Source organism: Pelodiscus sinensis, chromosome 12 (assembly GCF_052426305.1).
Source record: "Pelodiscus sinensis isolate ZL-2025 chromosome 12, ASM5242630v1, whole genome shotgun sequence".
Classification (NCBI taxonomy): Eukaryota; Metazoa; Chordata; order Testudines; family Trionychidae; genus Pelodiscus; species Pelodiscus sinensis.
In genome coordinates this window covers 25274594-25346682 of record NC_143063.1, presented here as the reverse complement: position 1 = coordinate 25346682, position 72089 = coordinate 25274594, and the positions used below count along the sequence as shown (strand labels likewise).

At 43.5% G+C, this 72089-nt stretch overlaps 1 long non-coding RNA gene across 1 annotated transcript; it reads right to left on the bottom strand.

Moving 5' to 3' along the window:
• Positions 1-42521: 42521 nt before the first annotated feature.
• On the bottom strand, positions 42522-70956 carry LOC142831155 (uncharacterized). The gene is made up of 4 exons (XR_012906822.2): positions 70589-70956; positions 64320-64415; positions 62505-62622; positions 42522-43072 (listed from the first exon to the last, which is right to left on the bottom strand). It is a non-coding gene; the product is annotated as an uncharacterized LOC142831155 (long non-coding RNA).
• Between the last annotated feature and the right edge of the window lie 1133 nt (positions 70957-72089).

Below are 72089 nucleotides of genomic sequence, written 5' to 3'. Positions count from 1 at the left end.
TATGGTGTGACATAGTGTGTGTGTGTGTGTGTGGGGGGGGGGTATCCACTCTTGTGGCCCTGGATCCTGTCTGGTTTTGCATTCACTGGTTTCTGTGTTGGGCTGTGTGTGACCCCAACTGCCCTATGCTGGTCTGCAGAGACTATGCGTGTCTGTGTGCACTGCCCAGCGGGGGATGGTCCCTGAGGGGAGGCGCGTAGGCCATGGCCTACCAACTTCACACCTTGACAGAAGAAGGAGTTTGAACAAAGGAAGGGGTGTGGTTACCTGAGGGGATGAGTGTTCTGTGGCAGTCTTGGCTGAGGGAAGCATGAAGGAAGCAGACTAAGTCCAGACGGGGGGCTTCAGGGGCCTGTGAACCCCTTCCCCCCAAGAGAACTAAGGCTGTCTGCCCTGGTTCTAGTGGCAACGTCGAGCCTATGCTACACTGTATCTCTGAGAAGCAAATAAACCTTCTATTCTATGGCCTGACTGAGAGTCACATCTGGCTGCGGATGGGGGTGGAGGGTCATGCGCTCCCCGATGAGTGGTCACATATGGAATTGCAAAACTAAACAAATATATAGAGATTATTTCAGATAACAGCAAAGAGCTCTTGAAATACATTTGCAATAGACAAAAGGTAACTGAAAAATAGTGGAGTGGAACAGAGATAGGAGATAACAAATGGCATAGTTATAAGGCAATTATTTTCCTGCTAATGGATCCCCTTCTCAACATACTTTGGTGATTAGCATGAGCTGTGTTCAACATGGACCGATTTCAACAGTCTGGCAGAAAGTGTCTGGAAATACATTTGCCACTTAGATAGCAAACAAATTTTGGGACATGTATTAGCCTTCTTTTGTAAGAGACTTGTCCGTTTCTATTGACAGTAATAATGCATACAACAATAATAAGATATTAACAATTAGTACTGTATAGAAGAGCTAATTGGTCTTTCAAAATTGTCAAACTTGCATTACCTTCCTCTTCCAGCTTGGACTAAACATCAAGTTCTATCCACTTTTCTCTACAGTTGGGAAGCAGATTTTTTTGGACTATTTGATCTGCACATGTGGTACATGCACTGCAAGGTTTTAGTTCCAATTAGTTACACAATCGCAGTTTGTCTTGGTCTTCTAACAACTTGTGAGGAAGCAAGAAAAGAGACCACAAAATCTGAGCCCCCATTATCTTTCAGAAGTACGAGCAGCTCTCTCATAACACCACATATTGCCAGGATTGGCAGGAAGGGAATGATCTTGAACAGTGAGTACCATGGTCAGATTCCAACCAGAGCATGTGGTTATAGTCTGCTCTTTGGTCGAAGAATCAATAGGTCCTTCAGAACTTTTACCTATAGTTAATGGAATAGGAAAGATTTAGCTTTAAGCCTAACTAATGATAAGGAATAAAAATATCCATGTCCAGTAAATTTCTGAAGCTAAATCAAACCAATAATTCATACCAGTGCAATTAGATAAAATGCCTTTTAAAATGCAAGCTAGATTTAACACTAAGTGACCGTCGCATGACTTGAGTAACTACCCCATAAAGCCTCTGCCTTTGGTACAAATGTTTCAAACAAGTTGATGTCTGATCTACTGGAAAAACATTATTAACAGTCAAGGAAAGAAGAGAGAATACTGATGGAGAGAATGCAGGGAAAGCCAGTAACAATGGAAGCTTCATGTGATTAATAGAGGACATGTCAAAAGAAAACAAGCAATCTGAAACAAAAACACATACAACTATTTGACCCTGGATTGACATTTATTAACACACAAACAAATCAGCAATGCACGCTAACACAAACAATGAGATCCGTCTACGCTGATTTTAATGTACTTGATTCTGTTCTGCATTGCTCATAGTTCCATTGAACTTCATTGAATTATTTTTTACTTATAGTGGAAGATTTGAATATAAAATCAGATCCTATGTGTATGAAATTCAGACTTGACATATGCCATCTACTGAACCACTATATAAGTATACAAAACCAAATAGCCTTTCTCCTAATCTTCCTCCCCATACAAGGACACAGAGTCCAGAGCAAAAAGCAGGTTTGTCCTACGTGTGATATATATGGCTTTCATGCTACAGTGCCTCATGTTGTTTTACCATGTCTATAGTGAAAGTACTATATCAAACTGGAAAAGAGCACTCTGTACAAATGGAGAGCCATCTACAGCTAAATCATATCCGTGTCACATTGTAAAGGAGACATAGCAATTGCTGGTCCAATGAGAAAAGGCTCTTCTGTTCCCTTTGTTTAAGCACACTTTTTTCAATACCTCCTTCTTTCGCATCATTCTTTGCTCCCCATTTCCCTCACAATAGCATGTTCGAGCTGTCGATCAAATAGCTCTGGGGTTTTTTTTAGAGTAACTTTAAATCCCTGTTTGCATTAATTGCCCCACCCTTCCAAAAATAGTGACAATAATAGATACCAAAGTAAAAGAGAAGAGTCAAACTATTTGTTTTAAATAGTTTTATTTTCTGCAGAAATATTCTTTGCAGATACTGGATCCTTAATAAGTATCAATAGGAAATTAGAGCATGAATACATGGAAGACTATTTTTTTTTTTGCATTCTTGAAAGCTGGAAGTTAAGAATGGTAGATAAGATATTCTAGCTATCTCTGATCAAAGAGTAGCTCTATCTGAGCCTGGATATATCCTCTTTGACTCTATGGGTACGTCTAGACTACAGGCTTTTGTCGACAGAAGTTTTGTCGACAGATACTGTCGACAAAACTTCTGTCAACAAAGAGCGTCTACACTACATTCAGTTCTGTCGACAAAGCAAGCTGCTTTGTCGACATGGTAGTGTAGACGCAAAGGACAGTTTACATGCAATAACACCTTCTGTCGACAGAAACTCTGTCGACAGAAGGCGTTATGCCTCGTAAAATGAGGTTTACCAGCGTCGACAAAACTGTTGAGTTCTGTCGACGTTATGTCGACAGAACTCAGTGGTAGTATAGACGCAGGTATAGTTTTGTCGACAAAAGGCCACTTTTGTCAACAAAACTCTGTAGTCTAGACACACCCTATGTTGTGTGCATACAACTCAAGACATGAGGAATTTGTCTTAGAATATTCTTATATTTCCCAATAATGAAAAAGAAAGGCAGCCATGTGAGCTTTGCAATATTTAGGCAGCTGAGTGTGAGGCAGCTGAGGGCAGGAGGAGAATCTGACTTTTCATTGGTTGCCCATAGCTGTGTCAGGCAGCCCAAACCAAACTAGAGAACAGCCTCATTAGCTCAGAGGCTCAACAAAGTCTGTGTTAGCATGAGAAGAAAGTTAAGACACTTGGAGATTTAGGATCCAACAGCACCAAATATATTGTGTGTGTTTAAATAATAAATCTAACACTTGCAACCAGGCATTTTGCTGCGCTGCTTTCACTCCTCAATAGGAAGCAGCCTATTGAACATACAATAATGGGAGACATCAGAATGTAGACAGAGTTAGTGGGAGAAATGTGAACTCGTGTACTGAGGGACAATATCACTAAAAGTATAGCTCAATACAGCAGTCATGTGAAGAGATTACCACAGTAGCCTTTCCTAGACACAACAGACTGCCTGTGAAACAACAAAGTTGTATCATTTACTGCAATCTTAATGACTAGATCCAGATGACTTATTACAGTTCCAGCTGTAATTGCCGTATGATAGAGTTTTTATAAAAATGTATTTGCTTTTGACACCCTCCCGAACAAAAGGAGATTTTACATGGACAGTGGTGTGAAAGATACTGCTATAAAGACTAGCAGGAAATGGAGGGATATGCTGAGTATACAAATGATCTTACATTCTGGTGTACCCACCTACACTGTTATTGCAGTTTTGTAACTTTGCAAGAATCTAAAATGCACATGCAGTAAGGCTGAACATCTTTTTGCTCCTTCCCAAGATCATTTGAACCCATTTCAACTACATTTTTTTAAATGGATCTGGAAGCACAAGGAGATCATACCTTAGTATTTAGCATTGTCAGGTGTTGGTGGAAATGTGTCACACATTTAGTTTGTCTAAAGTGGAAACTGCTTCTCCAAGTGCTACTTTTTAAACCAACAAATTTCTGGCCTACTGAGAACAACAGCGTGTTTTAGGCATCACTGATTTAAAAAAAAAAAAAAAAAGCTTCAGGGGGTAGCCAAGTTAGTCTGTAACAGAAAAAACTTTAAAAACCACAAATAGATTAGTAGCACCTTAAAGACTAACAAAACATGTAGATGGTATCATGAGCTTTCGTGGGCACAGCCCACTTCTTCAGATGACAGGTGTATTAGAAGTCCAGATCCAAGAATAAAGAAGGGAAGTGGGGGAAGGGGAGGAGAGAGAAAAAGGGGAGGGGAGGAAGAAGAAAGAGAGACAGTGAGTAGATAAGCTTCAGAGGGGTAGCCAAGTGAGTCTATAACAGGAAAAACTTAAGAAACAACAAATCATCTAGTAGCACCTTAAAGACTAAATAATTACAAGAGGCTAATAAGAACCATTATTGTTTGGTTGGTAGGTTAAGCCATAGGATGTGCAAGCTGATGTCCTTGTTCATACCATTTGCATAAGACTTAAACTTGTAAATGAAGTTAAGTTCCAATCCTTCTATGTGTATTTGGCTTATGGAACTTGCCTGAAACAAAACGGCAACTTGGAGATCCATCAATGAGTGTCCAGGAAGATTAACGTGTTCTCCAACAGGTTTTTTGTGTATTTCCTTTTCGGATATCTGATTTTTGTCCATTGAGAGTACATCTAGATTATAGCCCTCTTTCGACAGAGGGATGTAAAATAGGCACTTAGAATTTGCAAATGAAGACAGGATTTGAATTTTCCATGCTTCATTTGCATAATCACGTAATGACACTTTCAAAAAAGTGCTATTTTGAAAGTAAAACTGCAGTCTAGACACGGTTCTTTCAAAAAGGGAAGGCTTTTTCAAAAGATCCTGTAAACCTCATTTTTTTTAAATGAACCTCTTATATGGTGGCTGATGTGGTTGGGTCCAGTGATGAAATCGCTTGTATAGATGTGTGGGCAGAGTTGGCACTGGGGCTTATTGCAGGGGTGGGTTCCTGGATGATTATGATGGGGGTATATTGCGTGGTTATTGAAAAGAATTTGTTTGAGGTTAGGGAGTTGTCTGCAAGCAAGGATTGGCCTTTTACCCCAAGGCCTCTGAGAGTGAGGGGTCATTTTCCAGAATAGGCTGTAGATTTTTGATAATGTGTTGGAAAGGTTTAAGTTATGGACTGTAGGTGATGACAAGTGGAAGTCTGTTGTTTTCTCTTTTTGGCCTGGCTTGAAGTAGTTCATGTCTGGATACTTTTTTGGCTCTATCAATCTGTTTTTTCACTTCTTCGGGTGGGTATTTCAGTTTTATGAATGTTCTGTATAGATCCTGTAGGTGTTTGTCTCTGTCTGTGAAATAGGGTCATCATACAAGTGATGAGACACCTTTGGCTGCTGCTTCATATATAAGGGCAGGCCTATCTTTGGGGCAGCTGTTTGCCAGTCTAACAGATTTCTCACACTTCATTGGTGACACCTTCTGATTTTAATTGGAAGGATTCTAACCACTCACATATCAACCATCTCTCGTAAATCATTTACAGAGAGATGCTAGCTCCAGGTAACTGCCTACTTATGCTTAGTCACATAAAGAATGCTGCTGGGGGGCCAAAGTTCATACTTTAGAGGTTGGATCAGACAGTGATATGCACACAAAATACCATTGATGTGAATAGGAATTGACAGTGCAGAAGTAAGAAGTAACCTAGTCTAAAAATCTGAATGGGAAACTATTTCTGGAGGGAATATGAAGAATTCTATAAAAATGTTTAATTGTACAGAAGTAGATGATTAACCGTATTTGCAATCCCTACGTAACCTAGGTATAGTAGGAGACAAACTGTGTATTTGGCAAATTATAGTGCCACAAAAATTGTTTTTAAATTTTTAAAAAGTTAAGCTATGAAATGGCTGCCCATTGCCTCAAATACTATTTGTGTGTGAGTGCAATGAAAGGTGTAATGGCTGGATGGATTGTATGAAACATTTTGTAATCTCACATGTTACCAAAAGCTGAAAAGTCTGTTGCAACAGGTTCTATAATGCATAGCTCATTAGCATATGCAAAAGGAAGCAAAATAACACCTCAGATATTTAAGATAAAGCTCTTTTAATATTGCCACAGAAGTGAAGCAGGTGTTAAATTACTTCAGGGTTTTTGGTGCCCCAGCATGGATGCTGAATCCATAGCTCATGCAGATTCATAATTTATTAGAGAAAATGGTAACTAATGATGCAATTTTTCACTGTTATTTACTCTTTTACCTTGTTCATTCTGTATTTGTGTGATATTGGGGCAGCTCAATCATGCCCCCTTGATCCCTTGTTTCTTTAAATGTTACAATTAGCACCTGTCCTCATGAACAGTTATTGTAAATAAAGGCATTTTACATTTCAATTAAGAAAGTTCACAATTTCATTCCACTGGCATAGACCTGGTATTGGATCGGCCTGGAAAGGAAGAGCCCATCAGGAGAGGAATTAGGCTAATTCAAGATGTCTGTGTTATTCCTTGGCTGGGGAGCCTGCAGCCAGCCAGCACCACCTGAAAAGAGGGACAAGGTAGGGCTGGTGTTAGAGCAGCTAGCAATTTGATATAGAATCTGCCAATAACTGTCCTATTGTGGCCTTTTGAGGTGAAAGGGAGGCCACCTCTCTTGCTGGACACTCAAATGGAAATGCGGGAGCAGTCCTAACAGCCCCATCTCAGGTCAGTAAATCTGGATGCACTTGGACAGGCTAGCAAAGGGAGGTCCAGGTTATGCCTTCTTGTGATTGTTAGAGTGATACAGCACAATACCTTTGAAACTAGACTCTACTTTGAAAACTTGAACTGTGGTAGCTCTTACAAGGGAGAAAACATCAAATAGGTCTACACTGCACACACTGCTATTTACGCTCCCAGAAGGGGTGTAAATAGCAGTGGAGAGGGAGAGGCACTGCTCTTTTCCTTCCGAAGCAGAGACTCCCATGTCTGCACTGCTGTTTTGGCGTCATTCTGTCCTCCTGCCTCCCTGCTACCACAACTTTTCCCTGCCACAGAGAAAGTCTCCTGCAGCAGTGACAAGGCTCTGGCAAAAGGAAGCAGCAGAAAAAGGCTGCTGATAAAGGGTTGTCTCTGTGGAATGATCTGGGGAAAGGGCCCAGCAGATCCCCCTGCTGGAGTTCTCCCGGCCATCGTGAAAGATTCCTGCAGTGGGGACAGGCTCTGGGGAAGGGGGGCACCTTTTCTCGCTGCCATCCACTTGCCAGAGCCTATCATTCTGTGTAGTTACATGCTGTAGTATGGATGCAGTCTGGAATGTAGCTACACATACCCTACATGCTAAGTGGAGACAACACCTTATTATACTGAATGTAGATTGTACTTCTCTGTGGCTATGTCTAGACTACAAGCCTCTTTCGAAAGTACTGAGATTCTAACACTCATATTGTAATAACGATACTAATAATTAATAATAATGTCAATATTTTATCCTTAACTCCTTCCATCTGAGAAGCCCAAAGCGCTTTCACAAAAATTAAAGATTTAAGTCTTCCAACCAGAGGTGCTGCCATTCTGTGGGAAGTTCTTCCATTTCAAAAATTTGTTTTTGTTTCTCAACAAAAACGAAAAAAATGTGAAAATGTTTTGTTGGAAATTTTCAAAAATGCTTGTGTTGGGTTAATTGTAACATTCAGTTTTGATACAATAACATGTTTCTTTCTGATTCTGACTATTTCCTTAATTCATATTACACGAGAAGATTTACCTGGTGTTTCTTGGGTCCTTCACTCAAATAAGTTCTAGAGGTTCAGTATGCCAGTTTCTCCAAGGAGAGAGGGCAGCCCCTGCCCTCTCTGACCATCACAGATTAGAACCAGGTGAGAAGCCCCTGTCCATGGTTGCTGCAGTTGCAGTGAACACAGCTGGGCGAAGGGGGCATGTCCCGTGGCTGGGGGACAGACAGACATGTAGACAGACAAACTCTGAAATATATAGTAGATAGCTGTTCCTTTCTCCACCCCAGCTGGCCCAATGGGGTTATAGATGTCCCTGTGCCATCTCTGGCCACTTGTTGCCCCCTGTGTTCATTGTACAGTAGAACTCCCTCCTGACAGACTCCTCCCTTTCCATTTTAAGATAAACAATCAAATTCCAGGCACATCCCGTTGTCCTGGCACAACCAAACCTGCTTTAAGTTACAGCAAGAGGAAGCTGCATAGCAAATTTGATGTTCCTAGCTCTTACCATTTAAGAGGCGTCCTGGAACAAACAAACTCGCAGACAGACAGATGCCCATTTCTAAAATATATAGTAAGATTATAATTTGTAATGTAATAAAAATAACCAAGCAACAAATTGTTTCTTAAGTAAACAAAGAAAAACAAAAACAAAACAAAAAACAAATCCCAAAAGCTTTGTTCCGATAAAATTGAAATAGCATGTTTCAACTTATCAAAATGATTCCTTCCCCAATTTTTTCTTAATGAAATGCCAAAATAGACTCAGTCTTCTGGGAAAATACCTCCCAAAGCCTGCCCCCAACATCACTGAACAGAAGGTTAAGTTGAAACACAAATAAGCAGAACTAATCATAAGACACAGATCTCCGAGTCCAAGACCTTTATCATAAAACCATACTCACCTGTGCGCTTTAGCAGTAATATGAATGTTAGAATTTTAGATCTGATTATTGCACAGCCTATAATTAAACCAAGCAACAATGATGGCTGAAACTAAGAAATCATTTTGTACCAAGTTTTGAAACACTACTGAATGACTTAACATGGAAGTAATTATCACATATTGACTATATGGTACAGCTTGCACACATTAAAGTAGTTGATTACTTGTGGAATAGTTATCCTAAATTTTATTTATATGGTGCTCATCTGGCAGGGCTGCCTAGGCAGCATTTTCAAGTATAGTTTACTGAATTTAATTAAAATTATTAAACTATAACAGAGTTGGTTTTACAGTTTTTCCATGGATATGCAAGAATCAGTTGAAGGGATGCAAATAAGAAGCTTTGTTGTAATGAAAAGCAGGCCTGTGACCGTGCAGGGCATGTCTCCACTTATAAGAGGATTGGTGCTCTGGTGATTGATCTTCTGAGGTTTGATTTGGTGGGTCTAATAAAGACTCGCTAAATTGAGTGCTGAGGGAGCCCCCATCGGCGCCAGTAGAATTTGCTGTTGCGAAGGGTAAGGGAAGTCTATGAGAGCATTTCTCCCATTGACCTCCTGCGATGGGGCAGCCCCAGAAAATTGATGAAAGATACATCGACTCCAGCGACGTAATTTACATTGCTGGAGTTGCATGTCTGGCATTGATTTTCTTCTCCAGCGTAGATCTGGCCTCAGGTACTGTCTGTCAAGTCCCCCTCTAGTGGTTGGTTCACATACAGAGGAAGAAGAGTCTAATATTGACGCCAGCTAACTGAGGTGCTTCTTCAACTTAAATGGTACAGGCCAGTGCTTTTGGACTTGAAGTCTCCCTGCTGACCCACGTTGAACAGTTGTTACATAAGTTGTGTGATACACGAGGGCTCAGTTCTTCTGTCAGTTACAATAATGCTCTTCTCACTCAAATACTGTTCCACAAATAGAACATCAAAGCTGCTGCAGATTCAGTGCCATCTTGGAATGCTGCACCAACTCCCATGCTGCCATCATGCCTTCGAACTGCTGATGTTATTGCTCTTTCACCCTGTGTATTTTTTGGCATCACTTGGATGTAATAAAGTAAGTCAAAATGAAAATAATACTTCTGTTAAACTGAAATGTTTCCAGAAAGCTTTCACTCTGCTCTGACTTACCCAGTTATAATAATTTCAGGATTTTTCATTAATATTTTATTAGTATTTTTAATACTTTCAGAATTTCTTTTAAAACCTGTACATACCATTAAAATGTGTTACAACATTATCCTAAACTACAAGGGATAATGGTTGGCATTGCTGTCTACATCCTGAATCCCCTGAAAGACCCTAAACAACATTATGTAATAGACAGGTCTTAAACTCCCAAGTGCCTGGTCATTAATGAACTCAAAAAAGGAAAAGATGAGCAAAGCAGCTCAAAAATAAATCTAGAACCATAGATCTTCATTAAATAACAGGACTTAAGATATGCACCAGGCCCCCAGCTGCTGGCCCTTCTGCCCTGGTTGTCTCTCATCATGGTCATGCTGGACTACAGATGTTGACTGACGAGAGCCTCCCAGATTTGAGAGATGCCACCTGTACTTGAAAATTGCTAGCACGTCCCCTCTCAGTCTTCTCTCTTCTAAACTAAACAAGCCCAATTCTTTCAGTCTCCCCTCATAGCTCATGTTTTCTAGGCCTTTAATCATTTTTGTTGCTCTTCTCTGGACCTTCTCCAATTTCTCCACATCTTTCTTGAAATACGGCACCCAGAACTGGACACTGCTCCAACTGAGGCCTAATCAGGGCATAGCAGAGCAGAGCGGAAGAATGACTTCTTGTGTCTTGCTCACAACACTCCTGTTAATGCAACCCGAAGCATGTTTGCTTTTTTGCAACAACGTCACACTGTTGACTCATATTTAGCTTGTGGGCCACAATGACCCCTAGCTTCCTTTCAGCAGTACTCCTTCCTAGACAGTCGCTTCCCATTCTATATGTGTGAAATTGATTGTTCCTTCCTAAGCAAATTACTTTGCATTTGTCCTTATTGAACTTCATCCTATTTACCTCAGACCATTTCTCCAGTTTCTCCAAATCATTTTGAATTATGACCCGACCCTCTAAAGCAGTTGCAACCCTTCCCGCTTGGTATCATCTGCAAACTTAATAAGTGTACTCTCTATGCCATCCTCTAAATCGTTGATGAAGATATTGAGCAGAACCAGTCCCAAAATAGACCTCTGTGGAACCCCACTTGTTATGCCTTTCCAGCATAGTGCATATGTGGAGGACTACATTTAGATGTGAGCAACTGTAGCATAAAATGGAGGGACATACAGCATCTGAGAAGGGTCTCAAGATATTATTTTGTATTCCACCAGAGTAACAGAGAAGTACAATGCAGAGGGTGTCCCTACAGATATAATAAAAAATAAAAACAAACAAATAAAAAATGAAATAAAATGCAAAGACACTGGGTTTTGGATGGAATGTGTTTGGAAAATATTTAGGGGGAGAATTTCATTGGCTCGCAAAACTATTCCTCACTTCTGAATTATTTTCAGATGCTCTGGCCCTGATTCTGATTGTCACTACAGAGTGAACCGTGGCAAAAATTCAGTTACTTTAGATTAATGATGGCGTGACAGAGCAGAGTTTGGCTCTCTGTATGCAGAATAATATATTTAGGAATGTTTACTATCTACTGAACACTTAATTCATTTAAAATAATATTTTTTGTCTTTACTCTCTCACCAACTATTTCATTTTTATCTAAAACTGGTGTGCTGGCTGGCTGGAGGAATGCCTACACATGTCACGTACCAGATTACAGTTTGTTACATGCCCAGCCATTTGATATCTGGAAAGGAAAGGGCTGAGAGCCCTGTACAAACATCCCATTGAAACTTTGTGGGTGGGATAGACTTCGATTAATCTTGCTGGTTGATTCACAGAGGCTGTAGAAGGAATCATATATCATCCTTCTCAGCAAATGGTAAGGTTGCTATTATGGGACTGTGGAGGAGGACTCAAAGGAAAATTCCTTTGTAGAATCAACTCTTTAAATCACAAGTAAAGATCATGATTTGTACATAGCCGTTTAAACACTGAGCTCCCCAACAATAAAATAGAGAAGTAGGCTGTTTACAACTCAGACAATAAAGCTTAACAATAAAGGAAAGAGTATACAAATGGGGATGAAGGAAAAAGATACTAAATATATTTTCATATTCTATTGTATGGCGTTTAAATCTTTACGGCCTTTTTGACTAATAAATATAGTATTTGAAATGAGCTCTGTCTATGCTGGTTTCTTTGGGGCCAAAGATGATAAATATGATGACTTGGAACAGACAGGACTTTAAGAGGAGTATCTGACCATGTATTAGTATTCTAAAATAATAACTCAGAAAAATAGGAAGATTTATGTAGAAGCGCTATCAGTGAATTTATGCAAGACCTCAAATGCAAACAAAATTAAAATGCACAGATTCTTCAGAGTCCAAAACGTGTTAAAAGTGGTGCCAGAAGAATAAGACAGCACAGTAGACTATTGGCAATCTAGCCATATTAGCAACCTGGAAGCAAATCCAAGTTGCCAGCATAACTGCCTGAGGAACCTGCAAATGAGCCAGATGCCTTTGTTAGGAAGGTGTCTCTCACAGGTTGGCATTTGAAACTTGTGACTGTCATCCAGAGGTGTACCTTTTGAAAGATTAAAAGGCACTTGACCTTACAGCTGTGTTCTGTCTGAAAAACGTATGTGTAAATATTTTATACAACTAGATCTTTGCTTTGAAGAGCAAAAATATATTTCACACTAACCGCAGGTGGGGCTGGCAATACCATCTATAGTTAAGGTTGCCCAAAACTTTCCATCGTCTGATCCTGTTTTCAGTTGCTTATAATTTTGCAAAACTAACTATTCGGGCTCAAAGTGTTCATGCTAGTGTGTTATAATTGTTTTAAAGCTTCGGTAAAAAGGTCACAAGCTACAGGGTAAAGAAGTAGGATTGCCAACTTTCTAATTGCAGCACCCTTGTCCTGCCCCTGGGCCTTTCCCAAGACTTATCTCTGTTTCACTCCTTCTCTGAGGCCCTGCCCCACTCGCTCCATCACCCCTCCATCACATGCTTGTCCAATGGGAGCTACAGAGCCAATGTTTCAGGTAGTGTCTGTCAGTGGAGGCAGCACATGGAGCCCTCCTAGCTACCCCTCTGCCTAGGAGCCAGAGGGACATGTCAGACACTTGCCAGGAGCCACACAGAAGTAGGCACAGAGTCTGTTTGCCCCTCTGCAGCCAACCAGACTTCTAGCAGCCTGGTCATCCATTCTGACCAGAGCTGCCAGGGTCCCTTTTCAACTGGGCATTATGGTCAAAAGCCAGACACCTGTCAACTCGGGGGGGGGGGGGGGAGGAGAAGGGGGGACACAACCCCTTTGTTTTGCGCCTGTTAAAAAGTCATAAACCATTTTGTTGTTAACCTCTAATTTCTCCAAGCACTTGAGCAGAGACTTGAAACTTAGCAGGGGTGCTACCCTGGTGTCAGGGAAGTCCCTTTTGCCATCAAGTTCAGAGCGGCCAAAAACCCCTCAGTTTATACATACCCAGTAGAGTTTGGCAGCTAAATTCCCCAAAGATTCTGTCCAGCCTGGAGTTAAGGTGTTGAGTAGGACCTTCCCTGTTTTGCTCCCAGGGCCTATGTCACAGTTCCCCTGCTCCTACTGGACTTGAGCAACATGTCAGCAGAGGAAGAAGGAACAGCCTGACTAGAAAGCAGAGGGATGGCATGGTGTGGAGCGGCACTGCACAGCAACAGAATAGACAGTAGCTACTGGTGGGTGGGTATTGGAGCAGAAGGAGCTGCAGACAGTACACAGATGCAGAGAGAGAGGAGGGACAGGAGCAAAATATAAAAACAACAGTGTATGAACTAGGACTGGATAAATAGTGTGTGATCCTGTAATGAAACATAATGCATACGTACAATTTGAACCTCTCTAATCCGGGACTCTCTGGTCTGGCAACATCTGTGGTCCTGCTGGACAATGGCTGTTGTCAGACCAGAGAGCCTCAGCGACTGGGTGCGGAGGGCTGACTGCAAGTTCGGTGGGAAGGGGGCTGATAGGCAGGAGCCCAGCCAGGCCAGGAGTACAGCTGGGCCAGCGGCTGGGAACCCAGTCAACAGGAATGTATCCAGGCCAGCAGCAAGAGGACCACTAGCTGGGAGCCCGGCCAGGGCTGGAAGTGCAAGGGGGCCGGTGCCAGGGGCACAGATGGCTAGGAACCCTGAACAAGTCCAGGAGCACAACTGGACTGTGATAGGGGAGCTGTGGCTGGGAGCCCTGCTGGGGCTGGCAGCCAGGAACAGGGCCCAAGGACAGTAGGGGAGCCCGGGAGTGAGAGCCGGTGGCCAGCAGGGAAGAACTGGCCTCCCCTGGTCCAGCAAACACCCTGGTTCAGGACCTCTAAGGTCCTGAGGGTGCTGGACCAGGGAAGTTACTGATCAATGTCATAGAGCTTTGAGGTTTAAATAATTAGTTTTGGGCTACTCCGGGCTTTATTTATGGCCAATGTTAGTTGCTGGTGATTTTTCTGTCATCACAATAGAAGACCAGAAAAAGTGAAGAAAGCGTATTTGTTTTATTTCCATCCTTCATTATTTAAAGGGTGGGGAACCTTGGGAAATGTGTCTGGTATACATCATGGCTGTGTCTACACTAAGCCACTTATTCTGGAAAATCAGCCGCTTTTCCGGAATAAGCTGCGAGCTGTCTACACTGGCCCTTGAATTTCCGGAAATGCAATGATGCTCTACTGTACAAAATCAGCCGCTATTCCGGAAAAACTATTCTGCTCCCACTCGGGCATAAATCCTTATTCCGGAACACTGTTCCGGAAAAGGGCCAGTGTAGACAGCCCAGTAGTCTTTTCCAGAAAAAAGCCCCGATCGCGAAAATGGCGATCGGGGCTCTTTTCCGGAAAAGCGTGTCTACATTGGCCACAGACACTTTTCCGGAAAAAGGGCTTTTCCAGAAAAGCAGCCTGCCAATGTAGACACTCCTTTTCTGGAAAAACTGAAAACGGAATAGGATCAGATTCTTCCCCACTTTTATATCTGTGAAACCCCATGACCTTCAATATGACTCAACATACGTTATACTATGTAGGTACAACTGGCTAAATACTATTTATGGATCAGATGTGTGAATAGTTGCGAAAAGCTTAGGTTTCATATACAAACGCTTAGACTGAAAACAATGATGGCATGAGTGAAACTATGAAAAGTCAGAATTTTATTCTATCATCTGCTTTACATGAGACATAAGGAGTTAAAAAAGGAATCAGAAAATGAACACCAGGAAATTATATTGGGGAGGGGGAAAGCAAGGGAAGAAAGAGAGGAGCAAAGAGTGAAATCCTTGACAATGGTGGAGGGGGGCGGAGGGATGAATTAGGGAAAAGTTTTCATAGTATTTGTCCAGTTCTAATCAGAAATCATAAAACTGAGCCTTAAAGGTAAATTACACAAGGGGCTCAGCATTGATGCATGGACTAACTGAATTTTGAGTCCAAGAAGTTTATGGGTTTAACTGCAACATTGGTGGAAAAGGATTTTAAATCATTTTCAGCAAGTCTTTTATAATGACTAATATTTACATAGTTATATTCCTTTATTTCTAAACAGCTCAGGGTACTTGATACAGTGATTTATTTACTTAGACAACAGAAGGGAATGCTTTACTTGAGATTAAATATTTATATCTATGTGTGTTTCTGCCCAGATATAATATGTTAATAATTTAGGTCGTTGTCAAAGTAGGGTAATGATAGGCAAGGGATACTACAGAGACATCTCATCACATTTCCTGGGTGACATGTTTTGTCACGTTGGATAATTGGGCTCCAGACAACACATGGCATTTGAGTGCACAGCAGGAATTTGACACAATATTTGCACAGTACATCTAATCCACTCAAACTGAATGCAAGTGACACCAAAAAAGATGCTACTTAATGATCCTATGGGAGGGCCTCTGTGAGGCCCTATCTGGCTGCAATCTAACTCCAAGACACTTTGTGAGAGCCCGCTCACTACTAAGAGTATTTGATCTCCCTGAGCATCCCTCTTCATTACAGTCTGATGCTGCTCCTTCCAGGGAAATCACCAGCTCTTTGGTAAACAGGGTTTGGGGCCCTGAAGCTCCAGTCCTTACGAAGCAAGCTGCTCTCTTACAGCCTCCCAAAAGGTGCCCTCCTGCGCATCTCCGTGGCCCACAAAAAATCAAGCCAGACTTTGCTACCCAATCTCTTCTTGGACATAATCAAGGTTAAAATGGAAAACACTTGAGATGAAAAATATCATGAGTATCTCTGAAGAGGAAAAGCACAAAGCTTTCTGTAGTGAGGACCCGAATGCCGGGATCTGGGATTCGGTGTTCTTTCCTTGAAAGGTGATATGACTGTACAACCATTTAATGCAGTTCCAAAGGAACTAATATGGAAGGGTAGGGAAGGACTGTGATTCTAGCACTACAACTGATATTGCAGACAAGACTTGGCTCTAGCACTGAATGATCGTGCTACAGTGTAAATAGACAGCATTAGGAAACAGACAATGCTTTAATGAAGTACGTTCAATAACCATTATATAACATATAGTGAGGTACCTGTGAACAATTAGTTAAATGTTTTCATTAGCATCGTGTTCAATTAATGTATCTGACCACATTTAAATGCTATAGAGTATATTTTCCTGTCACTCTGCAGAGAATAACATGTGTAATTCCCATTACATCTGAATATATTAAAATGTAATGATTAATTTGTTTTCTAATTAAGTCTTACATATTTGTAGTTATTTTTTATTCATTGGTTACATCTCCAACACTGCATCTAGGATAACATAGGAAAAAATTCTGTTTTGACACTTGTTTGCAAGTCCCTCTGCAATGAATCTCAATTTGTTCACTAAAATAAAATGCTGGTTTAATATAGCATATTTTGTCAGTGCAGAGTCTGAGAATAGGCTCTCTCTGAGGGAGTGCCCATCATTTAGAGGTGTCTTCTTCTCAGGAATGTGTGTGTGATAGCTCAATACGGTCTAGAGACATATTTTTAAAGGGGAGAGCAATGAATGAGCCCTCTAAAAGTTGTGTGCGTGCATGAGATTGTGAAAAACAGTTTTTGTGCAGTAGAAAGATATGTATTCTCACAGAAATCTGAATACACACATTTTTGTAATATGTACAGATGTGTATTTTCAAAAGTCCTGTGAATGCATTTTTGGAGGCTCTTGCACATCCCTTCATGTTTCATGACTTCTTCTGCTTGGCTTCACTGCCATAGCAATTGTTTCTTCAGTCTGAAGGTTGTACAAAATCCAGTACAGTATATGTCATCAAGAACTAGTTGTAAGGCTGATAGAGAGCAGCAGAACCTCTTCTTGATTCTCCTGCCAAGCAGGATGAAGTAGAATGCTATTCAATGTCACTTCTTTGAGTCTTGGCACTTTTCCACAAGAAACGTCATTTATTCCTACCCTATATTTTGAAGTTTTGCATTTAATGCATTTTCCAAATCTATACAACAACTTTAGGTCTAATTTATGAAAACAAAATACAACCCTAAAACTTTAGTTTTCACCACAGATTATAAGCAGGAAATCAGGAATTTACAATGAGCTGCGGGATCTAATTGAACACCTATCCAAACACTCTCCAAGCATTCTTCAACCACATGGATGAAACTGCCCCCCAGGATAGTGAATCAGGGCAGAAATAGTGGAGACTCTTGTAAAGCTTTGTCTTGGCTCCAGCTGGAAGCAGAATTGATTGCTCTTTTACCCCTTCTTAATGCTGCACTCAGACTACTACCAGTCCCCTAAAGAGCCATTACCAATTATTGTGACAGCCAGACATAATTGGTGTATTATGTCTAATAACAAAGAGTGGCGATCTATCCCACTTAAACATGATATCTCCCATTAGTGTGGCCCCTATGCAGGCACTACCCCAGACCCATCTGAACTGCTTCCATTTCTTCAAATGTCATCCAGATTACTACAGGAACAGCATTAAGTATGGATGTCTAGCAAATTTGACTTAAACATAGTTTCCCTAAAAGAGAAATGGAAAGAGGAACGAGGCTAATTATTCTCTGCTACAAATGGAAAAAAAATGTTAGCCAGTGATCTGAACTGCTCCTTGAACCTACAGATATGGGTAATCCAGGAGAAAATTGTATGCAAAATGCATTGGCTCCCTCACCAATGGTTTCAAAACAAGTGCCACTCCATCTGACAAATGATGACTTTGTGATTCCTATATATATTTGTTAAACTCTAAGGGTATGTCTACACTAGCCCCCTAGTTCGAACTAGGGTGGCTAATGTAGGCATTCGAACTTGCAAATGAAGCCCGGAATTTAAATATCATAGAATCATAGAATCATAGGACTGGAAGGGACCTTGAGAGGTCATCGAGTCCAGCCCCCCTCCCTCAAAGCAGGACCAATCTCTGTCTACACCATCCCTGACAGATGTCTATCTAACCTGTTCTTAAATATCTCCAGAGAGGGAGATTCCACCACCTCTCTTGGCAATTTATTCCAATATTTGACCACCCTGACAGGAATTTTTTCCTAATGTCCAATCTAAACCTCCCTTGCTGCACATTACTCCTTGCCCTGTCCTCAGAAACCAAGAGGAACAAATTTTCTCCTTCCTCCTTGTGACACCCTTTTAGATATTTGAAAACCGCTATTATGTCCCCCCTTAATCTTCTTTTTTCCAAACTAAACAAGCCCAGTTCATGAAGCCTGGCTTCATAGGTCATGTTCTCTAGGCCTTTAATCATTCTTGTCGCTCTTCTCTGTACCCTTTCCAATTTCTCCACATCTTTCTTGAAATGTGGCGCCCAGAACTGGACACAGTACTCCAGCTGAGGCCTAATTAGTGCAGAGTAGAGTGGCAGAATGACTTCACGAGTTTTGCTTACAACACACCTGTTGATACAACCTAGAATCATATTTGCTTTTTTTGCAGCAGCATCACACTGTTGACTCATATTCAACTTGTGGTCCACTATGACCCCTAGATCCCTTTCCGCCATGCTCCTTCCTAGACAGTCGCTTCCCATCTTGTATGTATGGAACTGATTGTTCCTTCCTAAGTGGAGCACTTTGCATTTCTCTTTATTAAACTTCATCCTGTTTATCTCTGACCATTTCTCTAACTTGCTAAGGTCATTTTGAATTATGTCCTTATCCTCCAAAGAAGTTGCAACCCTACCCAGTTTGGTATCATCTGCAAACTTAATAAGTGTACTCTCTATCCCAATATCTACATCATTGATGAAGATATTGAACAGTACGGGTCCCAAAACAGACCCTTGCGGAACTCCACTTGTTATCCCTTTCCAGCAGGATTTAGCACTGTTAACAACAACTCTCTGACTACGGTTATCCAGCCAATTATGCACCAACCTTATCGTGGCCCATCTAAGTTATATTTGCCTAGTTTATCAATAAGAATATCATGCGAGACCGTATCAAATGCCTTACTAAAGTCCCGGGCTTCATTTGCATGTTCCTGGGTGGGCACCCTTTTTAAATCCCCTTAGTTCGAACTGACTGCCCGCGGCTACACACGGCAGTCAGAAGTTAATCCGAACTAAGTCCTTAGTTCGGATTAATTGTTACTCCTCCTGCAATGAAGTATAACAGTTAATCCGAACTAAGGGCTTCGTTCGGATTAACTTCTTACTGCCACGTGTAGCTGCGGGCAGTCGGTTCAAACTAAGGGGATTTAAAAATGGCGCCCGCCTGGGAACATGAAAATGAAGCCTGGATATTTAAATCCCGGGCTTCATTTGCAAGTTCAAATGCCTACATTAGCCACCCTAGTTCGAACTAGGGGGCTAGTGTAGACATACCTTAAGGGTACATCTACACAGCAGCATTATTTCAGACTAGCTGATGTTATTCCAAAATAACACAGTGTGCATCTACACTATGAGCCTTTATTTTGAAATAATGTCAAGTTGGAGGACTTCTTACTCTGACTCATGGTAACTCATGGTAACTCTCATTTCATGAGGAGTAAGGGAAGTCGAAGGAAGAGTGTTCTTCCTTCCACTTCCTGCTATGTAGGCAGCACCAAAATCTGAAATACGCTGTTTTGACTTAAGCTACACAATTGATGTAGCTGAAGTTGTGTAGCTTAATTCAACTTTAGCCCTGCTGTGTACACATACCCTAAGGTACCATAGAACTATTAAATCACTAAAAACACGAAATCTGAAAAAATGGAAATCCATAAAGTGAAAAGCTCTTGTAGATAGGAACAAAAAACAAACTAAGCCTGGCTACTATGGAAAAAATTGTATACCACAAAAAAATTCTCAAGAAAAATTCAGAGATATGAAAGGCGTTCCTGAAAGTAGCAGAATGATCCTATTAAATGCCTATCCCTCACCCCTTTATCACCCACTTCCTTTCCCCCTTTTCTCTTTCTCTCTCCTCTGCAGTTTTGCTTCTTTTCTTTATCTTATTCTAATTTACTTTTTCCCATTTTTCTGCACCTAAAATAAGTCAAAGTAAGATTCAAAACTAATTGGATTTAAAAACAAATGTTGTTTTGTAGACTTTGAAATACAAATTGATTTGTGTTTTAACCATATTATATATAATCCAAGCTTTCAAATATAGTTAAAATAGGGTAGCAAATGCTTAACACACTCTGAGAAGTGTGTGTTATGAGATGTTTATGTGTAGTTTGTTTTTTCTCTGATAATAGGTTAATAGGGAAAAAAGAAACAACATACAATCTTGCTAATTTTATAAATTTTTATCTTTCAGAGAAGATACAAATCACATTTTCCCCCAAATGATAAGCTACAAACCCTTAGGTTGGATAAAATTGACTAATTTCTGCGGCTCAGGATCAAATTCTCCCCAGGATGTTCATTCTACATATGGCTTCAGTGGGAATTCACACATATACCAGTAGCAGAATTAGGTTTTTGGCTATCTTAGAACTCCTTTAGTCTGATTAAACTCTTAGGGTATGTCTACACTGCAACATTATTTTGAAATAACAAGCTTTATTTCAAAATAACTTTGTGTCTACACAGCAGGCATTTATTTTAAAATAATGTCAAAATACTGTTAAGCTGGAGGACTTTTTACTCTAACTTCAGTAATGTTCATTGTACGAGGAATAAGGGAAGTTGGAAGAAGAGTGCTCTACTTCAAAATAAGTGCTGTTTAGACACTCCCAATTTCAAAATAAGTGATTTCAAAATGAGCTACGCAATTGACGTTGCTCAATTTGCGTAGCTCATTTTGAGTTAAACCCTACTGTGTAGACGCACCCTTAGTTACGCACATGCAAGTTGGTAACTCCTTTCAAATCAATGACATTACAACAGTGTACATTCAGTTTAGCCCTGAACAGAATTAGGTCTTCTATTCCTAGGTTTTCCACAAAGTGGGTAAAAAAAGAAATATAGATTAAAAAAAAAATTAAAAAGGACGCTGTCAAGATAAATGTGTTAACACAGTCATGAAAGACTTTTAATCAAAGCCTGGGAAGGGGGAAAAAAAGACATTTACTAAGTTATGTTTCTTCAGGGCCAGGGTAAATGCAAAAGAATGAAGAACTAGACATTCTTTGTAGTTGATATAAAAGGCAGCATCTGTCAGAAAATTGTTCCCTTGTAGGACAGCAATGGAAGTGCTTTTTGACAATTCTAATCAAGGATGTCCTAGTTAGTATTCAAGATGGCCCTGGTGATAAATTACATGAATAACTTTGGTTCTTTGTCAGGACCTGGATAATATCTGTCTATAACACATCTGTATCAGTGCACACTTAATTACTGACTAAAGGACAGATACAGAAGCACAAAAGTTTTCTACACATCCTTTATACCCAGAAAATGACAAATTCATGTAAATTATGGCATACATTACAGAAGCAGACATTATGTTCAATTTCTCTGTCACTCATTATACACTAGTGGGGGCACATGGCCCATACTACTTTGGAGCCATGCAAGAAAAGAGCTTATTTGAAGAGTTTACTTATTTTAACAAAATAAAAGTCACTCTCTCTTTTAGCAAGACCATTTCAGTAACACATATAGGAAAATCATTCAATGAGAAATCTGCTTGAGTAGAGACTCCAGGATTTGGTCCTATATGAGCAAGGAAATCTTACTTATTACTAGTCTAATGATTACTTGAAAAGAGTATTTATAAACATTTACTTTGATGGCCTCCTTATATTTGTTCTGAAAGGTTTTAGGTGTATTTTTTTTCTGTTTGCAATAATTGTTGCAGAAAGAAAAGGCATTGCTAATAATATTCTGAATAGCTAGTAACTCTGCAAGTATTTCATATTTGGTCCAGCAGTGTGAATATACACTTATATGAAAGTTCTTCGAATGGTGTCCCTGTGGGTGCTTCACTCTGGTGTTGGTGTGTCCTCGCACTGTTGAGCAGAGATTTTTAGCCTAGCAGTGCCTTCCCACACCGCATATGTACAGCAGCCATCTCGTTCTGTTTTCATCAGTTAGCTGTGCGCATGGCACAAGTCTCCTTCTGTTCCTTTTCTACTGTCCTCGGCAGAAGACGGAGTTTCCAGCAGTGTTCTCCTCAGTTGAGAAAAAGATATAAATATATAGTAAGTTGTAGTTTATTCAGTTTAGGGTTAGTAGTGCTAGTTAGTTACCATTAGTAGTGCTAGTTAGTTACCATTTAAAAAATGCTACTCCCTGTTTTTTCCTCCCTTCGTTTGGTTCCCGCTCCAAATTCTTGGCCCCAGTCAGCATTATGCAAGGCTTTAAAAAAATGTGACTCCTGCAAAGAGTCGATGCTCACTTCAGATGGGCACGCCTCATGTATAAAGTGTCTAGGCCAGGGTGGGCAATAATTTTTGCAGGGGAAGCACTTAATGAATTTTGGTACATGGTCACAGGCCAGCTCCAGCTCTCGAAAGGGGCAGGGCCTGAAGCAGAAGGGGCGAGAAATTAGCCTCTCTCCAGAGTTGTCTGGGGAAGGAGGCTTTGAATTAAAAATACAGCAAAGGGCTCATGGCTCCTGGACCTGCCACGACCACATTGTCTGGCTGCTGCCTAGAGTTGCTGAGGCTGTTTAAAAGACTGACAGGGTAGGGCCATGATGGGGAGCTGTGAGCCATATAAATAGGATCCTATGCCTGAACCATCACACAGAAATTCAGTGGCACAGGCAGATGCAGTCCATGGGCCAGATCAAAGAGTTAGGTGGGTCGGATTTGGCCCCCGAGCCACATCTTGCTCAGTCCTGGCCTAGGCAAAGGCCATGTGGCACAAAAGTTCCCACATTGTCAAAGTATGACTGCTAGGGCCAGGAAGGACCAAAAGATGAGGCTCAAGAACTTGCTTTGTCAGAAATGTCTTCAACCACCAGAAGCCAAAACAATGCCTCCTTCAGAACCTGTAATACTGAGGAAAAAGTCTAACTCGCCACCCATAAGGGATTCATATAAGTCCTGGACCTCTCCAGCATGTTTCCTGCCTGCCATGCCATCCACTTCATATGCTGGGAGCTCACCTGTGCCATCAACATTCGGCACAGAGTATAAATGAAAGATGGCACCAACCCAGGATGCCGAGCAGGAACCCAAAAGAAAGAGTATCGTGCCAGCACCGTCAGCACAGACACCCACAAATATGCCACCTCCGCTAGTGCTGAAAGATGCTACGGCACTGCAACTACCAGACTCCCGATGCCCAAAGGCACCTCAACATCCTTCTGCACTGCGCCAAGTCTAAACAGAGCGAACCACAGTCTTGGCACAGGACACCACAAATCATCAGTAAGAAGCCTCCTCATTCTACTAGGATTGTGGAACCTAGCCCGCACCAACGTTTTCCCAAAAACATTTCTTTGTCTCGTACACCATCATCTCTGGGTACCGTACCTGGCACAAGACAAGACAGTCACTTTTCTTTCCAGCATTCCTTACCAATGGCTTCAGTGAACTCTTGGTGCACAAGCAGTCATAGATCTTCATACCATCCACCTCAACTTTCTTGGTTTAACCACCTATGGCCATATACATCCCAACAATATCAAACCCAGAGGCCACCCTGGGAACCATGGGGCCAATACCACTCTTGACCATCTCATCGATACTGATCTTGTCACTCAACTGTGCTCACCCCAATGTGCACGCCAGCAAAATTTCCTCCACAAATGGTTCAATCCTCTCCAGCTCATCCCCCCCTCAACAATGTCAGCCATGACTCAAACCAGTCCAACAGAGGATGATGATGACATACCTCAGTCAGACTCAGACAGCCACTCCCTTCTCCGGCAATCTTCATCCTCCCCAGAAGGACAAAGTGGTGTTTCCCTCCGCCTCTTCTCCACCAGCAGAAACAGATCTGAAACAATTTCAGGAGTTATTCAAAAGGGTAGCACAGTCACAAGACATACCCTTACAAGAGGTGCAGGTAAACCAGCAAAAACTCTTAGAATTTTACAACCTTACTCAAGACACTTTTACCCAGCTGGGTCTTTTAATAAATGTACAGAAATTTACTCTGGATCCCACCCAGGCTGTGTCCAGACTCAGGGGTTTTTTCGGGAAAAGTAGCCTTTTTCCGAAAAAACTTCCCCTGCGTCCAGACTCAAGCCGCGTTCTTTCGAAATTAAATCGAAAGAACGCAGCTTTTCTTTCGATGGCGGTAAACCTCATTTCACGAGGAAGAACGCCTTCTTTCGAAAGTTCCTCTTTCTAAAGAAGGTGTTCTTCAATGTAAATAGGGCTTCTTCGAAAGAGAGCATCCAGACTCACTGGATGCTTTCTTTCGAAAAAGCAAGCCGCTTTTTCGAAAGTTCAACGTGCAGTCTAGACGCTCTCTTTCGAAAGAGGCTCTTTCGAAAGTATCTTTCGAAAGAGCCTCTTTTGAAAGAGGCTTGCAGTCTAGACATAGCCCCAGAGAATAGAATGCATCAGAGTGTTTCTAGATGGGCAGGGCGTTTCTTCCCTTGAGCCATTTCCAAATGCTGTGCAATGTTGTTCAAACTATTTTACAGTCCCCAGTGATATTGGTCCAAATATGTCTACAGGCCCTATGACATATAGCAGCCATGATCTTAGTGGCATCCTTGGCGAGACTCCATATGATATGCCTACAAGTGTGGCTGGCATACATGTATATCCCCAATTGACACAGCTTGCCAAGCAAGTTACACCCACATCACTAATGCTCACATCCCTGCAATGGTGGAACTGCCCACACAATCTTCTATCCGGAGTCCCCTTCTATCACCTAGCTCCCTCGTGGGTATTCACTACAGATGCTTCCCTTCTAGGCTGGGAAGCCCACTGCAGGCATCACGTAGTGCAAAGCAGATGGTCACAACAAGAGTTAGTAAAGGTTCACAATCATGCTGGAAGGGCATAACAAGTGGGGTTCTTCAGGAGTCCGTTTTGGGACCGGTTCTATTCAATATCTTCATCAATGATTTAGATGATGGCATAGAGTATGCTTATTAAGTTTCAAGATGATATCAAGCTGGGAGGGATTGCAAGTACTTTGGAGAATGGGGTCAAAAATCAAAATGATCTGGACAAACTAGAGAAATGATCTGAGGTAAAAAGAATGAAGTTTAGTAAGGATAAATGCAAAGTACTCCACTTAGAAAAGAACAATCAGTTTCACACATATAGAATGTAAAGTGATTGTTTAGGAAAGAGTACTGCTGAAAGGGATTTAGGAGTCATAGTGGACGACAAGTTAAATATGAGTCAGCAGTGTGACACTGTTACAAAAAAAAGCTAACATGATTCTGGGATGCATTAACAGGAATGTTGTGAGCAAGACATGAGAAGTCATTCTTCTGCTCTACTCTGCACTTTGGCCTCAATTGGAATATTGTGTCCAGTTGTGGGCACTATGGGTACGTCTAGACTACAGGGTTTTGTTGACAGAAGTTTTGTCGACAGATTCTGTCGACAAAACTTCTGTCGACAAAGTGCATCTAGACTACCTCAAGCCATAGACAAAACTATTTGCTTTGTCGACAGAGAGCGTCCAGACTGCAGGGCGCTCTGTCGACAGAAGAAAGTACCCGGAACTGCTTTGCCAGGTCACAGGGGCAGCATGTACTTCCTGGTGCTGCTGCCTGCACTTTGCAGAGACACATGCTAAAAAGGACACCCCCCACGACTAGCCATTGCTCTGCTGCTGCAGCTGCCTAGAGGGATAGCAAAGGTTCTGCAGTGCCTGTTTGGAGTGCCCTGCTTCCTGGCATGGCACAGCAGTGGGGGGGGGGGGAGGGAGAGTTTGAAGGTTTTTCCAAACCTTTCTTTACCATGGAGCGAGAGCTTCCCCTGGCCAGGCGCTGGCCCCACTCCACGGTGCTTCAAATGCTGCTGCAACTGCATGAGATTATCATGCTGTTAATGCCTGGTCCGGAACCTGAACCCAGACTGGATCCCCTCCTTCAGGATGCAGCAGCACTGTTCCTGCCTCCGAACTTTTTCCCGGACAGGCGATGTTGGAGGATGGAAACAAGTATGGACTGGTGGGACCAGCTCGTAATGGAGCAGTGGGATGATCAGGCTTGGCTCCAAAACTTCAGGATGCGGAAGTCCACCTTCCTGGAGCTTTGCAACTGGCTTGCCCCCACCCTGCAACGACAGGACACCCACCTGCGCCCTGCCATCCTGCTGGAGAAAAGGGTAGCTATTGCCCTCTGGAAGCTGGCCACTCCTGATAGCTACCGGTCAGTGGGACAGCAGTTTGGTGTGGGGAGATCTACTGTAGGTGCTGTGTTGATGGAGGTAAGTCCCTTCAGGACGGGGGGAGGGCAGTCCGTAAGGGGACTGTAACCGAAAAAGGGTGGGTGGGGGTTAATGGAGGGGAGGTGGTGGAGGGCTCCTGTGTCTTACACCATGATACTACTGGGAGCAATCACTGGGGGGGGGGGGGGCTGGGTTCTTGGGGGGGGGCGGATGGTCGCCAAAGGACTTGGGCAACCCCTTTGACTTCATAATCTGTGTTTGTTTGTATGTGTCTATTTTTGCAGGTGGTGAGGGCCATCAACTCACAGCTGCTGAATCGGATTGTCCGCCTCGGAGACCTAGACACGATCATGGCTGGTTTTGCAGGGCTGGGATTCCCAAACTGCAGAGGAGCGCTCGATGGAACACACATTCCCATCCGTGCACCACCCCATCAAGCCGCCCGGTATATCAACAGAAAAGGGTACTTTTCCATTGTGCTGCAGGCCCTGGTGGACCACCGTGGACTATTTACGGACCTGTGTGTGGGGTGGTTGGGCCAGGCACATGATGCTCGGGTCTTCCGCAATTCACACCTGTACGAAAGGCTGCAGACAGGAACCTTCTTCCCCCAGCGAACCTCTGCTATCGGGGATGTAGAGATGCCGGTCTGCATTGTGGCCGATGCGGCGTACCCCCTCATGCCCTGGCTTATGAAGCTATACACAGGGCATCTGACCCCGAGCAAGGAAGTGTTTAATGTGCACCTGACACGCGCCCGTTTACAGGTAGAATGCGCATTTGGCCGGTTGAAGGGAAGGTTTAGGTGCCCGCTAACTCGCCTTGACATGGGGGAACACAATATCCCAGAGGTGGTGGCAGCATGTTGCATCCTCCACAACCTGGTGGAGAGCAAAGGGGAGGCCTTCCTCCCAGGTTGGGGGCCAATGGCTGAAGTGGAGGGCAGGCGGTTTGCGCAGCCTCAGACAGCTGCCGTGCGCCAAGCCCATCAGGCGGGGGTTTGCATCCGGGAAGCTCTGCGTGAGCGCTTCTCAGCTGGAGGCCTATGACTCCCCAAGGTATCCCCAATGGGGTCTGTGGGCCTTCCCCCCCATCCCAAAACCTTCCCTCCCACAATCCATCCCTGCATTTGAACAGTTAAGGCGCACACACCATGTTAAACAGTAAAAATATGTTTATCAAGGAGTAACGTAAGAAATTAGATCTGTTATACAAAATATAATTGTTCAACAACTGTGAAAAATAAAGTTCTTTTTTTAACTAATAACCTGTGTTTATAACTGTGGTAGGAGGGGGGATTTCAACCTGGAGGAAGGGAGGGAGGGAGGGAGGAGGGATTTCCAACATGGAGTGAGGGAGGGAGGGAGGGAGGAGGGATTTCCAACATGGAGTGAGGGAGGGGAGATTTCCAACATGGAGTGAAGGAGGGAGGAGGGGGGATTTCCAACATGGAGGGAGGGACGGAGGGAGGGAGGGCAGACAACTTAAGGGTAATGGCGGCCTCGCCTGGGCCGCAAGGCTTTGCCACCCCTGGTCCGTGGACCCAGCCGTCCTCGGGCTCGAGTGGGGGCTGACAATGACTCTGCTCTAGCGGGGGTGGGGGGAGGGGCAGGGCTGGAGGGGTGGCAGGGGCTGAGGGAGAGGAAGGAGTGGCAGGGGCTGAGGGAGAAGAAGGGGGGTCAGAGGGGGCTGAGGGGGAAGACGGGTGGTCAGAGGGGGCTGGAGCTGGATGGGCAGGAAGAGTCCCCAGGGGAAGAGGGCCTGGCACAGCCAGGGACTCCCGGATGGTGGCACACATTGTGCTCCACTCTGGGAGGAAGTCCTGCAGCAGGCGAGTATGCCACCGAGCCTCCTCCCTCGCTCTTTCAGCCATGGTCTCTTGCATTTTGGCCATGATCCCCTCCGTTTTTTCCATGGCCTCCACATGCCTCCTCAGGAGGTCGTTGTAGGTCCTCCAATGCCTGCGGGTGCTGTGGGACCGGGTGGGTGGTGGCACAGGCGTTGCTCGGCGGATAGCAGCAGCAGGTCCAGCTGTGGAGAAGAAGAGGGAGAACTGATCAGTGTTAGCAATTCACACACAAGTCCATACAACAAGGGATGGGAATGTTGTTACTGGTAGGCCACGTCTGGCCTTGCCAGCCGCCTCGGCTGCACAGGGGACCCGTTGTGGCTAGGACAATGTCCACCTCCACCCCCTAGATCCTCCCGCCCTCCACTGTGGCCACCCAGGCCAGATCAGTGTGCAGCCACAGTAGGACAGAGGCCTGCTGCACCTTGGGTCTCCCATGCCCCCCACCCACATACCCACCATCTGCCCGCCTGCTTGTACATGCACAGAGAGATGCAAGCTGTCCAGGAGGGAGGACCAAGATGTGAACACTGCTCTGCATCCTCTCTGCTCCCACCTCCCCTGTGCTGTGTCTGTGACCCTGCCTGCACTCACCTGATGTTCCTTCTCCTGCATCGGAGGGTGCCTGCGAGGCTTCCTGCGTCTCTGGGACAGGCTGCAGAGTCAGGGTCAGGGTGTCCTCCGTCTGCTCATCCTCCTCCTCCTCCACATCTTCCCTGGGGACCTCCTGCCGGCTCTGCTGCACTGGTGTGTGCAACCCTGTCTGCACGAGCACTGGTGCAGACATAGGTTCCTGGCCTCCCAGGATGCGGTCCAGTTCTTGATAGTAGGTGCAGTGCACTGGGGCTGCACCTGAAGCCGAGCTCTGCTCTCGGGCCTTCATGTATCCCTGGCGAAGTTCCTTCACTTTGGCCCGGACCTGTTGGAGTGTCCTGGGGTGGTGCCCTTTATCGGCCAGCCCCTGAGCCATGCAGCCATAGATGCTGGCATTCCTGCGCCGGGTGTGCAGGGCCTGGACTGCTTCCTCCTCCCCCCACAGTTCAAGCAGAGTCAGGACCTCTGTCCCTGACCAGGCTGGGGTTCTCCTTTTGTCGCCTGTGGGCACCAGGGCTGGCTCCCTCAAAGGTTCTTGGGGGCCTCGTGGCGCTGGAGCTGTACACATGGCCATGTGCAGGTGACGCTGGGAGAGCTCTGGGCTGACAGGCTCTGTCTGTGGCCAGCTTCCTGTCACAATGCCTGCCAGGGATGTCTGTGCCTTTAAAACATGGCTACAGACAGGACCAAGAAGAGGTTTTTCTTGAAGAAGGACTGTCCAGCAGGGGGCTTGCCTGGAGGACTTTTTCTGTCGACAAAAGAAACCCCCGCGTCCAGACTGCCCTTTCTGTCGACAGAACTCTGTCGACAAAGACGTTATGCCTCGTAAAATGAGGTTTACCAGCGTCGACAAAACTGCTGAGTTCTGTCGACGTTATGTCGACAGAACTCAGTGGTAGTGTAGACGCAGTATAGTTTTGTCGACAAAAGTCCACTTCTGTCAACAAAACTCTGTAGTCTAGACACATCCTATATTTCAAGAAAGATGTGGTGAAACTGGAGAAGGTCCAGAGAAAAGCAACAAAAATGATTAAAGGCCTAGAAAACATGAGCTATGACTGAAAGAAATGGGCTTGTTTCGTTTAGAAAAGAGAAGACTGAGAGGGGACATGATAGAGGTTTTCAAGTATCTAAAAGAGTGTTACAAAGAGGATGGAGAAAAATTGTTCTCCTTGGCCTCTGAGGATAGAACAAGAAGCAATGGGCTTAAATTGCAGCAAGGAAGATTTAGGTTGGACATTAGGAAAAACTTCCTGTCAGTGTGGTTAAGCACTGGAATAAAGTGCCCAGGGAGGTTGTGGAATCTCCATCCCTGAGATATTTAAGAGTAGGTTAGACAGACACCTGTCAGGGATGATCTAGACCAGTGGTCACCAACTAGTAGATAGGGATCTACTGGTAGATCTTGGAGCCTTTGACAGGTGATCCTGACAGGTTTGGCCGGGAGACTATCAAGTGCCAGCACTTTAGCTGCCCCCCTGCCCTTTGCCTTGGAGCTGCCCCCCACCTGTGGGAGCCTCCTGATTGCTGTGTACAACATGAGAAGAAGAGGAAGGGGGGGTACTGATTTCAGGGTGCCCCTCCTTCCACCCTGTACTCCATCTCCACAGAGCAGAGGGAGTAGGGATGGAGAGTTTTTCGGCTGTTTTTGGGAGTGGTGTAGGGGCAGGGGTGAGCCTGCCTTAGCCCCCAGCACCACCACACAGAAGCCACCTGTGGTAAGTGGTGCCCAGCTGGAGCCTGCATTCCGAACTCTGGCCCCACTCCTGAATCACTCCTGCACCCCAAATTCCTGCCCCCCAGCCTGATAAAAGAGGGTGAGGGAGGATGGAGTGAGCAGGGGAGCGGCCTCGGAGAAGGGGCAGGAAGGAGGCGGGGTAGGGGCATTGGGCTTGAGGTAGATCCTGGATTGCACTTAAATTCAAAAAGTGATCTCATGCTTTAAAAGGTTGGAGACCACTGATCTAGACAGTGTTTGGTCCTGTCATGGGGGCAGGGGACTGGACTTGATGACCTCTCAGGGTTCCTTCCAGTTCTATGATTCTAAGAGATGAGGCTGCACCTCAATATCTTAGAACTCCGAGCAATCCGCAACGCTTGTCTCCATTTTTTGCCACTGATCCAGGGCCATTCTATATATATTGTCACGGACAACACTCCCTGTATTTATTACATCAGTCAGCAGGGTGCCCGATTATGCTTACTATGTGCCGAGGCAGTCAATTTCTGGAACTGCTGCATCACAAACAACATTACACCAACTGCAATGTACATATCAGGCCAACAGAATATCAAAGCAGACAAGCTGAACAGACATTTCTTTCAACACCATGAATGGGAACTTGGCCTGACAATCATCTTACACATTTTTCGGCAATGGGGGTTCCCAGTCATAGACCTCTTTGCCATGAATTCAACTGCAAATGCCATCGCTTCTGCTTCTGAGGGGAAAGGGCAAACACTCTACAGGGGTGCGTTCTCCATACTATGGATAGCTCCTCTCTCATACATATTCCCTCTGATTCCCCTAATCCCCAGGGTAATCTACAAAAGCTGAGAGGACCGAGCGAAGGGCATCCTAATAATACCAGACTGTCTGAGACAACACTGGTTTCTGTATCTGTCAATCACCAGACCCATTCAACTCCCCTTCACTACGTAAACTACTTTACGTAGCTCTGTCGACGGAGCCATGTAGTCTAGACACACCCATAGTTAGCTCATGGATTTTACCAATGACATATATTGGAGCTGAATATCCTTTTAGGGGAATATGTTTGAATCAGGTATTGTGGGATCCATTTATCCAGTTATGATTTATCAGTTCTCTGTTTTTGTTCAAGAAACTAATTGCCTCTTATGATTTAAACTTGGATATGAAAGAGTTTGGGTTGGAATATGTGGACAAATCTTAAAAAAAAACCCAGATTATGGTTTGCAGAGCACTGTATCTTGATGCTTTAAAAACCAAAAATGTCAGCATCATTTAATGCAGTGGTTCTCAACCGTGGGCCATATGGCTCCCCAGGGACCACGCCCTACCTCTAGGGGGCCACATGAAAAAAATGAAACCTTAGGTAAATTATGTACCTTTTTTTCCAACTAACAACAGCTATGAGGGGGGCCACAGAGGTAAATGAGGCTCAGAAGGGGGCCATGAGCAAAAAAAAGGTTGAGAAACACTGAACTAATGCACATTAAACCAAAAGAACATGACTCTCAAATCATAGAATCATAGGGTTGGATGAGATCTCAGGAGATCATTGAGTCCACCCCTCTGCCCAAAGCAGGACCAGCCCTAAATGTGAACCGAGTGGAATATTAACCAGACAAATGCAAAAGCAATTGCTTAGATTATAAATTTCTTGGCGAAGGAGCCATTTTTATGTTTGAGGTCTGTACAGTACCTAGCACTATGGTTTCCTGGTCCATGACTGAATTCCAAGGTCCTACCGCACTACAAATAATAGTACAACAAGTACTATTATAACCGCACTACAAGTAGTTCAACAGAACTAATAGGTCAAATTGTGTTAAATGAATTGGAAAAGGAGAAGACCATCAAAGACATCTGAAAATGCTAATTGACAGACTCACCTGCCATTCTGTTCTAGTCAAGAAGTTACCAGAATCAGTAATTTCCAAATCAAGTGCATTAGCTGTGTAATTCCAATAGGTTTGAAGTCCTGTTTACTGAACATATTGTGTGCTAAAATGCCAAGCAAAAATTTTTTTTTTTTAGAAAACTGTTGTCTGAAATTTGTTCATTTCATCATATTCCTTATAAGATCCTTTCCAGTTGTACATAACAAACACTTCTGACACGTCATATATGACTTGACAAAGCAGAAGAGTTTTGCATTCATGTCTATGTGGGCATATGTACTCTGGCCACAATATTGATTATATGTCTTCAATAGCAATTTTCCAGTTGGATAACTCACTATATCAAACACAGTACCATTACATTCCAGGAATTCACAGCATCAAAATGCAGTGGTTACAAAAATAGCTTGATTACCTGCCTAAGTTTCTTTTAAATTTTACAGTAAATATTTTGCCATCACTGATTTCCCCCCACATAATTATTGGAGCCGTGAAAACATGCAGCATTAGACTAATCTATCTTTTAAAAAGTTAAAGTACAATGTTACTTTCCTGCTGGAAATCTGTACATAGAATAAAGCAGAAAACATCTGGAATGCCTTTTTATGGAGCAAATACGCCTACCTTCAGAGAGCATATACAATATTGTGGGTAGGATTGAGGCAGTGGTAGGATGTTAAGAACCTACCGTGTAGAAATCTACTAGCCCCTACCCCAAGGAGTCATCAAGTTTCCAAGCAATCTAGCACTGCTCCCAGATGACTGCCTTTTGTATTTAATAATTAGCAGATGGGAGAGATGAAGACATATATATGCTTATGCTTCCTTTTATGCAAAAAAAAAAATGTCCACTGTTGGAAGACACAGATCATTTTCCTAGCTCATCAATTTAAACACATCCCTCCTCTCTGTGTCTTTCTTTCCATTAGATCCTCCATCTCCAGCACCCCAAACACAAACTACTTGTCTTTACCTTTTAAAACCCTTTCTAGCCTATCCTACCTCCCCTATCACCACTGGTATGCTGCCAAGCTGACAACTCTTGGCTCAGTTTTGTCAATAATAACCAAGCTTCATGGCCTTATTTTTTTTCTTTCTCTCATTTCATCCTCTCTATACATAGGTGAATTCTCTGTAGACATCTGATAAGGTACCTCTTTGCTTTCTTCAACCTCCTCCTTAAATTGTCTTGAGCTATAATGTTTATTTTTTAAAAGGAATGATTAGGCAGCTGGTGTGTTGTAACCACTGATTGTCATACCAACTAGTATAATTATCTCGTTGTTTTCTTAATTCCCTTTTTTTACTGCAGTTACCTACTGTATCTTGTCTTAGACGGAAAGTTCTCCAGGCAGTTACATGTTTGTACAGCACCTACTGCCTGCTCCATGACTGGGAACTCTAGATGCTACTATAAGTTAGAGAGCCCTGTAAACCTATGAATATCCACAAGTATCCACAATCATGAATGTGGATGTGGATGTCTGTGGGTTATTTTTGCAGATGCGGTTGTGAATACCAATTTTGTATTCATGCAGCACTCTACTAATATGCTAATAAATAATAATATACATTGATTGGAAATATGTCTGTATTGTTCCAAATAGTCTACTGTTATTGTTGCCAAAAAGTGCAACATTTGACTGTTTGCTGTTTATGTTTATTTGGTTATTCATTATCGGTATTAAGTGTAATGGATTTGATTGAGCAGTGAATTGAATAGGTTGAGAATTCAAATAAAGTTAGCCGGGATGACAAGACAAAGTTACTCATACTGTGCAGTAATGATGGTTTTTCGAAATGTGTGTCTCTGTGGGTGCTCCACCCCAGTGTTGGTGCATCCTCGCGTTGGCAAACAGAGATTTTTAGCCTAGCAGTGCCTTCCCATGCCAGGCATGCACAGCAACCGTCTCACACTGTTTTTTTCCATTAGCTCCACATGTGGCGTGAGTCTTTCTTCATTCCTTTTCTACCACAAATCCTGTAACGGACTCCAAAGTAAAGGCAAGGCCGGCTCAAGCCATTCTTGTGCCCCAGGCAGCAGGCGTCCCTCATCGAGTTAGACAAGCAAGCAGGGAACCCTGAAAACTGTCTGTTTGGGGTGGGGGTCGGGTCCCCTTAAGCACAGCCCTCGGCTAGCCTGAGGCAGCAGCTCCACACTCTAAATCCTAACCTGATGCCCTGCCGGCACTGGTTCTGGCCAGCCTTAACTTCGGTTCAGGGTCCACTCAATGTGGACATGCTATTTCGAATTAGCAAAACGCTAATTCAAATTAGTTTTTAGGTCTAGATGCACTAATTCGAATTAGCTTATTTCGAATTAACTAATTTGAATTAAGTTAGTTCGAATTAGTGCTGTAGTGTAGACATACCCGAGTAGAATTAATAAGAGGGTGAGGAATGAAGCACATCATCCTTTCCTGTTATCAACTTAGTGTCTTTGTACGGATGCATTATGAACAATGATTATATCTTGTATTTTTAAGAAGTGCCTGATCCTTTAAGAAGAAATTTATCTTGCTAGCATGTCCACTGAGTTGGGTTTAAATACACCTTTTACAGAAGGATGCTTACACAAATACATTGTCCCAAATGCAGACAGCATATTTTCTCTGCCATGTGTCATGTTAGTGGCCCTACTGACTAGAAAGAGGACACAAAGTAGATAATATTTAACTTGTAATAGGTACACATTGCTACAAATGATTTGCAGAATGGTAGGTGAAAATAAATTTGCTATATTTGAGCAGTACTCAGTCCCTAGTTTGCATTTGTATTTTAAGCAAATCATTTATCGTATTCAGAAATGGTTATCAAAATACTGACTGAGATCACATTGAAGGCCTCAAATTCAATTCTAAATGATGTGCTATATTCAGAAATCTAGTACATCTCACATCCAAGTAATTTTTAATTGATCATTTCAAAACTGTTTTTCAAGGTTCTGAAAAACAACCTGATCCAACTCCCATTGGAGTTGATCTAAACACTGCTGTTGATTTTAACGGCAGTTTCATCAGGGCTTAAGCCACTTAGGACAAAATCCAGCCCAGAATTGCACCTGCTACAGAAGTTCTCGAGTGGTCTTTGCTGGGCTTGACTAAGTGCAAAGGAGGATAGCTCAAGGTGGACTAGGATGGGTGAAAAGCCATGTCCAGAGTGCACCATACTGCTGCTTCACAAACGAGAAGCAAATATTAACATCCCTAACCAGTACTGCCAATCATAGCATGCACACAGGGATGCTGGCTCCTAAGTGCTAGGCCACATCACCTTGGAACTAAGAATTACCAGCAAACTTGTTAGCCACCTATTGCCACCTAGCATTGCATGGCATACTAGAAGCATGTCTGATCCTGCAGCTCTCAAGAAATATTGTGTGAAGGAAAAAAGGAAAGAAAGAAACTATGTATTCTGCCCCCTGAATGTAATGGAGTAAATTTAGCCTTTAGCGAGGTTTCTAAACAGCCATTCCACTACACAATCCACAAACAGAGCCAACACATCCTATAATATACACGTTAAAAGGTTATTCTTATTTTACAGCAGTATAATGCCAGAAGAGCCACCTAGTTCAAGAAAAAACCCAGTGGCTTATATGAATTGTCTAGCAATGGCTACCATATGTGAGCAAATTGTCTTCACTGGGACATGCACAGTCTATGGACCTGTGCTCTTATCACAGTGGTGCTTGACTTGTGGCCATCTGCTCCGAGCAGGTTCTCTCCTGAAACCTGGAGACTACCTGTCTGAGTAAGCTACTGCATTAGCATTTCACCCCAGAAGAACTAAAATGAAACCCTCATTTAGGTCACAAATAGAAATTAGCTTGGTGGATTTATCTTAGTCTCCACGTGCAAACTGGACAATTTGGGAAGATAGTGATTTGGGATGAAATAAGAATAGGTAGTGACAAACAATCCTATCCCTCCTCCTTAAGAAGGGTGCCACAGGCCTGCTATCCTCCTCTTGGGCATGGTAGTCTACCTTTGTGTTATACAATGCAGAATCGAGACCTTGCATTGTTCTTCAATGTGGGGAAAGCATCTGCCTTTGCTTTATGGATGATCCATGGTTTAACTGAATGGAACCAAAGACTAATCTGAAAACACCTGCAAGATCAAAGCATATCTGAATTGCACTTGTGAAATCTAGGATACCAGCAATATAAATGAGAGTGGATTCTAAAGTAAATGGGAATATGAAGAAAGGGGAAATAATTTAATCAAGAAGACACCTTCCTCAGCTATTCACTGAATACTCAAAGAACAATACTGAATAGTAAATATTGGTGATGGGTGATACTATGGTGGAGATAAATAAAAAGTATGTGAAACATACTTGTGCTTATATTTTTGTGAAGGATCTGGAGAGAATGCTTAACATGTTACAGGCAAGTTTTCTCATCAGATAGTAACCTACATAACTCCCATGTAACTCAAAAGGGAGTTATAGATACCTGTATCTGGGGGCATACTTTGACCTTTTTTGCAGAGATGATGAGTATGTGGAAGACTAATTTTATTCAGATCCTAGCTTGCATGATCAAGAGAATAACTTAATACATGGAAAGCTTTAATATAATCTTCAAAGGGACATTTTCCCTTGGGCAGACTTTACTTTGCAGGGTGGCAATCATGGAAAGAAAATTAAGATGAAAATGCAAGTCAGCTGGCAACCTGTTGGAAAAATTAATGCAATCTTGAAACCAGCCCACCAATGTGTTTGAGAAGAAAGGCTTTCAATAACGACTGCTGGCAGGGTTTAGGGCAAAAACTGACCTACAGGGTGGAACAGAAGGGCAAAAGAGAAAAATGCTCTAAGAGAAAATGCTCTAAGAGAAAATGGTGAAGGGTAGGTATAATTATTAATTTTGACAATGCTAAATGAGTTTGCAATAGGGAATCAAACTGAAGAAGACAAAAGCCACTCTGGGGAGATAAATTAAATTAATTTTGACTACTAAGGGCTGCTGTATGAGACAGCTAGGAGCAACAAAACAAGATTATATGAAAAGCTGGGTAGCTACATATGGGATTGTCCAGTTTGTGACTATAATCGTCATTGAAAATGGCAATTACTTAGGATTTTGATCCTTCAAATCTGCACTCGTACAAGTAGTCCCAGGGATTTCAATGAGAATTGCAGTGGAAATTTTAGTGAAAGGTAGGGCTGTGATTCAGGGCATTGACTATTAGGTGTGTATTGTAACAAATCCATTTCAGCCATTACATTTCTAATTAATAAGAAAACTTTTGGAAAACAAACATTTTCGTAATACTTTCTCAACGTGGTCTATTTATTGTGATTGCGGAATGGGTGAATAAGTTGATTTCTGGAACATTTTGGTATTGTAAAAATCACTGCCAATAAATAATATAGTAAAAGGAAAAGAACGGAAAGGAAATTTTAAGCTGAAATCCTTTACACACACAGGAAAATGAACTATACTGTACTAAATAAGACTAACATTTGGGGCTGACTTTTCCATGAAAATGTTTATACATGCTAACAAAGAGCTTTTTCCATAGACAATGTACCATGGAGATTACATAAAGATTTTTCCTAGATTTAGTTACACTTTAGCTTCCCATCAATAGTTTGAATTTATTATATAAAATGTCTGTTTTTCTGGCTGAAGAAGCAAAACACATGTTGTGAATGTTACAGCTGAGCTTATTATGGTGGACAAAAAGACCACAGAGGAGAGAGGGTTACATATTCACTAATCTTGAGCCTAGCTTGGAAGGTCAGTGTAAATGAAAGTTGGAGAACACAAGGTAACCTGAGCATGATAACACAATCGTACAAAAATTATCTCTATTTTATAAGCCTTCAAGAAGGTTCACAATTGTAAACAGGGGTTAATTCCCTTTCTATTTCTAACAATATCATATATTTTTGTAGACTGTGCTTTAAATAATAAGAAGCAGTAATAACTCTACAGGTACAAGTAATTCTGAGATCCTAATGATTAGCTCAAACACATATTAACACAATGTACGGTGTGGTTCCGAAGGAAATGCTTTTAAATTGAGGGCAAGAGGCCAACTGGAGTTATAGTCACACTTAACACACATACTGTAGATTGTAAACATTTTTAGTCTCATAAACACTCAACAACTTAGTTTATGAAACAAACTTCTCTACAGGAGTGATTTTAATCAGGTTTGCCTGCAACATGAAGATTAGCCTGCTTCTGTAGTTTCTGAAAAAGCAGGATGTAAGTATTAACCAGCGTGGATTTAAATTAGCTGAAGCTGAATTCCATAGATGATAATCTGTATTTTTAATTATGATAGTTTCTTCTTAAATGAACTCTGTAGGTTTGCCACCTTTTTTGTACTAATGTACTTTAATAATTATAGTTTCAGAAGCCTAATGGCATAACAGCAGCATATAAAGCTGCCAGGCAAAATACCCTGGTTCAAAATACGCCTCTGGATTCCAGTTCAGGGCCTTTATACACATCTTGAAGATTCTGCAATGAGGTGAAAAGCTAGAGAACTTGTTCTATTGATTTAAAAAAAAATTTTAAGGAAGACACATGCCAGCTTTGACTGACCTTCAAGCCAGTGAAACTTCGAATGCATAAAACTTCCAATGAAATGGAGCTATTTTACATTTCATGTTTCTTACAAATTGGTCTTCTTGACATGTAAATTTGAATAAACTAAAGTAGGGGACAATTATATCCAATTCATACTCAACATAATGATTTTTATTTTCTTTTAAAAGCCAAGCTGGTTTGTTAGCATAAGTCCACCACTTGTAAAAGAAGCATGCCGTAACTATTCCTCAAACAAAGATAGCACAAAAGTATAAGCAATAAGAACTTGAATGTATGTGTGTGCATGCATGCATGTGGGGACTTTCACATTTTCTTTCTATTATTTTCCTACACAAAAGCTCTTACATTTGGAAATGTCAGATAGCAATCTATATAGTAAAAAAAAAAAATTGATACACGAGAGATTTTCTGAAAAAGCACTCTTCTGAGCCTTAGGACTTGTCTAGATGGAAAGTTAGTATGTGGCAAGCAGGCAATAGATCTACAGCACACTAGTGTAATCCTTCTGCCGGGTAGTGCCAGCAGCAAGTCCACAGTCGGTGCTGTCGTGATGCAGGTAAGTCTGGAGTGGGTGCTGCATTCCCTGCCCGGGGGAAGGGAAGACTCCAGGCTGAAGAGGTGCAGGGAGTGCAGGAAGCCTCATCACTCAGAGACCTCTGCCATCCCTCCCTCACACAAGCCTGCTGCTATGGGGTGGGGGACTATGGGGTGGATGGCCAGGTTCAATATCTAGGGATCCCTTTTCATCTATCTCACACAGAACCGGCTCGGGCCCCCACCCAGTAGCCTGGAAAATTCAGACAGCCCTGGGAGCCTCTGAGAGGTAATGCTTCCCCATTCGCAAGCACCAAATCTGAGGGGTAGCAAAGAAACTTTTAATGAAAGAGAGAGAGAAGTTACATGGCATTAGCTTGGAAAAATACTACAAACTTAGTTCCTAACCCCCCATGAGCAATGGATTGAGCAATGTCCTTTGCCCCTCAGGCTCACTAGTCCAAGGTAAGGGTTCCATTCACTTACGCAAACTTTCTCCGTACCCCACTTCAAATGCCCCACTTACAGTTCTGTCCAGTCAGTGCAGACCATTACACATCACCCTGATGCCTCCAGTCATTGAGCCTGAGGCCATACCACCGTTGTGCTGCTCCTGTGGTCTGCTGGCGCCACTTACCACAGCTCATACTGGCTGCCCGCTGGTCATTCCCGCCAGCCGCTCTGCTGGCTGCCTGCTGCTGCTCTGCTGGCTGCCTGCTGCCGCTTCTACCAGCTGTCCACCAGTTGTTCCCACCAGCCACTCCACTGGCTGCCTGCTGGTTGTTCCTGCCAGCCGCTCCGCTGGCCACCACTCCTACCGGCCACCTACCGGTCACTCCTGTCAGCAATCTTGCTGGCTGCAAAGGGTCTGGCTCCAGGCCAAACCAGTGACTTCAGCTCTTAGGCTATGTCTACACTGCACGCTTCTTGCTCAAAAACAGTTTTGTGCAAGAGTGTGTCTACACTGGTCACAGCGCATCGTAAAAGCCATGTGCTTTTGTGCAAGAGAGCGTTCACACTGGCGGGATGCTCTTGCGCAAACACTTCATCCCGGAACAACTTTGGAGAGGGCAAAAGGGCACCAGGACTTTCCGGGGGTAGGGCTGGAGCTCCTTTGAGACACGTGCTTAAAGAGATCTCCCTGGGCAGCCATTTTTCTCCTGCTGCGTGCTTTGGGACCTCTTGTAGGGACTGAAAGCTGTAGAAGTTCTAGCTGTGGTTGTCCTCTGCCTTACTGGACACCACAGCTTTGTGCCCTTGTGCCCTTTGTGCATTTGGCCTCCTCATTGCTGTGCCATGGAGCCAGGGCTGGCCCTGTGCCTGCTCTGGCCCCACACGGCCATCTTGGAGTGCCTGCAACTGCTGCTCCAGGCTGCTGAGCTACTCCTGCAGGATCTCGAGACTGAGCTCACTCTGGACTCCCTCTGCCCGGATGCAGTGGTGTACCTGTGGCATCCCCACCTGACTGTGGAGAGGCGATATTGGAGACTGGATACCAGTACCGACCGGTGGGACTGGCTGGTCCTGGAGCAATGGGATGACCAACACTGGCTCCGGAAATTCAGAATGCAAAACCAAATGTTCCTGGAGCTGTGTGCCTGGCTTGCCCCTGCACTCCAGATATGTACCACCCAGCTGCGGCCCACCATCCCTGTGAAAAAGATGGTTGCCATTGCCCTCTGGAAGCTGGACACCCCAGACACCTACCACTCAGTGGGACATCAGTTCAGGGTGAGCAGGTCCACAGTCAGTGCTGTCGTGATGCAGGTAAGTCTGAGGTGGGTGCTGTACTCACTGCCTAGGGGAAGGGAAGACTCCAGGCTGAGGGGGTGGGGTGAGTGGGTGAAGCCCCATCACCCAGAGACTTCTGCCATGGCCTGCTGCTATAAGGTGGGGGGCTGTGGGGCAAGGGCGCCCTGGTGTGTTTGGGGGCAGAGGGCATCAGAAAGCATCACAGGGGGATGGGCACCCCATGCTCTTCTGCAGGTTGTCCATGCCATCAATGACATCCTGCTCCAGAAAGTCATATGCCTGCGGGACGTGGATGCAACGGTGGCTGGCTTTGCTGCCCTGGGGTTCCCCAACTGTGCGGGAGCCATGGATGGGATCCACATCCCCATCCGTGCACCAGAACATCGAGCAGCCCATTTTATTAACCGCAAGGGGTACTTCTCCATGGTGCTCCAGGCCCTCGTGGACTACCATGGCTGCTTCACAGACATTTATGCGAGGTGGTCTGGCAGGGCACATGATGCCCGCATTCTCTGTAACTCCAGCCTGGATCTCAGGATGGAGGTGGGCACTTTCTTCCCCCAGCAGGAATTTACAGTTGGGGACATCCACATGCCTCTCTGCATTGTGGGGGATGCGGCCTACCCCCTCATGCCCTGGTGGATGCTGCCCTACCCAGGATGGATGGACCCCGGCCGGGCATGTTTCAATGACCACCTGAACTGGGCCTGCAACCAGGTCAAGTGCGTCTTTGGACGGCTGAAGGCGCACTTCCGTTTTCTGCTCACCTGTCTCGAGATGAGTGAGCAGACCATTCCTGATGTTGTGCCAGCGTGTTGTGTATTCCACAACATCATGCAGCAGAAGGGGGAGGCCTTCCTCCCAGCGTGGATGGCAGCCGAGGGCTGGGCATTTGAACAGCCCCGCACAGCCGCCATCCGTACCACGATGAGGTGCGCATCCGGGAGGCCCTGAAGGACATGTTCTCCCAGGCCCCGTAGTAGGTCGCTTCTGTCTCCCATCTACATCTCCTTCCCATCCCCAACCCTTCCCTTCCCCCTCCTTCCTTCACCTCCCAATAAACAAAACTGTTTTTTGTTCAAACAACAGAAAACTTTTATTTGTATTTACAATAGGGAAGAAGGATGGGCAATGGGAGGGTGTCTGAACTGGGAGGGGGAGGAGGAAGGGGCTCTGAAGTGGGAGGGGGAGTTATTGCTAGGATGGGTGACTCCTGCCAGTGGCTCTACGGGTGCGGAGGCCTCGCCGTCCTTCAGGCCAGGTCGGGGCAGGCAGCATGGGGATGTGGGCAGGCCAGGGTGCAGCAGGTGGAGGCATGGCAGCAGCTGGAGGGGCGGCTGGAGGGGGCATGAGCATGGCAGGGAGGGCAGGTGGACGTGGCAAGGCCATGCCGTAGTGCATGGCATGACTGATGTGCGATGTCAGGGTGGTAATCGCATTGCACAGCTGGTCGCACCTCTGCAGAAACTGCCCCCCTGCCTGCTGCCGCTACTCCAGGTCAGCCTCGATCTTTCTGCTGACCGCCGTCTCAATCCTTTCGATGGCCTGGATGTGCCACTGGAGGAGCTAGTCCCGCCGCTTGGCCTGCCGGACTGGTGCCTGGGTGGTTGGTGGTGCCACCGCCACTGCAGGGCTGGAGGGTCCCTCGCTTCTGAGTGGTTCTGCTGCAGAGAATACAGAAAATGATGAGGTGATCAGGCAGCCCTGCCCACACTCTCCCTGCACCCCATGCCCTCCGCCCAGAGCCCAGGTGACAGCACACTACTGTGGCTTGGGCCTAATCAGTCCCCTGTGTGTATGTTTGCATACAGGTCTCCCCTGGAGTAAAGTGATCCTCCATGGATTACAACCCTTGGAGACATAGGGTTAGGGTTAGGTTGCAACCCTTGGAGACAAATCTGTAGTACCAAGTGTGTTCTTTGGGTAATGGGTGAGGTGAGGGGAGTGTCCGTATGTGGACAGTTCCAAATTAAAAAGATGTGGTTAAATGTTCATGGAGCTGGTAATCCCACTCTGTAAAAACAAACTGTCTACAGAAATAACAGACAGTAACCAAATCAGTATGCAAGAGGCTCATACAAGAAATCTACTTCAGGTGGAGCGTTTGGTGGGCATTAGCCAAACTCATAAAGAAACGAACATCCTGAAAAATAAAGGCCAGATTAGGAATGAAAATCAGATTTTGGAATATGAGAACAAAGTATGAAGCTACTCAAACCACTCAAATGTCTTTGGCATCAATAGGTGTAGATGGACAGGTTCAAACAAACTACATTTTAGAAAAACTAATACTTTTAAAGTCAAAGGAAATAATCACGATCATCTAGTCTGACCTCCTACACATCTCAGACCACAGAACCTCAGCTACCCACTTCTGTAAGTAGGACACCTAACCTCTAGCTGAGTTACTGAAGTCCTCAGATCATGCTCTAAAAACTTCAACTTACAGGAATCCATCAATTACATTAGGTAAAACCTGCAAGTGACCCATGCCCCAAACTGAAAGGAAGTTGAAAGACCCCACTGACTCCCCTTTGCAGATGCTTACACCCATTTAAGCATTGCATAAAGTGTCTAAAATAATGTGATTTAACAGCTGAGGATCTAGATGAAGCCTATTCATTTAATACATTTTTGTATTCCTTTATTGCTGAAGCTTTTGATTATTTCAGAAGCTGTCTAAATCAAACATACTGTGAGCGAAGGCTAACAATATTTGTAGGTCCTTTCAGCTCTAGTGAATACACTGTAAAAAATTCTGACTAATGTTTAATACTTCACACGATGTTTCACCAGTTAATGTTTATGTACTTGAAATTGCAATGAAGTACATTGGAGAAACTCAGCTGCTAACTATTTCAGCTATCTCACCACCTATGTCATAGACTTAAATACACAAAAAAGAGTTTAGTTTCAGAAAATCAGAAAAAATAAATGCACAGACTATCTTCATGAACCAAAAAGAACTAAGTACATGAATGGCTGCTTCTGGAACAGTGTTGCTTATAAAGCTACTGAGTTGTCTGCTTGCTACTATCCCTTTTCTACCACTGATATGAACCCTAATCTACGCACTGGAGATAAAATTCAGTCTGGATGCTTATCCCATTTTTATTACTATGTTTCTTCTGAAAACGGTGTTTTCCCAAATATCTGAATTATGTATTTTGTTTAGTGACTTAGGTGAATGATGACCTTGCTAGCACTAGCTCTCTGGTCTCACAGATGAATAGATTGTGTATTCTCTACTAAGTCATTTATCTATTATGCTTAAATAACTGTTCACTAAAGACTTGATTGAATATGTAAAATAAAGACTAAATTCATTTTTTGCATTCTTTACTATAGCTGCAGTTTTCACCTCACAGATGGCCTTTCTGTGTTTCCTGAACGTGATCCTCAGATTTTTCAAATCCTTAAAGCATGCATTTCCCATATTTTGAATGAAATGTCCAAATTTTTAATTGCTTTAGACTAGTAACCAAAACACGTCTCAGTATCAGTGACTTTAAATCAGCGTTTTTTAAACTGTGTTCTGTGGCACACCGGTGTGCTTCGAGGCAGTCAGAGGTGTGCCGTGGAGAACAACAGAGTTCAAAATGGCCATCCTTAAAAGGGCAAGAGACCTCTTTTTTTGTTGTTTTTGCTCAACCAAAAAATCCTTAGTGTTCCTCAAAAAAAAAAAAAAAAAAAAGGATTGTTTGGTGTTCCTCGGTCTTAAAAAGTTTCAGAAACACTGCTTTAAATCATGATAGAGTTAAATGGAATATATTGTAAAGTAATGGCATGGAAATTACTTATTGAATCACAGTGGATGTATGCTTGTATGATTATTATATTTGTCATCCACAACAGGATTCACATTATACAATGTTTTCATTTACCAAAGACAAAAAATCCATCTTTATTTTCCCAAGACATACTGGGACTGGAGAAAGGAAGGGAATGGAGTAGACCTGGCACAGCAGAAAGGCCATGAAGATCCTGAGAGCAGAGAGCAGAATAACACAAGCTAGCTCAGCCACCCACCATACTGCTGCTCCAAAATGGAGCCATCTGAAACCTACTTAAGCCTCATTGCCAAATGCTGCATACGTGCCCCAACCACCACTTTGGCCCTTCAATAGCCCATAATCCAGACAATGCAAATGTGATAAAACCACATTTGGCCCTTCCCATTCCTGGATTGCACAAAATTTGCCACCATGACTCCAGTCTTGCGAAGGGATACATATGGGCAGCATGGACTTGACGACCTTTCAAGTTTCCTCCCAGTGGTGTCTACTAGAGCTAGACATTATAAAGTCCTTCCCTAGTGTAGATATACCCCCAGAGTCCCTTTATCTTCAGTGCAGGATCAGTTTCTTCATTTCATGGGCAGCTTCATAAATTCTTCCATTCCAGAACCAAATAAAAACAAAATAAAAAGTTGAATTTTCTTGCAAGCCAAAATTCTGAGTACCGGTAATTCATTTTGACAAAATAAACATTTTATTTTGATTCTGACTTTTCTAAAAAAAAAATGATAATATAAAATCTGCAAAACTGAAACAAAGTCATCTCAAAAGGGAAAATTAAAATTTTCCACTCCAAAAAATGGAACATTTCAATCTGATCATTTCACCCTCCTCAAAAAATGAGGTTTACAGGTTCTTTCGAAAAAGGGGTTTTGGCAAAAAAATTTCTTCCTCAAAAAGGATCAGAAGAGGATATGCAAATGAAGCATGAGAATATGCTAATCAGCACGTCATTTGCATTTCCTCTTTTAGAAGAGGAAAGCCGTTTAGATGTACCCTAAGAGACAAGAGGCAGCAGTTGGTTACAGACAGAAACAAAGGAGCACAAGGAGACAATATTGGTCAGCATGTTGGACAGTGGTCTCAGCACATCAGCAGCCTATTTGTTGTCAAGTTGTTAGTGTGTAAGAGATAGGAACAGAATTCAGACACTCTTGATGCCCAGTTCTATGCACAGACTAATAATGAGCCTTTGCTCTTTTTTAAGAACTTCAGAATTGCCACTCCTTCTCCACAAATTAAGGCTATGAAGAGATGTAAATACAAGTTGAACCTCTCTAGTCTGGCACCCTCGGGATTTGACCAGTGCCAAACCAAATAATTTGCCGAACCATAGATGGTCAATATGTCTAGCAGCATTACCAATACTTCTACTGCTTCCTAGGCTCTTAGAAGACATTTAGGGGTAAATTAGAGCCCAAAACAGTGCAGAACCTGAGAGTCAGGACTGGTGGCTATAAACAAACTTTATAGGGCCACAGGAAACTTGGCCACACCCAGGATAAGTGGACACCAAGCTAACTAAAATAATGCCGGACCATGGATATTGCTGGACCAGAGAGTGCCAGACTAGAGAGGCTCAACCTGTATAAGAAAGACAAACAAGCAAACCAGCCCTTTTCCATCACGATTTTCTGTGCTTTTGCTCTTTTCCTTATCTCTGTGTCCAGAATGTGTAAATATGCTATTAGTGGATATAATCCTAGAAGAGAATTCCATAGTATTTTTATATCTCTTCTATTGATTAAACCAGAAGAGGATTTCTATATCAGAAGCAGGTCTTCTATTAACCAGAGCTCTAAGACTGTCATCGCAACAATCTGAATACTTCAATAAATATTTTTCCTAGTGTTTCTGTTCATAAAATGAGATTCCTTCAGCAGATGTTATTTTACAGCTGAACAAACAAGATAGCTAACAAAGCCACAGTGGTAACAAAACAATTCTTTTTTCCCCCTTCAGACTGCAATTCTTCATTTATAGTATCAAAGAAAGGCTACAAAACTCCAGCAGCCCTTGTGTACATTTAAAATAAATCTTATTTCAAGGAAAGGTTTTCAAGTTCACATCAAATCTATGAGTTACATTGTGGAAAAAGAAAACAAACAAGCCATAGCAAACTTTCATGCTTCTGCTATTATTGGATCATAATGAAATAAAATACAATTCTGCTGATGTAAAGTATATACATTCTGCAGCTGAAGTGAGAGGAACACAGAAATATAAAGCCAACACTAGCCATATACCCTGAAAATCTACAGAGAAATTGCAGCACACTAAGACACATATTTTACCTGGTTTTCTTGTTAAACACTTCCTAGAGTTCTCCAAGGGTACGTCTACACAGCAGTGTTATTTTGGAATAACTGACATTATTCCAAAATAACATAATCCGCATCTACAATACAAACAGTTATTTCAACATAATGTCAAAATAATGTTGAGCTGGAAGACTTCTTACACTGACTCCTGTAACCCTCGTTTACTAGGAGTCAGGGAAGTTGGAGGAAGAGTGCTCTTCCTTTGACTTCTTGCTATGTAGACAGAGCCAAAAGCTGAAATAAGCTATTTCCAATTAATCTACCCAATTGATGTAGCTGAAGTTGGGTAGCTTATTTCAGCTTTAGCCCTGCTGTGTAGATGTGCCCCAACAAGAGTAATCTAATTTTGGGCTGCAAACCCTTACTCTTGGGAGCATCCATATTCATAGGATTAGTGCTCTTGATTCCAGTGGAGCTTCTCCTTTGAGGAAGGATTTTCAGGTAAGTAAAAATTTGCAAAAGGGAGCCTTTAATTTGTTTTGAACTTGAAAAACAAGTATACATTGTAGAATTTAGTCTGCGTAATTACCACAGATGAAGCTAAACATCTGAGTTGATTTTATTGTAGCCCCTTCACAGATTAAGCAGCACATTTTTTTTCTATAATTCACTGTTTACATAACAAGGCATTTCATAGAGGAAATGAAACATAAAGCTAAAATACTTATGTTTTTACCAGTGAATCTATACTAAAATAATAAGAATAAAATAATAATAATCATAAAACTATCTAAGGGTATGTCTACACTACAAAGTTAGTTCGAACTAACGGACGTTAGTTCGAACTAACTTTAATAGGTGCTACACTAGCGCTCCGCTAGTTCGAATTTGAATCGAACTAGCGGAGCGCTTAGTTCGAACTAGGTAAACCTCATTTTACGAGGACTAACGCCTAGTTCGAACTAGCTAGTTCGAACTAAGGGCTGTGTAGCCCTTTAGTTCGAACTAGTGGGAGGCTAGCCCTCCCCAGGTTTCCCTGGTGGCCACTCTGGCCAACACCAGGGAAACTCTATGCCCCCCTCCCGGCCCCGGACCCCTTAAAGGGGCACGGGCTGGCTACGGTGCCCGTGCCAGGTGCAAGCCTGCCAGCACCCAGCTAGCAGACCCTGCACCTGGCACGGCACAGAGCCACCCACCCGATGCCCCCCAGCCCACCCCCTTTTGCCGGGACCAGGCTGGCGGCTCCCGGGAGCTTGCCCTGGACCGCAAGAGGCGGGTACCTTCCTGGGCTAGTGCGGACATCGTGGACCTCGTCCACGATCTCCGCACTAGGCCCAGGAAAGTGGCCGTCTAGGGCAGGAGAGCTGCCAGCCTGGCCACCCAGGAGCAGGTGTGCATGAAAATCAAGGGGGTCCACTGAGACCCCCGACACTGAGCCCTGAGCTTACAATGGCCGTCCTGGGTCAGACCAAAGGTCCATCTAGCCCAGTAGCCTGTCTGCCGACAGCGGCCAACCCTAGGGACCCTGGAGGGGATGGACCGAAGACAGTGACCAAGCCATTTGTCTCGTGCCATCCCTCTCCAGCCTTCCACAAACTTTGGGCAGGGACACCACTCCTACCCCCTGGCTAAGAGCACTCCATGGACCCAACCTCCATGACTTGATCTCACTTCCCTTTAAACTCTGTTCTAGTTGTAGCCTTCACAGCCTCCTGCAGCAAGGAGTTCCGCAGGTTAACTATTTGCTTTGTCAAGAGGAACTTTCTCTTACTAGTTTGAAGCCTGCTACCCATTCCTTTCCTTTGGTGTCCTCTAGTCCTTCTTTATGGGAACTCAGGAAGAACTTTTCTGAATGCACCCTCTCCACCCAACCCCTGCTTTTAGAGACCTCTATCCTGTCCCCCCTCCGTCTCCTCTTTTCTAAGCTGAACAGTCCCAGTCTCTGTAGCCTTTCTTCATCTGGGACCTGTTCCCAACCCCTGATCATGTTAGTTGCCCTCCCTTCTCCCAGCCTTTCTCTTCCCCTCTCCCACCTCCTTTTCCCAGTCTCCCCCAGTTTTTTTCAATAAAGACAGAGTCAATGTTGGAAGAAACGTTATCTTTATTTTGTACATCAATAAGAAGGGGGGCTAGGGAAGGGTAAGTGGAAGGAGGTGAGGGAGGAATGGGGTACGAGCCCCCGATGGGGAGGACTGGGCTGGCTCTGCGGGCTTCTGGGGGTGGAAGCTCTCCTGCAGCCCCCCAATTACCCCCTCTCCCCAGATGGCAGCCTGCGGCAAGTGCAGCCGGGCTGATGGCCGAGTGGTGTGATGTGCCCAGTGTGGGTACTCCGGGCACTCCAAGCCAGAACTTCTTTGCAAGCGGGGCACCCCTTAGAACTGTCTGTCCGGGGTGGGGGTCGGGACCCTTTAAGCGCAGCCCTCGGCTAGCCTGAGACAGCATCTCCACGCTCTTAGTCCTCCTCTGATGCCCTGCCGGCACTGCTTCCGGCCATCCTTAAGCCCTGTTCAGAGTCCACTCAATGTGGACTTGCTAGTTCGAATTAGCAAAACGCTAATTCGAACTAGTTTTTAGTTCTAGACGCGTTAGTTCGAATTAGCTTAGTTCGAATTAACTAATTCGAACTAAGTTAGTTCGAACTAGCGCTGTAGTGTAGACGTACCCTAATAGAGAAGGTGTAAATTATAAGAACCTCTAATACAAAGTCACCTGCACTCAAATCATTTGGTGTTTGGCAAGGGTACTGATAAATTTACTCAGACAAGCAGCACAAGAATTTGAAAATTTCTATCTTTGGGCAAAGAAATAAAAAAGGAAGAGGCGACAAACCCTTGATGTTGTGAAGTGCTTAATTCTGTCATCTCCCAGGTTAGTAAGCAGGTGAGGGTGTACGATGGGCACCATCTTGGCTGAAACACTGCACCTTCCTGCACTGCACCAGGAAACTCAGAGATACAAACAAACTGTCACAGATTTGACCAGAAGAGCCAAGTTTCCCTACTTAGGGCTTGTAACAGACTCATGTGTTCTGCAAATTAGGCATGGATCCAGATCTGTAACATCCACTCACCAGTGAGTTATGGTTACTTAACAGCTCATGGGATCCACCTCGGGGGAGTGGTAATAAAGCCTGTTTAAATCCTCTGGTTCACTTACTAGTTCCAATCCAACTTTGGAGATTGTTCTTTGAAGGCCTGGGTGGAAGTCAAATCTCATTGTGGACTGGGATTTCCAATGAGCCAGATGAGAGCTGGGTACCTAACTCCAAATGGTTCTTTTAAAATTCCTAATTACTAGTGACCAGCATCATTAATGTAGAACTAACTGTGGCAGTTTCACCAGACAGGCTAAAGAGCGGATGATTCTGGAGACAAATAATTTGCTCACGATTAAAAATGATCCTGTGAGTGTTTTGCAAGGCAGGCTGGAAGGGGAAGCTTGTGCTTCTGCTACCCCGGATGTACATATTCCTTGTATAAACACAGGACTTTTGTCCTCAGGATTCTAAACTTTCCAATAAATCTAAATTCAGCTAAAAACACTTTAGAGCAAAATGACTTCTACTTAGCACATCAGAGTGATTTTTATAGCTAGTTCATATGAACCTGAGTATCAGGTAATGATTCCATTACAACTTCTATTAGTGAAAGAAGAGCTCCACAGAACTCTTCTTCAGGACCTCAAGTTAGTTCTAAAGAAGATATTATCTCACCTGCCTTGTCTTTCTTAATTTGTACTTGTACACTGAACATATTTAAGAGTTGAGCTTGAGAACCCAATCCTTCAAACCCTATTTGTGTGAAAATATTTACACATGTGAACAGTTCATTGGGTATGAAGTTGGATACTCAAAAATTGAGACCCAAAATCAAAGTCTGTTTTTGAACATTTTAGACTGTGTAATCAATCTTCTTGTGTCCATGTCATCAAAGAATATATTACATTTTATTCAGTCTACTTCACCAGAATAGGATATGAACTCATTTATATATTTTATTTATCTAGATGCAAAAATCTCTGCATGTGTCTGCCACTATCAAAAATATCAATTGTCTTCATCTTTAATCCATTTATTGGGTGATTCTAAGGAATTTGCAAGAAAGGGACTTTAATACAATGACAGTATTAAATGAAAAAGAATTAGTCTTTGTCTAGGTATATGAAAAGTGCATCTGGAATTTTAATTCCTGTCACAATATTTGCCTGGATCTAAATTTTAAGGGAAACATTACCTTGTCAGACTTAAGAAAAAATGACATTTTCATGGCACTGTGTGGTACCTGAAAGTGTTTTGTTTTTCACATTTTATAAGGCTGCCCAGCATTGCTGTTTATCAATCCAATTATTCCAAAAGAGCCTACAGTAAAACTGAAAAAAAACCAACAACCACCCAAGATCTGAATACTAAGCAAGCTAAACATCAGCGGATCTGCATATTTTTAAAGTAAAACCCCAAGAGCTTAATTTAAATGAACTTATCACCCAAATGCCTTCAGGCTCTGAATCTCACTCTTTCTCTCTTCCTCTTTTTAGAGGGATCCCACCACCAACTCAGTCAGTTGATTCAATACCTGACTTTTTCAAACATCTTATTTTATTGCTGGATGCATTTCAAGTATAATTTGTTTGCTATTTACTATTACAAGTTGAGCCTGATTCTCCTCTCCCTTATATTGGTGTAATTAACCTATTTCTAGTTTATACTGGTGTAAGGTCTTATTTACATGGGACACCTGAAGGTGTTTAGCTTAAAACAAACTAATTTAATGAAAACTGCAAATTCCTGTGTGGCCATTCATTGCAGTTTGAGTGTCCAAATGGACGTCAGATTAACAAAATCCATTTAAATTCACTATTTAGGTTCAGATGATGCAACTTGTCATGCAGGCAAAGCCTTTAGTGAGATCACAGTTAAGTCTGAGCTGTATCCCCTGGATTACGAGGATAAGCCATTGCTGAGACACACAGCGGATAAAGAATCTTTTCTTGATTACACTACTTATCACACACCTTAAAATTTTGGCAATTTTGGCTTAAATAAATAGATATCCTAGGAGAAATATGTGCCCTATGCTTACCATAGAGAAAACCCACAATACTGAAACAATATTATCTAGTGGGCTATTAAGGATAACCACTGTATTTTGCACTTCAGTGGCTACAACTTTTCTTGTAGTGCAAGGCTACATCTACACTGGCCCCTTCTTCAGAAGGGGCATGCTAATTTTGAAAGTGGGAATAGGGAAATCCGTGGGGGATTTAAATATCCCCCGCGGGATTTAAATAAACATGGCCGCCGCTCTTTTTCCAGCTTGGGGAAAAGCCGGAAAAAAGCGTCTAGACTGGCCCGATCCTCCGGAATAAAGCCCTATTCTGGAGGATCTCTTATTCCTACTTCAAAGGAATACTTTATTCCGGAGGATCGGGCCAGTCTTGACGCTTTTTTCCGGCTTTTCCCCAAGCCGGAAAAAAAGCGGCGGCCATGTTTATTTAAATCCCGCGGGGGATATTTAAATCCCCCGCGGATTTCCCTATTCCCACTTTCAAAATTAGCATGCCCCTTCCGAAGAAGGGGCCAGTGTAGACGTAGCCCAAAGGTGAAGGAGTGAGAAGAGAGAAAGTTTTGTTGGAGGGAATTCCACTCGTGTGTCACATAGATCTCTTGCTGTGGTACGTTGTGTGAAGGGAGCAAAAATGCAGCATTAAGCTGTGTCGCAGCTGCTTATATAGCAGCATGAAAGGGTTTGGTGGGAGTAGGGCTGGGATGGATCCCTCATAGGATGAGCAGATGCTTGAGGGCCCCTGGAGCTATTACAGACCCGAAGCTGTAAAAGTGGCTCCACAGTTAGAATAGGGGAGGATTCCTTTCCCTCTTTTCCGGGGATATGGAGAGGCTGGAAACTCAGTTTTGCAAAGGATTTGGAGAGTTCAAAATTTAGCTTCATTCAAAATAGCAACAAAAAGCAAACATCTCTAGATTCTCCATGAAGGAAAATTGAAAAAAAATTATTTCAGGTAGGTCAAAATATTTTGTTTCAATGTTGACCTTTTAAAAATTTTGTATGATGTTATGATACACATCATTATACCAACTAAACCAATTTCAAAATGCATTTAAAAATCACAGAAGAGTAGAACTGGAAGGGACATTGAGAGGTCATCAAGTCAAGTGCCCTGCCCTCACAGCAGTACCAAGAACTATGTAGAACTCTGATGGATGTTTATCTAACCTGCACTTAAATATCTCCAATGATGAAGATTCCACAACTTGCTTAGGCAATTTATTCCAGTGCTTTCAACATTTTGTAGGCAGCTCCCCGTAACTGTCTTCTTTACATGTGTTGCAAAACTTACCCAATTTTTTTGGAGAGGTAGCCATGTTAGTCTGTGTTATCTGTCCTTGGACCAGTCGAGGAATGAACTTAGACAAAGGGCCAACTGGAGCAGTAGTGGGGTTGTTTATTAGTACAGATTCTTAAGGGTACGGTGGTATTCACACACATCACATTCATGCTGGCAGTATGGAGGCAGGCAGCAAGTGACGAGAGTCAGTTTCGATTTTACAGGTGGCTGAAACGTGGCCAGGTGACAGCTCCCCAGAGGCTGGCCGTGAAGGTGATGAGGGTCCCCGGAGGTCCCTTTGGATCTGCAGGAGGGTTTTACTGTCTCCAGGAGGCTCTAAGGATTCTGCTGTGAAGTTACATCTTGTCCAAGAGAAAGAGAGAGACCTGGTTGCCTGTGATGTTAATTCATGCACTTTGCAGGGTCCTTTCTTACCTTAAAAGATTACAAATCCTGGACTGCTTTTTAATTGGGTGTTTCTCAATCTTACTACCCACTCATTCTATAGGCTATATTCATATTCATAAGCATACATTAAGCAATATGGTTTCTAAGCAACCATCTGGCCTTACTGGCCTTGACATCCTAACATAAATTGTATTGCTTGACACCTAACATAAATTGTATGGGTTAACATAACTAAAGCCTAACTTAAATTGTAGCTGAGTGAGTCAGAATCAAGGGAAAAGGGGGAAACAAGGGTGTGTGTCCAGCCATCTAGACTCCAATGGGGGAGGCAGAGGTCGTGTCCAGCTGGCTACAATCTGTAACTGAAAAAACTCAAAAAACAATGAATAGTCCTGCAGCACCTTAGAGACTAACAAAATATGTAGATGGTATCATGAGCTTTCATGGGCACAGCCCACTTCTTCAGATGAATGGAGTTAAAGGGTCCAGATTGCAAAATACCCAATTTTGTTTTGATTTTGACAAAACTGCATAGTCCAATGGAATATGGTTCTCTTGCTCCAAGCAACTTTATTTTTTTCACCTGCACACATATTTCTCCCCAGCTCAGGATTTACCCTTTTATGCTCATGAACAAAAATGGACTCCCTATCTCTCAGCTACAGATTTGACCCCACAATGTCAATGTGAAAATGGCATGATTGATCAATCTGCTCTATTAAAAATAAATTAAAAATAATTGTGCTTGTGGGATTTTTGCATGATAAAAACTCAGTCTGTTCTGATTTTTCCTCTTAAAAATAGAGCACAGAATGTCCATTAGAGTCATTTACCATGGCTGAAATGATAATAGATATTAATTCATATCTAAAGCAGCAGGGTACTGCTCAGGCAGCTAAAACCAGCAGCTGAAATAAGCGAACTGAGAAAGGCCAGATTGAGTCTGGCTGTCTGGCTTTATGTGAATCAGAGAGAACAGGTGGGCATATGGAGTCATGCTCCACCACCTCTCATGTACTACACATTTGGGCCAGTCACAGCCCCTGTATTTAGTCTCTGCTGCTTGTGCATGCTCCCAGGTTTGCAGACATTCTCAAACAAGTTGATAGGAATGGGGATATGGTACAAACCCTTCTGCATTGCCCAGTCACTGGGATGATCAGGCTGCTGCAGCTGATACATACCTGTTGATCACCTGCAAACTAAGAGTGGGATTATGCATCTTCCAGTCTCCAACAATCAAGCCTCCAGTCATGTATAGTGTATAGATTTTATCTTGCCATGTACCTAAGCAACTGAGCAATGATTCTGCCCTGGTAGAAAAGCAAAAGGGTCCACCCCCATCAGTTTATACACAAAACACACTGCTCCTGATCAATTTGAGCGCAAATCACTTCTTCTGGTTAATAGGAGATCGTTGTTCCCCTATTGTCAAGTCTTCTCACTAACAGATTTAATTTAGATTAGGAAGACAAAATGATACTGAGCGGGAGCCAGATTTCAGACAACATCTGACAATTAGGGCATCTTATTCATATTCATTTAGTACAAATCAAGAAGGGTTTCCCTTACAATGAATTTTAAGGAGAGTGAATACATGAGGTACAGTTAATCCTAATTTATGGAATGCAGTGTAATTTTATATTGAGCAGAACAAACATCACGTATGGTTGGTAACATCCTAACACTAAACTTCCTGTAGTCCTTCTTGGTCAGTGTGTGTTATAGATCCACCTTGTGTGTCTGGTCCATGCAAAAGTCTGTTACTGCCCTAGTCAGTGAGGCTTTTCTATGCCAGTTTTGAAGTCTCTTGTTTTGTCCCTGATATGTGGGTCAAGGTGGTGGCTGAGACATAAGGCACACACTTCCATATGCAAAATACTCATTTATGCCAGACATCAGTCAGTGGTTCAGCCTGACAACTTCTAAGGCTGTAGTTATTCATTTTCAGTACAAACCACATAACGAAAATTTGGGAGCAGCATAATATACACTAGCAATAAAGGATACTGTGCTGACTGTATTCGCCTAGGGGAACAAGATGGCGGGGAGAGACATAGTGAGAGGAAGTGCCTCGCAATTCAAGGATCCTGCTGCATACATTAGTTCTAGTCAGTCACCTGGGCCATGATGCATCAGTAACAGTATTTTTCCTCTTCAGTTTTAAAGAAAATTATGAGCAACAGTCCATTGGAAATGTTATTCTGATCACTAAGACTCCCTAAAGCCATGCTTACTTTCAACATTGTGCTACTTTTTCTTCTCACATCATGTAATCCTTTCCCTCCCAGATTCAATTTAGATTACGAAGAACAAAAGATATTGAGTTATTTCCATTTTGTTCAATTAAAACCTGTAATAAATCAGTTTTATTGTTCATGCTCATATGGTTTTTGACAAGAGGGGGTAAACAATGTGTAACAAATGATTTATTCTGTTAAATTTGCCTTGCCCCACCTCTGCAGGCTTCTTTTTAATCTGTCTTCTCAGCCTCCCTCGTGCTTGCGGATTGTCTCTCAAGTGGAGGGAAGATTTGGAAAGACCATAGAAGAAGAGCACCCAAGCAGTATCCTTCAGACTTCAGACATGCTACGATATTAAGAATGTGGCACAAGTGAGTGAGAAAGGGGCAGGGATAGAACAATGATCCTTTGTCTTTCACTCCTGCCTCCTCCTCCTCTCAGAAAGAAGGGATAGTCAGACTGTCATTGCTATCTCATAGGACAATGGCTATAAACTAGAGTAATAGACCCCAGGCTCCCTCTCTGCCTCCCCCCACAGAGAAGACTAAGAGTCTACTTGTAAAGTACTGTGCTCACTGATTCCAGTCCAGAAACCCAGTGAAAGCATGTACAAACCGAGTTGCGAACGGTTGCCTTACGACTGTTGGCAGTTACGACCGAAACTCTTGTAAATGGCGGACCCCGAGTTACGAACGCAATCCGTCCTTACAAACAGCGCGGTTGCGTGTAACTCAATGGGGTCCGAATTACAAACAAACAGAGTTACAACCTATTGCTTGGTCCATAACTGGCTCGTAAGTCGGAGAGAGGCTGTACCTAGTCCTAGTGAAATCAGTGAGATGGCTCAAATGGTATGTAGGCCCCCTTTATTATAGGAGCTTCTACTGGAAGGTTCCTTTGTTTTGCAGTCTTGCCCTAGTGACTTCAACTTCCTTGATGCCTTGGGGAAAAAAGAGGGAAACTGTTGCTCTCTTCCAGGCAGTGCAGGGAGAGAGTTGGTGTGCTCCAATTTAGAGAGAGTATCCAGATTTCTTGTGTGAAGCCTTTTTCAGTCCAGGAGCTGCAGCTGGAAGCTAGAGCCTGCTGCTGAGAGCCTGCTGGGGCTTGGATCTAACAGGCTGCTTCAGGGGGTGTTGGTGATTATCCCTGGAGAGGAGAGACTCTGGCTGTGCCTGTGATTGAGAAGGGCCTGCACAGAAGTAACTGTAACTGTGCTGTTTGGAAAAGTGCTGCCTGGGATGGAGCACAGAAGACAGACTCTGGGTCCAAAGAGAGGCAGAGCAGTTGGCCCAGTGAACCAGAGCTGCTGGCATTTGGTGGGGCCTGCTCCAGTGTCAGAGGGATTGTGCAGCTTGTTGCCTGCCTGTACTGACATTCATACAACCTGCAGAGTGCTGTTTCCACTTCAGCTGCAGATCTTCAAGCGCGCCTACGCAAGCGTCTGGGACTCTGAGATCCAAAGGAGCACACACTCTGGGGTGGGTAAATGGTGACAGTGTAAATGCCAATTAGATACATTTCCTTTATTTTAGTGTACTTTTAAAATTGATTTTATTCAATTTTAGTCTGTTAAACCCTGTTTCTTTAAGTTGTTAAGTACAGGTGTGTTGATTCTAATTTAATCAGTTACATGCATATTACTTATAATTGTAGATTGGAGTTAGATCCAGATCATTACTGGAATAAGTTTATTCCTGGAGATTTCCAAAGCACTCCATTAAGGGTGTACAGGGGCCAGCTAGGTTAAGGAACCACCATTTTATATTTCTTTAGAAGCAAGGGACTAAAACAAAGGGGTTCACAGAGGATCCCCAACTATCCAACATCACCACTAGGATACTCAGGATGTCCTTTAATGTTAAAAAACATCAGGAGCCTAGGCACACAGGTTAGCCAAGTAACCCAGGAAGGAAAGTGGGGGTTCCTCAGTGGAGGTAAAATTAAGCAGATAGTTAAATCTTGAGAGTAAATGCAGTGCTCAGCCTCTTGTGTCTTAAAATGTTTCTCGGGGCAATAAATAGTCTATCAAAAAGGACACACAGAAATCCTGAAGCTGTGTGAACCTTGCCTCTTTTTGATTATTATATTACGGAGGCAGCGCTCAGAATAGATGAGGTAAAACCTCTGTCTAAATCTCCCAGTGGGAGCTTTGAAGGATACCTCAGCCTGTGTGAAAGTCTTGTAAAACCCATGGATGAAACTGATTTCCATGGGGCCAGGATTTCACTGTGCGGGTATGTCTACACTACCACTCTAGTTCGAACTAGGGTGGTTAATGTAGGCAACCGGAGTTGCAAATGAAGCCCGGGATTTGAATTTCCCGGGCTTCATTTGCATGTTGCCGGGCGCCGCCATTTTTAAATGTCCGCTAGTTCGGACTCCGTGCCCGCGGCTACACGCGGCACGAACTAGGTAGTTCGGACTAGGCTTCCTATTCCGAACTACCTGTACTCCTCGTGGAACCCAGGGTAATGGGTGGGCCTAGATTCTCCCCAATCTCTCATTAGTCACTGGGGGAAGTGGCCTGGACTTTGAACTACTCCCAAAGTACCCCCAAAGGGACTTAGAACTACTCCCAAAGGGAACTGAACCAAGGGCGCCATTTCGGAAGGCTAGTGGGGACAGCAGCCATGCGCTCCGGGACGTGGCTAGCTTTTCATCCTGTTCCCCGGACACTAAGGGAGTGAAGGGGAAGTGCTTGCATTCCATGCATTTCTCTCAGACCTAGATGCTGAGTTGCCTTCAGCAGCCAGGTGTGAGAGGCATGCACAGAATGCAAACATTTTCCCTTCACTCCCTTAACATACCAGCAATGGGATGGAAAGCTAGCCACGTCCCAGAGCACACAGCGGCTGCCCCCCAGTCCCAGCCTCCTGAAATGGCGCCCTTAGACTGAACTAAAGTGGCCCATTTGAAGAGCTGGGCCCGAGGGTGAAGACATTGCCTCCAGATAAGGTTCCTTGGTACACTGCTCTATTCTGGAGCTGGGACAAACTGAGAGACATTACAGAGAAGACTGAGAGGCCCCTGTTGGACCTCTACCTCAACAGGGATATGTGTTGCTTTTATATCACAGACAGACTGTGTGCACCTTGGCCAGAGGGCGGAGTCAGCAAACACTGACCACAAACAGGCAGAGAGAGTGCAGGCACGTGCACTCGGCCAAGGGGTACTTGCGAGAGGTGAGTGCAACCCATTACACCCAGCATATCCAAGTAATAAGCTTTATAGTGGAAAAAGAGCACATATAGGAATAATACAGGATTTAAACTTTCAATGGGAATAAAATCTGAATGTAGACAAAACATTTTAATGAAAATGTTTCATATCAAACACTGGTACAGTATCAGAAAGAACTATTGAAACAAGGCAAAGCTGAGAATTCTAGAGGTTCTAAATAAGGAGAGGAAAAAAGGAATTAGAAGAATGTAAACACATGGTATTTATTAATTATTCAGGTATTTATAATGGCAATGTTGAAGGCAAAGAGAGAAGAGGACAAAATAAGTGTATATAGTTCATTCCCAGGACCATCTGATTAGAATAGCAACGTCTAGCAAGAGAAAGCTAAGGGAATTAAGAAATGTTAGACAGACAACAATCATTAAACCATGTAAGAATGCCAGACTGGAATCTGAAGCAAAATGCAGGACAATGTAGCACTTTAAAGACTAACCAGATGGTTTATTAGATGATGAGCTTTCGTGGGCCAGACCCACTTCCTCAGATCTGAGGAAGTGGGTCTGGCCCACGAAAGCTCATCATCTAATAAACCATCTGGTTAGTCTTTAAAGTGCTACATTGTCCTGCATTTTGCTTCAGCTACCCCAGACTAACACGGCTACATTTCTATCACTAGACTGGAATCTGTGATCTTGTGTTTTATGCCATAAGGGAAAAGAGCAGGAACTCTGTGGGGAATTAAGGTACTTAATACAAAATGGGGTGAGGCCATGAAACAGGGGAGGAAAAAAATAAGGGTATGTCTACACTACCACCCTAGTTCGACCTAGGGTGGTAATGTAGGCAACTGGAGTTGCAAATGAAGCCGGTTCAGACTAGTTACGAGGAGTAACGGTAGTTTGGACTAGAAGCCTAGTCCGAACTACCTAGTCCGTGCCGCGTGTAGCCGCGCGGCACGGAGTCCGCACTAGCGGACATTTAAAAATGGCGGCGCCCGGCAACATGCAAATGAAGCCCGGGAAATTCAAATCCCGGGCTTCATTTGCAACTCCGGTTGCCTACATTACCACCCTACTTTGAACTAGGGTGGTAGTGTAGACATACCCTAAGAGACTATAAAATCCTATTTTTAGAAACATAAGGGGGAAAATGTACAAAGAGCTGCTTAAATCCATAGCAGTTAAAATGGGTTCATATTTGCAAAGTTATGGTTGATTGCAGTGGTCTACTCTTTGGGTAAATACAGCCATCAGCAGCATCACCAACAGTGCATTCTATCACCTTCAATTTTTTGGTTTGTTAAAATCTCTTAAATGGAATTAGGATGACTAATTTATCCACATTGCATGCCTCATACCTGGCATTTCTGTAAACATTTTCTCTGATGATCTGCAATAGAAATAGTAACATTCATTTTTTCCCTATAATTGGCAATGGATGATCAATGTATCAACCACAATACCAGACTGCTGCTCCAGAAGTCACTTTAAATGGTTACAAATCCAGTAAGGAAAACCTTTGAAAAGTCAGTCTTAAAAACTATCTGAGTTTAGGGCCCATAAAGATAAATTTATCCAATTTCAAATTCAGTGAGAACACAAATTCATTATATGAGTTGTTCCATTATAACTCCAAGATAATAAGGGTAATTCATAAATATACACACACACACACAAAATGTAAACAATTACAGACCTATTGAAAATGAAAGGTCTAGCATTGCCAAATTTATATAAAACTTCAAGTAGCTAAGAATCATCCATTTGTACACTAGTTAGTTTACGTAACTGCATGATCTTATTATTCTTTCCTTAATCATCCCCTTGTGCTTCAAAAAGAATAGAGTACACTCAGGCTATGTCTACACTTCAGAGTTTTTCCAGAATACCAGAGGTATCCTGGAAAAACTCTGCCGCGTCCAGGGAATGCATCTGCTCTTCCAAATTTTTTTTTTTGGAACAGCAGACGCACCCTTTCAGAAGCCCTTATGAGGCATAAGAGATCTTCTGAAAGAGGAGGTTTTTTCCAACATTTGGTCCCATATAGACTGGCCAAATGTCGGAAAAGCCTCTTCCAAAAGAAGAATCAGAAAAAGGTATGCAAATTGTGGTTCACAATTTATGAATTGTACCTTTTTCTGAACCTTCCCTCCCCCCAGCAATTTAGACATAGCCTCAGGATGTCCTTAGGATTTATGGGGCCCTACACAGTAATATTAAACTGATACCCCATCCCAGACAACAACCCAGTGTGCGGGGGGTGATTTTTTAGAGATGAGATTTTACAATTGTAGTGCCCTCTCTCTACCTGGTTACCTTCTTTAATGCCAATCTACTTACAGGTTTTGATGGATAGGTCTGGGTTCTTCTGGATCCCGCCACCCACTCAACTTCATTTTTTCCTATGGATTTATTTGGCCTCCACCCCCGTCACGCCTTCCTGGCAAGGTCACCAGGGCAGCTTGGGAGGAAAATTCTAACCCAGGGTAATCCCCACGTACTTGCCAGATAGTTGGAGATTCCCAGAAAATAGCACAAACACATACACTATATTAAACACAATTATATTAAACAGGACACAAATATAACAGAACAGGGTAAAACACTATTTTTAGGTTCACCGGTGCCCAGCAACTGTACGGTTAGTGTCCCGTTGATACAAATACTTTGTTGGGGCCCTTGATGACTTATGACCACAAAATTCTTCTCTGCAGTGGTTTAGCAGTGGTACTAACTGGGTCCAGTACAGTCCAAAGAATTCACAAGTGGGAGAAGGCAGTAAATCCCTCCACAGGTTTAATATGCAGCAGGTTATAAAATCCCCAAACAAATTCTCTGACTAAGTAAAGGGTGGTCCACTCACACACTCCATGAATGAGCCTCAGGTTCAGAGATGACTCAGTCACTGCAGAGGGGCTGGTTTCTTCTGGCAGGGACCCTCTTCAGGCAGGAATCAGGCTGCTTTGGTCCCGGAATTTCCCCTCAACACAAAGGGGTGCAAATCTCAAGGTGCAAGTTACACAACGGCACTAAAATTCAAACTGTAATCTCCTACCCCAGCATTCTGACACACACACATCAGCCAGCAGCCCTGAACTAGCAGGCAGAGCAGAGCTGACCATGTGGTGACGGGTCTCACCCAGGGAGCCGGAGAGCCAACACAGCCTGGCTGGTGAAGTTTCCCAGAAAACTCTACAAACTGGGAATCAACCAGAGGAGAAATAAAACCCAGCTTTCAGGTCCCTAGAGGCTAGTTCTCAGGGGGAAACCCTGCATGCAGGTCTGGGGCCTACTCATTTCCACACAGCCAGCCCTCCCCTTGCCCTGGCTGGCTCCAGACTGTCCCAACCATGGCTCCTCCTCCTCCTCCTGAACTCCCTGAGAGGGGCATCTCACTCCCTATGGGTTGTCAGGCGGACTCTGACCCTGGTAGGAAGGGGGAGCTAAGGCAAACCCTGAGCTGCCAGCAGACAGAGCCCCAGGAATCTAGGTAATCTCCTTGGGGGTTACATAATTTTCAGCAACACACTAATGAAACACTTGTAAACCAAATTGTAAACTACATTCTTGTAGCTTAACAAAGTAAATTCAGCAACTGACAGGATACACCTAAGGTTGGCAAATGCCTGTTAAGGGGCTTCATTACCACGTGAATGGCTCTTTCACAGGTTCAGTGTTCTGCTAATAGATCCATTAAGCTTCTTTACTTTTAAATGAACTAGATTCTCTCTGGAGGAAGCAGAGACCCACTGGTGCCCCAAATTGTCAGGTGACCTATGTAGCTACATATTCTGCAAATGGGTAAGGATGCCCCTGAGTACTGTATGGTATAAAGGATTTAGAATAAATCAGTGACATGAGCTTGTGATGGCTGAGTGACTTGTGAGTGACAAACCCACAAGTAAGTTATGAAGGTGATCTGGAAAGAGTTGATGATTGACTGACATATACATATATGCAGCTAGAACAGATTTGTTGCTATGATAAATATGACAATTCCGTGATGCAGGTTAAAGACATGTAAATCGTTCACAATATAACACTAACAAAAATACTCTCAGCAGGAATATTTACTTAATCAGAACAGGCTGCTGAACTGTACATTTAAATTTGAAAAATCAAGGTCTCTCAGTAGAAGTTTTGTAAACAAAGGGGAATTGTTCTCAGCAAGCTGCCTGTGAGAAAAATGCTCATGTTCAGCATAAATTGAACATAACAGCCCCTTTGCACCATACATAATTTGGCTTTGCCTAGGCAAGAGCTGTTCTAAAAAAAAAGCTTTAATGTTTTCATGTTAATTCAAAGAGTGCACTAATAATGTTCCAGAATTAAATTAAAGAACACTTTGTAATATAAGCACTGGCATAGCAAGAAAACACAGTTTATTTATGTGACGGTTTCGTTTCGCCTCTCCCCCTCCCCCTCCATGCATTATTAAATTGATTTATGGATATAAATATGCATAACTTGAAGATGCTTTAGACAAAATACCTCATGTAACCTGTCAATTTTAATGTCACAAACTGCTGGATCAATATATCTTATTTTGGTGTATGTATCTTTCTTGTATGTAAAGTTAGAAATATGGGATAGGAAATGGTTTATGATTTTAAATGTGCAAATGAAAGCTATCAAGGGTGATTCCAATGCTAGAACACGTCAGTGTCTGAGTAATTACCTGTAAACTCCTGTGTCCTTTAAGTCTTAGCAGTGGTTAGTCTTAGGAAGACATATGATGACCCCAACTGCTGGTAACATTTGACCAGGTAATTTTCTATGGAAGGGGAGAATGTAAAACAAAGAATTCCCACTTAAAAGGGAGGCTATTCAAGATGTATCCAGTATGCTAATATACTATGTAATATTGGCACATTTGTCTATCTAACCTACTTATATGCCCCTTCCCTCCAACAGACTAGCTTCTAAGGGCCTAGCAATGTATTTATTCACACAACATCTTGTGAAGTAGGTAAATTTTACTATGACTACTTCAGGAAAGATGTGGAGAAATTAGAGAAGGTCCAGAGAAGAGCAACACATATGATTAAAGAAACCAATACATTTGGGGCAGAGATACAAACATTTCTGATTTATCAACAACTTCCATTCCTGAGGTATTTGTAACTCTGTTGTATAACAAAATAATGATTTTTCATAATCTTGCATAAAAACCCTCAAAAGAAATATTTTTGTAAATGTGATTGATGCTAGTTTAATGCCTCTGGCTAAGCAGTCTGTAAGATATAGGTATATAGTTAGAAGCTGCTAAAATGAGAACTGACTTTTTGGCGTGAAAGTTGGAATCTTAGACTCAGATGAATCTTCATGAAACTCTGCACTTGGCATGCTATCCAACGAGCTTTGTGAAGATTATGTCTCTGTATTTTTAGTGTTAAGTTCCTCTTGGTGATGTTAATAAATATAGCGCTGTTAACAGAGCAGATGAATATCACACCTTCACAGAGCAGAATGTGTTAGTTTTTTAAGATGACGGAGGCTTCTTGTACTCAGAAATAAAGAAAAAAGTGAACATTCAAACTTAGGCAATCAGTGCCTGCAGAGTCTGAAAAGTTCTAGATACTGGAGACAGTTTTCTGCTGTTGGCCAACTGGAAAAAAAAAGAAAGAAATCACAAAGATACAAGCAACTCCGGTAAATATCAAGGCCAGTAGGCTACCATTGGATAGGTGCTGGGTCTTCATACATATTTGCTGTTATTGACAAAAGAGTGAGGAAAAGCTCTTCTCAAACATTTAGGCAAAGGAGAACCAAAATTAAATTCACCTTAGCTGCTGTCTTTTATATTTGCTTCTCATGCACATTTGTCAGGTGAACTGTTTGCAATGAAAGCTGAGCCTCGTACAGTGTTCAATGTACTCGATGAGATGGATTATGAGAATAAGTGTTTGGGCAGTTCAATAATAGCAGCAACCCATTGACATTCTAATCAGTGTGCAGACCTATTTTGAAAAAAGAATTGGTGAGATGTAAAATGAGGTTACTGTTGAAGGGACTGATGTTTTCCCTATTCAAAATTGCAGCAAAAATCCAATCTGTTGCAGAGACCAAGCATTGTAGTTACCTACCTGTGGCACTTCCTCTATTGCACATCATCTTAGCCTCACTATATCGTCACTCTCAGTACCCCAAGCACTAATTAATTGTCTCTAGGTAGTGTGAGGGATCTCAGTGGAGGAAGCAATTGTAAGTTTGTCCTTGCCATTAAGAAGCCAGTGCTTGCATCTAAATGAACTTCTTTTCCCCCATGCAAAGGAGTGGGAAGAAGTGATTTACTCTCCAAATAGGAGAATCAATATGGTGGTGGATTCTTCAGGGAGTGTTACTCCAGAGAAAATCCCTGTGACAGCCTCCTGTAAATTACCTACAGCTTTCAGTCCTCACAAGATTTCGTAGGTCAAAGGCTCACATCACTTGTATCCTTGAGATAGCTGTCATTTCCAGGCATCCTGAATGCCATCACTATGTTGAACATACCGTCTCTTCCATTGATCTAGCCACTTGGCTGGCTGGCTCTGACTTTTCTTCATTTTTAAATGGCTTGTGCCTTGGGCCAGAGGTTGGTCCAACCTTATTTATAATGCCAGTGCTGCTTTTCTTTGAGGGAAGCTCCCACTGAGTAGGCTACCTCCTCCTCTTTGAATCCTCTACGGACCCAAGAACAGCCAAGCCAAGCCCTTATCTTGTCACTCCATAGGAAGGCCTCAGGCATAGTTCAAGTCCCAGCAATAGCCAGTCCTTAAAGGCCACAAGCCTGATCAAAACAACTGTCCTAGGAACAGGGTTACACAGGCAGCAGTTCCATTTCTTATCTAACCCCTGTCACATAAACCTGTCAGTGGCCTGGTTACCTCAGTTCAAGTAGATCCTTTGTCACGTATTATTAAGCAATCCATTGCTGGTACCCATGAAGTTTCACTTTTTTTTTCACTTTTCATTTTTCTTTTTTTTTTTTTTCCCCATGACCATCTTCTCTCTTCAACTGTTTTTATAATGGTTGAATACCTTTCTGCAGCACAGTGCAGCCCTCATGTTGCTATGATAACTTGGTGACTATACGTGCTAATTAACTGGACAAGAAACACCTTGGCTAATCTTTTCCTGGTCTCCTTCTACATAGAATCATAGTACCATAAAGCTGGAAGAGACCTCAGAAGGTCATCAAGTCCAGCCCCCTACTCTAGGCAGGACCAATCCCAACTAAATCAACCCAGCCAGGGTTTTGTCAAACTGAGACTTAAACACCTCTAGAGATGGAGACTCCACTACTTCCCTAGGTAACCCATTCCAGTGCTTCACCACCTTCCTAGTGAAATAGTTTTTCCTAATATCCAACCTGGACCTCTCCCACCACAACTTGAGACCATTGCTCCTTGTTCTGCCATCTGTCACCACTGAGAACAGCCTTTCTCCATCCTCTTTGGAAGCTCCCTTCAGGAAGTTGAAAGCTGCTGTCAAATCCCCCCTCACTCTTTGCTTCTGCAGACTAAACAGACCCAACTCCCTCAGCCTCTCCTCATAGGTCATATGCTCCAGCCCCCAAATCATTTTGGTTGCCCTCCGCTGGACCTTCTCCAATGCGTCCACATCCTTTTTGTAGTGGGGGGGGGGGGGAGGAGCAGAACTGGACACAATACTCCAGATGTGGCCTCACCAGAGCCGAATAAAGGGGAATAATGACATCTCTGGATCTGCTGGCAATGCTCCTCTTAATGCAACCTAATATGCCATTAGCCTTCTTGGATACAAGGGCACACTGTTGACTCATATCCAGCTTCTCATCCACTGTAACCCCCAAGTCCTTTTCTGCAGAATTACTTCTTAAGTGGTTGGTCCCCAGCTTGTAACAATGCTTGGGATTCTTCTGTCCCAAGTGAGGACTCTGCACTTGTCCTTGTTGAACGTCATCAGATTTCTTTTCGCCCAATCCTCCAATATGTCTAAGTTACTCTGGACCCTATCTTTGCCCTCAAGCGTATCTACCTCTCCCCCTACCTTAGTGTCATCCGCAAACTTGCTGAGGGTGCAATCCATCCCCTCATCCAGGTCATTAATAAAGATATTGAACAAAACCAGTCCTAGAACCTAACCTTAGGGCACTCCATTAGAAACCGACCACCATCCTGACATCAAGCCGTTGATCACTACCCGCTGGGCCTGGCCTTCTAGCCATCTTTCTATCCATCTTACTGTCCATTTATCCAATCCATATTCCCTTAACTTGCTGGCAAGAATATTGTGGGAGACCGTATCAAAAGCCTTGCTAAAGTCAAGGTATATCGCATCCACTGACTTTCCCACGTACACCGAGCCAGTTACCTCATCATAGAAGCTAATCAGATTGGTCAGGCACGACTTTCTCTTTGTGAATCCATGCTGACTATTCCTAATCACTTTCCTCTCTTCCAAGTGCCTCAAAATGGATTCCTTAAGGATCCCTTCCATGATTTTTCCAGGAACCGAGATAAGACTGACCGGCCTATAGTTCCCTGGATCGTCCTTCTTCCCTTTTTTTAAGATGGGCACTACATTTGCCTTTTTCCAATCATCTGGGATTTCTCCCAATCTCTATGACTTTTCAAAGATAATGGCCAAAGGCTCCTCAATGACATTTGCCAACTCCCTCAGTACCCTCGGATGCATTAAGTCTGGACCCATGGATTTATATACATTTAGCTTTTCTAAATAGTTCCTAACCTGTTCTTTACCCACCAAGGGCTGTCCATCTTCATCCCATCTTGCGTCACTTAGCGCATTAGTCCGGGAGCCCACCTTGTCCGTGAATACAGAGGCAAAGAAAGCATTGAGTACTTCAGCTTTCCCCACATCATCTGTCACTAGGTTACCTCCTTCATCCAGTAGGGGCCGCACACCCTCTTTGATCACCTTCTTCTTGTAAAAATGCCTGTAGAAACCTTTCTTGTTATCCTTCAAATCCTTAGCCATTCGCAATTCCATTTGCACTTTCATCTTCCTGATAACCCCCCGGCTTTGTTTGTTTCCCAGGCTTCTCGCATTAGTGTACAAACACTTCAGATAACCAGTTGATCGTTCTATCTTCTCCATTCGAATCAGGAGTCCTCCTTCCTTGCTAGTTCCTCTCTGCATTTCTTCCCGGTATCTGACTTTCCCACTCCTCTCAGGGTTTTGGTTACCATCCCCCGATGAACCTAGTTTAAAGCCCTCCTCACTGGGTTTGCAAGCCTGCCCGCAAAGATGCTCCTTCCTGTCTTCATTAGGTGGATCCCATCTCTTCCTAACAATCCTTGTGCCTGGAACAGAGTCCTATGACTGAAGAAACCAAAGCCCTCTCTACGACACCACCTGCGCAACCATGCATTTACGTCCTCAATTTGATGATCTATGCCCAGTCCTTTCCCTTCAACAGGGAGGATGGACGAGAACACCACTTGTGCTTCGAGTTCTTGGATCCTTCTTCCCAGAGCTACATAATCCTCAGTAACCCGCTCAAGGTCATTCTTGGCCGTATCGTTAGTTCCCACGTGGAGAAGCAGGAAGGGGTAGCGATCTGAAGGTTTGATCAGTTTGGTAAGCCTCTCAGTCATAGTGTGTTTGGAACAAAGAAAATACTGCTTTGTCCTCTAGCACAATAGAAACTATGTGGTGATCTTATGGGCAAGTGCTTTCGTCTTTCATAAGCTAAAGAAGGTTTGTACTCTTTTGTTTTGGGTAAAGGCCCAGATCCAGAGATAAGACCATAAGATACGCAAATGTTTATGCCAAAAAGCCACAGAAGCAGGAGGAATATATTCAGCATAAATCATAGCTCTAGAAGCTCCACCTATAATATGGCTAATACATCTACTAATACATCTGGCTAATATGTCAAATTTGGGATTAAACTAAACCAGAAGGATATTACTACAGGCAGTCCCCAGGTTACGTACAAGATAGGGACTGTAGGTTTATTCTTAAGATGAATTTGTATGTAAGTCGGAACTGGCGTCCAAATTCAGCCGCTGTTGAAACTGACCAGCGGCTGACTACAGGAAGCCTGAGGCAAAGCTGCTCTGCTCCGGGCTTCCTGGAATCAGACGCTGATCAGTTTCAACAGCGGCTGAATCTGGACGCCTGGGACAGAGCAGCTGGGGTGCTGCCGGGTTGGTCCAGTAGCGCCGAGAAGCGGTGCTGCGGGACCAACCCGGCAGCGCCCCAGCTGCTCTACCCCAGGCGTCGACGAGAAAAGCCTGGTCTGCTGGGGGGGGCACACTAGCTGTGCCCCCCCCCCCAGCAGACCAGAGAGACGCGGAGCAAAGCTTTGCTCTGCGGCTTTGCTACGCGTCTCCCTGGTCTGCTGGGGACCCCCCCCCCCCCCAGCACACCAGGGAGACGCGGAGCGGCTTTTCTCGCCGCAGAGGACGCGGCGGCGGGACTGCAGCGCGTCTGGGTGGTCCCGCCATTCGCATCCTCCGGGGCGAGAAAAGCCCCGTTCGTATGTAAGGATCCGACGTAAGTCGGATCCATGTAACTCGGGGACTGCCTGTACTTTTCTAAACAGGACAGAGTTATACTGAAGACTGAAAAAAGGGAAATTTTTACCATCTAACACAAAAAAGTAATTTTTGTCATGGTAGTTTTTACTCCAGTCACTATGCTAATATTTAATATTTAACATATTTAGTATATGTTAAATATTAAACCTATACCTATAATTAACTATCTTGTAAAATGGGAGACAGATGGAATATGTCCCGTATTTTAGTGAATATACCCCACACCCAAATGTACCCCGCACTCGAATATACCCCGTGGTTTTTGTTGTTTCATTAAAAAAATCTTGCACGAGTGTAACCCACAGGGTATATGAGACTGTGCCGAGAGTAACCCACAGAGTATATAAGACTGTGCCGGGGGTATATTGACGGTGCGGGGCGGAGGGGGAAGAGTGGGAAGTAGCCAGCCACTCACCCGCCCGGTTCCTGCACAGCCGCCAGCCTCCAGCCTCCGGGCAGGGGAGCGATTCAGCCAGGCGCCCTCCCCTGCCTGCAGCCACCACACGCAGGCGCTGCCACGAGCTGGCTTGTTGCTCCTGCACAATCCAGCCGGGCGCCCTTCCATGTCTGCAGCTGCTGCCACTGCACGCCGGCCCCACTGTGCACTCACTTGTTGCTCCTGGGCCAGGACATGGCTCGGGGTGGCGGGCCAGGCGCTGGCACAGGAGCAACAAGCGAGCGTGCAGCGGCACTGGCATGTGGCAGTGGCGGCTGCAGGCAGGGGAGGGCGCCCAGCTGGATTGCGCAGAAGCAACAAGCACTATACCCCAGCCCCGCTCCTGTGCGCCGGTGAGTGGGGCCGGGGGCTGCAAGGGGGCGTGGGGAGGTTGCAAGTAGGGTACAAAGGAGGCTGCGGGGGGGGGGGGGGTGTTGCGGGGATCCGCAGCGCGGGCCACCAGCTACCCAGGACAGGGCTCCGGGCTCCTTCCCAGTACTTTCTGTAAAAAAAACCAGTATACCCCACACACGAATATACCCCGCGGGGATGGAGGGTGCGGGGTTTGTAAAAATGAATATAACCTGCTGATTATATTCACTAAAAGACGGTATACAGAAATATTTTCATGTTTACCTGAGTACATATGACCTGATAGGGGAATATGAAACATGAAGTCTTTATCAAAAGAGTTATAGATTTTCATGCTGACTCAGCCACTGACCTCCTGAGTGACTACGGGCAAGCCTTTTTATACTTCAGTTCACCATACTAAAATTAGCATCCCATCTTTTCTCCCTCCATTGCCAAGGATTAATCCATTAATGTATATAGAGTGCTTTGAGTTGCTATAATTGTGGGATTGCCGATTAATCACAGTTAATTAAGAGGATTAACCCAAATTAATCATATTTTAAAAATTAATCATGATTAATCACTGTTTTAATCACATTGCTAAACAATAGCATGCCAATTGAAATTTATTAAATGTTTTTAGATTTTTTTCTACATTTTCAAATATACTGATTTCAATTATAGCGCAGAACACAAGGGCTGTGTCTACACTGGCACCCTTTTCCGGAAATGCTTAAAATGGAACAGTTTTCCATTATAAGTATTTCCGGAAAAAGCGCGTCTACATTGGCAGGATGCTTTTTCGGAAAAGCACTTTTTCTGGAAAAGCGTCCGTGCCAATGTAGACGCGCTTTTCCGCAAAAAAGCCCCGATGGTCATTTTCACGATCGGGGCTTTTTTGCGGAAAAGACTAGTGGGCTGTCTACACTGGCCCTTTTCCGGAACAGTTTTTCCGGAAAAGGACTTTTGCCCAAATGGGAGCAGCATAGTTCTTCCGGAAAAACAATGATGATTTTACATTAGATCGTCATTGCTTTTCTGGAAAAGCAAGCAGCCAGTGTAGACAGCTTTCAAGTTATTCCGGAAAAGTGGCTGCTTTTTCAGAATAAGTGGCCCAGTGTAGACA